Below are 72089 nucleotides of genomic sequence, written 5' to 3'. Positions count from 1 at the left end.
TCCATTATCCATATATGAGCCACTGATGTCGTTGACACCTGGAGTGCTTTAAAACTCATATAAAAAGAATATGTATATTGGGCCTGATCCAAAACACTTTGACATCAATGGAAAGACTCCCATTGACTCAAATGGGCTTTGAATCAGGCCCTTTGGTCCTACAGATAGGAAGCACATACAATCAAGGAGTAAATATATCTTGGCCTCAATGGTAAACTCCTTAGCCTCAAGAATACAATCCAACACAGCACACACTTGATGTATTGAGGTAATTGACTTCTCAGATCTCACCATAGTGTTGCAGAGATCTCTTGTTTAATTATTTGTTTTTAAAACAATAGTTTGAGTTTTTCTTCCTTATGGGAGAGAGAAATGGGACAACTTGAAGCCAAAGTTTCAGCCATTAACCAGATTGACACTAATGTATTGCACCGTAACAAATATTTATGCTCCAATAATCACAACTTAATTTTTAAACTAACTTCTTTACCTTAACTAATTTCCAGTTAGTTTTCGGGAGGGGTGGCTTTAGCATGAAACTTTCTGATTAAAGGATAGATCTGTCCCTTCCCCCTTCAAATCACATCTTGATTACATCCTGGCTTCCTGGTAGATACCCATCTAGAACTAGCCCATAGAATTGATGTAATCTATTTATTAGATCATGTCCTAATCTGGCAGAGGTCTTTGTGATATCTTACTTCCAAGCCAGAAAGTATGATTAGAGAATCCCTGTTAATTAAAGATGTGGTTATTTAATGATTCAATTAAAATCTATGAGAGTTGAGGGCGCTGATGGCCCTTATGTGTGGAGTCATGGAATTTGCCATGGAGTTTATCCCATACTGCAGAATAGTATCGCAGAATCTATCTGCCTGACAACAGGCTACATCACTTAGTGTGAATCGTGTGTTTCAGTGGGCTAGCCCCACTAAAAACAAGACCTTAGCTTTTGATAAAAATGTTTCTTGTTCTTATCGTTGCAAAGTTAACCTTTCAAATATGACCTAATGCAAACCAAGGCTGCATTGATTTAATAGACTCAAAGAAATGTAGGGCTGGAAAAGACCTCAAGAGGTCATTTAGTTTAGTCCCCTACACTGACGCAGGACCTAGTAGACCTAGATCAGGGGTCGGCAACCTATGGCACGCATGCCAAAGACAGTACGCAAGCCGATTTTTAGTGGCACGGTGCTGCCTGGCGGGTCCCAGCTGCTAGCCCCGCTCAGCCCACTGCCGAACACAGGCCAGGGCCCCGGCAGGCAGCAGTGTGCCATTAAAAATCCTGCCCGTCCCGAGCAGGGTGAAGAAGCTTGGTCCTGCCAGCTGCTGCTGCAGGGCAGGCAAGCTACCCCCTCCCCCAACTCTTCCCCCCAGCGTGCTGCATTCCTGTCCCTCCTCCTCTCCCTGCCACCGATCAGCTGATGGCCCTTGCGCGGGAGGGAGAGAAGCAGAGCCGCAGCGCGCTCGCTGTTCTGGGGAGGAGGCGGAGAAGAGGTGGGGAAGGGGGGTGGAATCAGGGCATATTCCCTCCAGCCCCCTGCTGTGAGCTGCTCTGGGCAGGGGGCTGGGAGCACCCCCAGCCCTCTGCCCTGACCCCTGCATCCCCCCCCACACACTCCCAGCCCCCTGTCCTGAGCCCTGAACCTCCTTCACACACACCCAGACCTCTCCCCTGATCCCTGAACCTCCCTCACACACACCCAGCCTTCTGCCCTGACCCCTGCACCCCCCCACACCCCAGGCCTGACTCCCCACACATACCCAGCCCCCCCCACCCCATGCCCTGACTCCTGCATCCCTCACATGCCCCCAGCCCCTGCCCTGATCCTGCACCTCCCACACATACCCAGCCCCCTCACACCCCATGTCCTGACTCTTGCACCCCACACATTCCCACCCCCACCCTGAGCACCAAACAGAAGCTCCTGCACCCCCTGCCCCACATTCCCACCTGTGCCCCTTGCGCCAAATGAGAGCTTCCCAGGTAAGCACTCCACACCCAAACCTCTTGCCCCAACCCTGAGCCCCCTCCCTCATTCTAGCTCCTGGCCAGACCCCTCACCCCAACCCCCAGACTGCTCCTTCACCCCCAGCGCTGTGCTCAGTGAATTCTCACCCTCAGCTCAGTGCAGAGAGAGAGAGAGGAAGAGAATGGGCTAGAACCAGGGAGAAGATAGGTACCCACTCTATATGGGCAGGGCCGGGATCCCAGACTGGCAGCGGGCTGAGTGGGGCCGGCAGCCAGGACCCTGGCTGGCAGGAGCTGGTGGACGGAACCCCAGACCGGCAGTGGGCTGAGTGGCAGCGGGCTGAGCTGCTCAGCCCATTGCCAGTCTGGGGTCCCAGCCGCTGGCCCCACTCAGCCCACTGCCAGTCTGGGGTTCTGGCTGCCAGCCCCTTGCCAGCCAGGGTCCCAGCCGCAGGCCCCACTCAGCCTGCTGCTGGCCTAGGTGAACGGAACCCCAGACTGGCAGTGGGCTGAGCGGGCCGGCGGCGTAAGATCAGCATTTTAATTTAATTTTAAATGAAGCTTCTTAAACATTTTGAAAACCTTGTTTACATACGACAATAGTTTAGTTATATAATATATAGACTTATAGAGAGAGACCTTCTAAAAAACGTTAAAATGGATTACTGGCAAGCGAAACCTTAAAATTCAAGTGAATAAATGAAGACTCAGCATACCATTTCTGAAAGGTTGCCAGCCCCTGACCTAGATCATCCAGACAGATGTGTGCGTAATCTGTTCTTAAATACCTCCAACATCAGGAATTCCACAAGCTCCCTTGGAAGCTATGCCAATACTTAACTATCCTTATAATTAGAAAGTTTTTCCTAATATCTCACCTAAACTTCCCTTGCTACAGATTAAGACCATTACTTCTTGTCAGACCTTTAGTGGACATGGAAAACAATTGATCACCATTCTTTTTAGAACAGCCCTTAACATACCTAAAGACTGTTATCAAGTCCTCACTTAGTCTTCTTTTCTCAAGACTAAACATGCCCAGGTTTTCTAACCTTTCCTCATAGGTTTTCAATACCTTTTATCATTTTTGCTGAGCTCCTGTTGACACACTCCAATTTGTCCACATCTTTCTTTATGTGTGTCACCCACAAGTGGACACTTCATACAACACTTGTGTTAATATACTCTAGAATGATTTTGCAACTGCATCACATTGTTGGCTCATATTCAATTTGTGATTCACTATAACCCCCATATAACCTAACCTTCAGCCCCCAACTAAAACCTCTCCAATGCATCATCAAGGATCTACAACCTATCCTGAAGGACGACCCATCACTCTCACAGATCTTGGGAGACAGGCCTTGCTTACAGACAGCCCCCCAATCTGAAGCAAATACTCACCAGCAACCACACACCACACAACAGAACCACCAACCCAGGAACCTATCCTTGCAACAAAGCCCGTTGCCAACTTTGTCCACATATTTATTCAGGGGACACCATCATAGGGCCTAATCACATCAGCCACACTATCAGAGGCTCGTTCACCTGCGCATCTACCAATGTGATATATGCCATCATGTGCCAGCAATGCCCCTCTGCCATGTACATTGGTCAAACTGGACAGTCTCTACGTAAAAGAATGAATGGACACAAATCAGACGTCAAGAATTATAACATTCAAAAACCAGTTGGAGAACACTTCAATCTCTCTGGTCACTCGATTACAGACCTAAGAGTGGCTATCCTTCAACAAAAAAGCTTCAAAACAGACTCCAACGAGAGACTGCTGAATTGGAATTAATTTGCAAACTGGATACAATTAATTTAGGCTTGCATAGAGACTGGGAATGGATGAGTCATTACACAAAATAAAACTATTTCCCCATGTTATTTCTCCCCCCCACCCCATCCCCCACTGTTCCTCAGATATTCTTGTTAACTGCTGGAAATAGCCTACCTTGCTTGTCATCATGAAAGGTTTTCCTCCTTTCCTCCCCCTGCTGCTGGTGATGGCTTATCTTAAGTGATCACTCTTCTTACAGTGTGTATGATAAACCCATTGTTTCATGTTCTCTGTGTGTGTATATCAATCTCCCCTCTGTTTTTTCCACCAAATGCATCCGATGAAGTGAGCTGTAGCTCACGAAAGCTTATGCTCTGATAAATTTGTTAGTCTCTAAGGTGCCACAAGTACTCCTTTTCTTTTTACTATAACCCCCAGATCCTTTTCTGCAGTACTCCTGCCTATCCCCCACTTTGTATTTGTGAATTTGATTTTTCCTTCTTAAGAGTAATACTTGGCACTTTTCTTTTTTGAATTTCATCTGTTGATTTTGGAGCATTTCTCCAAGGTGTCATGCTCATTTTGAACTCTTCCTGTCCTCCAAAGTGTTTGCAGTCACTCCCAGCTTGGTAGCCGCAAATTTTATAAGCGTATTCTCCATTCCGTCATCCAACTTATTAATTAAAATATTGACTAGTACCAGACCTAAGACATACCTCTGTGGGACCCCACTAGATATAGCCTCCCAGTCCGACGGCAAACCATTGATAATGGATCTTTGAGTATGTTTTTTTCCAACCAGTTGTGTACCCACCTTACAGTAATTTCATCTAGACCACATCTCCCACTTCCCTGACCTTATCTACACTAGGAAGTTCTTTAGCCATATTTCAGCACGAGTGTGTCTGCACGGTGCTACTCACTGTGTATGCTCTAACACTGACTGGAAAAAAATTATTTACATAGGCAGAATTAGGTGGTATGGAAGTAAAATGCCTGTACCAGTCTATTCTACAGCTTTCCTCTTCACAAGATAGTAAAACATTTTCACCCAGTCTCCACTACAGTTTATACTATGACCCGGTAGTAAAAATACCTGTGCCAACTCAAGGACTGAGTTAACACCATCATTAAGACCTGTGCAGCTGTAGCAGCACTGAAAAAAAAAAAGTTGGTTTCCTGGTGTAGATATACTCTCTGAATCTGTAGACAGCCTGATACAATAGTTCTTTGGGAAATGTGAGCCGCTTCCATTCATCTCAAGAGAGTGTTAACCCAAAGTTGTTACATGGCCAGACAGTTAACTATTTTGCTGCTGAATACTTTTGCAGAAACATCCAGCTAATGTGTTCATCGCATAATTCCAAACCATTTCCCATACCTTTATAGTGTCAAAAGCTCTAACTGTCCTTACCCAGCTTTCACAACCTTCATTCCATGGCAATTTCTGTGGTGTAGTTATGTGTTGTCAGTTATTGAATATGCTTGAAGCTGTTGAAGAATTTCCATTGAGCTTTTGTCAGTAAATATCTACTCACACTGTAAATTGGAAACATACTGTATAAGTCTAGACAGTTGTTGTACAGTCATTATGTGGCTTATCAGTATGCCTGTGGAGCAATTAGAAAATGGAAATGATGTGCTTATATGTATTATGTATCCTAGCATAACAGTGTTAACTGTGCAAGACCTCAACAGGAAGGCCAGTACAAAAATATCACTTGTGAAAAATAGTCTACTTTGTGGGTCTAAAAACATATGCTTCTTCAAAAGCAGGTTATAGATATAGCAGGGGTACCAGTTCCTCATCATCTCAGCATCTTGTTGGGTTATAGTGGGTATTAAGTGGGTTGAAGGAATAGTGACATGACAAGGTTCTCTCTTTAAAATGGACTTTTATATTAGAGCACAGTTGAATAAAGACAGCATCTATGTAAATAGCTATTTCCTTTCATTGTGATACTTTGCATTTCCTTTGCTATTATTGCTAATTATGTAAGACAGTTGTTCTAAAAGGTCTTTCTCCCTCAAAGCCTACTTTTCCCTTTATCCTGCAGTTAAGTCATAATCCCATGCTCACAACATGCAGATTCTGCTTCACACGTCCCATGGGTTGTAGAAACCACAATAAATAAATAATTTTGACTCTTATGAAAAAAGAACTTGACTGTGTCTTTTAAATAAGATTTTTTTAAATTAAAATCCTTTTAATAACCCTCATTTTACTGTACATTGTAGGAATTGGATTTTCTTTTGGAAGATTCTCTGAGGAGAGACATTTCATACTGGCTATAAACTGGGCAATGTGTTTGAAAAATACAGTTTTTAATTACAATTGGTGTTTTTGCTGAGCCTAGCATGGCCTACATGCTGGTGAAAAGGGATATAATTTGGGAAGACAACAGTGTGGGAGGCCAATGTCACAGATTGTAAAGCTGTTTCCATCCTGTTTAAACATTAGGATAAGAACTCTTAAGAAATAGGGTAATGTTTGCCCAGCATGAGATGAAAGCTGTGTAAGCATGATAGCTACTGAATTCAAACTGTTAACTTTTAACTTATGATAATCACCTAATAACGTATTGATTTTTGTTGCTAATAAATTGCTGGATGGCATGTGAACAGCTCTGGAGATAGGCAATTTTTTCTTCTTTTAATCTTTTCCTGTTGGAAGATCAAATTTATGACTAATGGGGTTGCCGCCAGCAGGATTCTCAGAAGGGCAGAAGTGCAATGTTCTTAATTAAGCCTTATTTTCAAAGAGGGAATTAAGATTTTAGACCTAGCAAAGAGTGTTCTCCACCATATTGGATTCAGAATTCTGCACTGAACAAAACAGCTGCAGCTTAATATTAAGGCTGACATTGTGGTTGTTCAGATACACCTATATATGAGGCTATATAAATTGAACAATTTATGTTTTTAAATTGTCTGTTATTTTTGGCTACGTATAATCTCAATACATGAACAATAGGTGCTCAATATACTCCAACCGTTTTAAGAACTAGCAGCCATATTTTGCTTCCATTTGTGCCGAGAACTCCAGTTAAGATATTCCAGTGTAACAGAGCAAAATTTGTTCTTTGATTTATCATATCAACTTTCATGGTTTGTACTTGAGCTAAACTTTACACTGCAAAAGAGAATGTTAGGGAGCAGACTTTTTCATAACTCTGTGAGCCTCAACTGCATAGGCAGTTGCTGTGCTTAGATACAATAACTGATTAATTGTGCTTGCTATGACATAGGAAAGCAATTGTAGTACTGTAACTGCATATACAACTAAGGCATCCTCAGTTATAAACTAATAACCCTAATCAGTAAATTAAAAAAAATTACACTTGTATAATTTTTATAATGGACAAAAAGTAAAACCCCCAACATTGTACGGCCTAAAAAAAAAAAAGTTGTCCTCTTCCCCTTTTATCTTGTAGATAACACATTTGTAAATGCTAACCAGTACACTCCCCAATTGTTTGTTCCAGGTTACAAACCTATTTTCTGCCATACTCCTAGTTTCCAAGCTCAACAAGCTAATAGAAGTTAAAACCACAAGTGCCTACCTTCACTAGGATGTTAACATGAGTATATTTAACAGTGGTTAAAATATACCTTTTTTCCTAGTGAAGCCACAGGCTCAGCCAAGGTAAAGAATAAAGGTTTGCAACCTGGGAGTGTCCACACTAGCCTTTACAAAGGCGTTAGCTATCTTAAGTTAATTAGCAATCAATTAACTCTAGGCAAAAAAACTATTGCAGACAGGACCATATCAAATTATATGACAAGAATGAAGAGACTGAAAACTAAAGCTATGTGTACAAGCACTTTGTCAGCAAAACTTTTGTTGGTCATGGGTGTCACCCTGCATGCTCCCCTACCCCCACCCTGACATTGCCCCTGCACTGGGGTGTGAAAAGAATTCTTCCACTGACCTAGCTCAGTGGTCTTCAAACTTTTTCTCCCGGGACCCAGTTGAAGAAAATTGCTGATGCCCATGACCCAACAGAGCTGGGGATGAGGGGTTTGGGGTGTGGAAGGGGCTCAGGGCTGGGGCAGAGGATTGGGGGGCAGGGGTGAGGGCTGCGGGGTGAGGCTGGGAATGAGGGGTTCAGGGTGTGGGAGGGGGCTCTGGGCTGGGGCAGAGGGTTGGGGTGCTGGATGGAGTCAGGGCTCTGGGCTGGGGGTGCAGGCTCTGGGGTGGGGCCAGGGATAAGGGGTTTGGAGTGCAGGAGGGGTCCCAGGTTTGGGGTGGGGCTCAGAGCTGGGGTTTGGGATGCAGGAGGGGGGTCAGGGCTCTGGGCTGAGGGTGCAGGCTCTGGGTTGGGGCTGGGGATGAGGTCTTTGGGGTGCAGGAAGGCATTCCAGGTTTAAGGGTGGGGCTCAGGGCTGGGGCAGGGGCTTGGGGCTGAGGCGCAGACTTACCTCTGGCAGCTCCTGGTCAGCAGCGCAGTGGGGGTGCTAAGGCAGGCTTCCCACCTGTCCTGGCACCACAGACCGCACTGCACCCTGGAAGCAGCCAGCAGCAAGTCTGGCTCCTAGGCGAAGGCACGCAAGCATCAACCCCCCTCAAAAAGAAAAAGGAGTACTTGTGGTACCTTAGAGACTAACAAATTTATTTGAGCATAAGCTTTCATGAGCTACAGCTCACTTCATCGCATGCAGTCAGTGGAAAATACAGTGGAGAGATTTATATACACAGAGAACATGAAACAATGGGTGTTACCATACACACTGTAACGAGAGTGATCAGTAAGGTGAGCTATTACAACCGGGGGAGAGGGGGGAGAATCTTTTGTAGTGATAATCAAGGTGGGCCATTTCCAGCAGCTGACAAGAACGTCTGAGGAACAGTGGGGGGTGCGGGAAAGGGGCGGAATAAACATGGGGAAATAGTTTTACTTTGTGTAATGACCCATCCACTCCCAGTCTTTATTCAAGCCTAAGTTAATTGTATCCAGTTTGCAAATTAATTCAAATTCAGCAGTCTCTCGTTGGAGTCTGTTTTTGAAGTTTTTTTGTTGAAGAATTGCCACTTTTTGGTCTGTAATTGAGTGACCAAAGAGATTGAAGTGTTCTCCAACTGGTTTTTGAATGTTCTAATTCTTGACATCTGATTTGTGTCTATTTATTCTTTTACGTAGAGACTGTCCAGTTTGGCCAATGTACATGGCAGGGGGGCATTGTTGGCACATGATGGCATATATCACATTGGAAGATGTGCAGGTGAACAAGCCTCTGATAGTGTGGCTGATGTGATTAGGCCCTATGATGGTGTCCCCTGAATAGATATGTGGACAGAGTTGGCAACGGGCTTTGTTGCAAGGATAGGTTCCTGGGTTAGTGTTTTTGTTGGGTGGTGTGTGGTTGCTGGTGAGTATTTGCTTCAGGTTGGGGGGCTGTCTGTAAGCAAGGACTGGCCTGTCTCCCAAGATCTGTGAGAGTGATGGGTCGTCCTTCAGGATAGGTTGTAGATCCTTGATGATGCGTTGGAGTGGTTTTAGTTGGGGGCTGAAGGTGATGGCTAGTGGCGTTCTGTTATTTTCTAAGGTGCCACAAGTACTCGTTTTCTTTTTGCAGATACAGACTAACATGGCTGCTACTCTGAAACCCCCTTCAGTTCCCATTGGCTGGGAACTGGAGCTGATGCTCGGAGCGGGGGCAGCTCGCGGAGCCCCGTGGCCCCCGCCGCCTAGAAGCCAGATCCGCTGCTTGCCGCTTCTGGGGCACAGCGCAGTGTTGGAAAAGGTAGGCACTAGCCTACTAGCGGTGCTGACCAGAGCAAGGCAACCCAGTAGTGGATCACAACCCACAGTTTGAAAAACACTGACCTACCTAATGCCTCTTGGGGAGGTGGATTACCTACGCAGATGGGAGAATCCCTCCCGTCGGCATAGGTTGTGTCTACACTGAAGTGCTACAGTGACACAGCTGTGCCACTGTAGCATTATGTGTAGACATACCCTAAGAGCTAAATTCACATACTTGGAGTCTGTCAAGCAATTCTCCAGCAAAACTAGGTAAGGACAGAGTTAATATTTCTGACATTTCTAGGATTAAAAGACAAATAAATGTGCACACAAAAAAGTTCTCTTGATAAAAACTTTTCAGGCCTTTATGTACATCATAAATAAGCAAGAAAGAGCATAAGCTCAGTTTTTAATAAAATCCTTTGCAGATCACCTATAGAACAGCTTTTCAAAAATTGTACTGTTATTGGAGTTTCAGCTGGACGATCATAGTTGGGAGTCTAATGGAATTTCATTTTTAGTGGATAGAAGGAGAACTCCCAGAGTCAAATTAAAAGTGTACTAAAATAGTATGTACTCAGAACCTCACAGTGGAGCCTTGAATGATTAAAATGCAGCTAACAAGCTGCTTCCTTTGACCAGCTAATAGAACTGGAAAAGTACAAGTCAGTTGCTTAACTTTAAAGGTGATCTGCAAAAGGGAAAAAATTACTGGATTTGTGCTCTTTACTTTTCTTTTGCTTCTTTATGATTTATAAAGAAGGCCTAAAAGGATGTCTCTCTCTCTCTCTCTCTTATTTTTTTTCCTGGATGTTGTTTTGTTTGTGTTTTAATATTAGAAATTCAGGTCTAAACTGTCTTGAAACATTGGTTATGACAGGAGAACTAGTGAAATGATGACGTAATAAGAGCCAAAAGAGTAAAAGATGAGCAATTGAGAGTAGAAGAATAGTCAATTTTGGGGATGGGGTGGGGTGTGGAGTGTTGTGTGTGAACAGTTTATACAACTTCAATGTCTAACTTGAATTTTGGAGAAAGAAAGCTGTGATGGGGTGTGCTCTCCAAATGGCCCTGAGAGAGTAGAATTAGGCCAGGAAGGCGCAATTGGCCAATTAAGCTGCAAATAGGGGAGATTTAGGCTGTGTGGAGGGCACTAACTAGAAGGTAGCTCACCTGTGAGGGAACAAGCAGTGATTCCATAAAACCAGGAGGCTAGCAACAGTGTAAGGCTACATGGAGGAAGCCTGCAGTGCAGTCTGTCTCTCTGTGGAACCTCTGAGAAAGTGTTTACCTAGCAGGCCTAAGAGAGAAGGATCTTAGTAGGAAGGCTAGAAAGCGAAAAGCTTTGGGAAGCTTGGCAGGAAGTATTCCAGGGAAGAGACCAGTAAGGTAGGTCTAGCCATACAATTTAACTGTTTGCTGTAGGGCCCTGGACCAGAACCCAGAGCAGAGGGTCATCTTGGATTCCCCTACCATCCACTGTAGAGTGGTATTGCTAGGGGCAGTGAATAGGAAGACTGAGGGCTTGTCTACACTACTTGCTGGATTGGTGGGCAGCGATTGATCCATTGGGGTCGATTTATCGCATCTACTATAGATGCGATACATTGAGCACTCTCCCATTGACTCTGGTCCTCCACCAGAATGAGAAGCGCAAGTGGAGTCAATGGGAGAGCGTCAGCTATCAACTTACCACAGCGAAGACACTGCGGTAAGTAGATCTAAATACGTCGACTTCAGCTACGCTATTCACGTAGCTGAAGTTGCGTAACTTGGATCGACCCTGTGTGGTAGCGTAGACAAGCCCTGAGGGAGGGACATAGGGCATCAGGCATGAGGACTGATGCTGCTGGTGCAGAAAGACTTGAAAAGACTCCCCTGGCAGGGGACATGGCTGATCTGGCTGGAGGGCCGAGTCATGTAGCTGCTGTACTGTGACTTTGTGAGTGGGAGGAGAGCTGTGTGTTGAAAGACCAGAAAGGGGGTGCTGAACTAGGTGAAGCTAATTCCTAGAATTGCTAGAAGGAGACACCCACCCAGTGGTGAGTAGAGCACACCCTGACAGAAGCCTTTGGTAGAGATTCCACACCCTCATCCCATCGATAAAGGTCACCTTTTAGATAACATGTGGGTTTGCTATTTGGCTCTGTAAACGTTTCAAAGTTTGCAGATATGACTCTGAGGGTCCCATGAGATCCCTCTAGAATAGAAAAGGAAAAAGAGATCTGACACTACTGTTATTTCTAAGCTAAAAAGCAGGCAAATATGCTATGAAGCTTTCAGGGTTCCTTTATATCTCCTAAAAAGAAAAAAAAAAAAAGCATATCCAATTAAAAAAAAATTCTCTACAATAAAATACTATTTCTACTAAACTCTGTTCATACCCCGATAGCTTCCCCCACCTACCCCTGACAGTTGCATATAAACTAGCTACAGTTTCTGTCTCTTCATTGGTAACCTATGAATCTGTGGTTCAGTAGAGAGCAGTGTTCTGTGCAGACCTGTACTTATATCACTGGGATTTAGTGTTTAATTCTAGAAACACTGGAATATGATTTTGCGAGAGGGGGGTGATGCCTGTTTAAAAAGAATCCAATTTCTTAATCAAAAAGTGATTTATGATTCACAAGTTACTAAGCAAAATCTGAAAACTTGCAAGATAGGGGGAAAAAACAGTTGATCCTGTTAGGACCAAAAAAAAAAAAAAAAGTCAGTATTTCAGTGTATTCTATAGGCGACAACCTGAAGCAAATACTGACCAGCAACCACACAACAAAAACACTAACCCAGGAACCTATCCTTGCAATAAAGCCCGTTGCCAACTCTGCCCACATATCTATTCAAGGGACACCATCATAGGATCTAATCACATCAGCCACGCTATCAGAGGCTCATTCACCTGCGCATCTGCCAAGGTGATATATGCCATCATGTGCCAGCAATGCCCCTCTGCCATGTACATTGGCGAAACCGGACAATCTCTATGCAAAAGAACAAATGGACACAAATCAGACATCAAGAATGATAACATTCAAAAACCAAAAAAGAAAAGGAGTACTTGTGGCACCTTAGAGACTAAGAAATTTATTTGAGCATAAGCTTTCGTGAGCTACAGCTCACTTCCCAGTCGGAGAACACTTCAACCTCTTTGGTCATTCAATTTCAGACCTAAAAGTCGCAATTCCCCAACAAAAAAACTTCAGAGACAGACTCCAATGAGAAACTGCAGAATTGGAATTAATTTGCAAACTAGACACCATTAAATTAGGCATGAATAAAGACTGGGAGTGGATGGGTCATTACGCAAAGTAAAAACTATTTCCCCATGCTAATTTTTCCCCCTACTGTTACTCACACCTTCTTGTCAACTGTTTGAAATGGGCCATCCTGATGATCACTACAAAAGGTTTTTTTTCTCTTGCTTATTATAGCCCACCTTAATTAATTGGTCTCATTACAGTTGGTATGGCAACACCATTTTTTCATGTTCTCTGCGTATATATATCTTCCTACTGTATTTTCCACTGCATGCCTCAGATGAAGTGGGTTTTAGCCCACGAAAGCTTATGCCCAAATCAATTTGTTAGTCTCTAAGGTGCCACAAGTACTCCTCAGTTTTTTTGCTGATACAGACTAACACGACTACCACTCTGAAAGGTATCTTAAGATAGTGCATCCGTAAAACATGTGGCATTAAAAACTACACAATGGTATGTATAATGTAGTATAAAGGCTTTACTGGTACTAATGAGTTATGCAAGTCATCCCAAACAAGAGCCATTAATACCATGCTATCAACACACACTTTACTGCATGTATTACAGAGAAACTACTGCAAATGTAAATGTAAGCAATAAGCTTATAATATCCTCAGGGCTTCTAATTGAGAATTAAATAGAATCTTTCAAAAATGAAGATGTAGGATGGCAGAGGGGCAGTTCATATATCATTGAAAGACAAGTTTTCTATTTACAAGATGTCACAACAATTATGAATAAGGCTTTTTGTACATCCAGATATTGAGATGACATTTATAAATAAGCCTAGCTTCACACACCTTTACTTTGTTACATTTGTAACATAATTATTGGCTATACTGTGGCATTTTGCCATGGTAGGGGGTTGTGTGAAGCATCTCCAGCAAGTGCTTGGTGAGGCAAAGTGCTTCAGGAAGCAAAATTTCATTGGGTGCTCCCCATTCTGCAGGGCAATAAACACATGCTACATTGTTCCTTGGGTTGGTACATCTTGCTCCTCAATGGGCTGGGCTTGTTGTGTGGGCTGGTGCAGATGGATAATAGGGCCATGGTCCCAGTTTCTCTCCATTCCCCTTTGGGGCAATTTGCATCTCTTGGGGTGCTAGGATTATTCCTTGCACAGGGCCTGAATGGCAGGTGAAAATTTACATCCTCCATGCACACGTGCTATTATCAGGGACCATTTGGTCCTATAGCTTAGCTGTAATGGAAATGTGTGTGCAACCTAAACTATGGCATTTGTTGTTGCAAATGCTACCTGTAAAATAATTAAGATAGAATGCAGCATGCTTTGGGGTCTGGATTTTTGCAGTGGAATTTTAGCAGATGCACTTTTCTGTATAGCTGATAGAATTCTTGGGTTTCAGATAAAAACTAATTGGACCTAGCCGAATCCAGATGTTGGATACATATTTTTGTTGTGCTGCTGCACCATTTTGCAACAAGGTCTAGGATTTTTGATGTAGAGGAGCTGCTGCATTTTTTCCTCTATGTAGATTATAAACTGGGATGATCCAGGTTCTTCCACTCCTGTTGGACCAGCTCGCCTCAGATTCTTTTAAGTGAAAGAGGAATTTAGGGATTCTGAGGCAAGAATTACCAGGATCTAACTGGATCTAGGTGTTGAATCTGGGGTTTTGCACCTGTCATGTTCCAGCCTGCATGGGAGCAGGATATTCTTGGTGGCACCTGGGGCAGCTACAGTTATTATCTATTTGGGCAGTGGTGCCAACAATTGGCAGGATCCCTCTGGAGCCAAGTGTAGATTTGCAGCAGTCCTGTGCCAGACTCTAGCATTTTTTGGTGCAGGAGAGGCTAGACTTTTCTAAGGTACTCAACTTTGGGGCTTTATGGCCAACTTTTTGCTGGGACCCAGCAAGCTCCTGTAACTGGATCCAGGTTTGTGCAGCCCTCCTACTTACAGCTGCATTGAGGTCCCGCCCGCCCGCCCGCCCGCGTTTTTGATGGTCTAATTTGGGAGTTTAGGGCCAAAAATGAACCGCACCCAGCTTGTCCCCTGGGCAATCACTGGTGTCTTTCAGCGGGGAGGAAAGGCACCTTGCAGGCGGGGGCTGCTGCGTTCTGCACGTTCGGCCTTCGTGCGCTTCGCTGGAACTGGCCTGTTCCCAGCCACGGTCCCCCAGGGATGGAGGCGGCGGTACTGCTGGGAGGAGGAGGGGGCGGGTGAGCCTGCGCGCTCCCGCCGGTACGTGTGCACGCTCCCGCCCGGCGGCTTGTCCTCTGTAGCATCCTGTTGGTGGAACATGGCACTTCCCATTCCCTCGCCCGGCTCAAGGGCTCGCAGCAGCATGTGAGCAATGCACGGGGACGGGGGACCGCACTGCAAATGGCAACGAGCTGGGGAGCCGGGCCGCCAGGAGGCAAGAGCAGTTGCGAATCGGTAGCCAGCATGAAAACGATTTTGATCGATGCAGATGACCCCGAGAGCAGCGAGACAGCCCAGGGCAGGAGTGAGGCGCAGCAAGTTGACCCGTCGAGATGCCCAGGAGGAGGAGGCACTTGCCCAGTGAAAGCAGGGGAGTCCAGTGCCAGAGCGCGCGCTCTGAATCTAACCCCTCGTAAGAGGGCTCCTCCTAAGGAACACCGAAGTGGCCAGAGACTAGTGGTACAGTACATCGTGCCCTGCATGAACTCCTACGGCTTGTGCATAGTAGACAATTTCCTGGGACACAAAACTGGAGACAAAGTCTTGCAAGAAGTCAAAGCTCTGCACCTGAGTGACAAATTCCAGGATGGAGAGCTGGCAAGTCAGAAATCAGGCAGCACTAAGGCTATTCGCGGGGACGAGATATTGTGGGTGGAGGGCAATGAACAAGGATGTGAAAATATAGGCTACCTTCTGTCCAGGATGGATAAACTCATCATGTACGCTGATGGGAAACTTGGGAATTACAAAATTAGAGGAAGACATAAGGTTAGTAACTGCAGTGACAATGACTTGTTTTAAGGTACCCCCCTACCCCCCCCGTTTCTAGTCTGCGTTAAATGCACACAGCATCTTACATTAAGATTTTTAGCAAATCCTAGGCACGCTGAGTGTTAGTGGACTTTGTTAAACAAGTCTTTATTTGTACCGTCTCATAAACTAATTACTTTTCATTAGAATACATTTTATAAACGAGTAGAGATTAAATACTTTACAAGTAGCATGGTATCATATTTGATAACTGGAGGGGAATGTGAAAATCTTACAATGCAGTGGTTACAGTAGCTGCAAGATTGCTGAGTTGTTTCTTAAAAGTGAAAATCGAAGCTCTACGTATCAGATTGAATTTATCACATGCAGTGTTACTTCCAGAAACTGACAGAATCCCATGCACTTCATGCCACAATACAAAATAAACCATAAAAGCCTTTTCAGTAAATAATTGGGGAAAGTATAGACGAGGTTCTTAAACAAACTTTTTTTAAACTTCCATTAAATTTTCCAACCCCCCCCCCCCCCCGAAAATTGTACCAGGCTGTTCTGATGTTGAAACTGGCATTGCTATTCTTTCAGGGGACAATTTAAATGACGGCCAGTTTAAAGCAAAAAATGAATGAGATCTTTAGTTTTAAACGTCTCATTGAACCGTATAAGAGCGTTTATCACAAGGAGATACTTTTAAAAACTGATTCGGGAATGGGGGAGTCTGTCTCCAGATGAATAAGATTTGGGGCAAGTTTGTTTTTAAAAAAGAAAGGGAGGACTTGTGGCACCTTAGAGACTACCAAATTTATTAGAGCATAAGCTTTCGTGAGCTACAGCTCACTTCATCGGATGCGAAAGCTTATGCTCTAATAAATTTGGTAGTCTCTAAGGTGCCACAAGTCCTCCTTTTCTTTTTGCGAATACAGACTAACACGGCTGCTACTCTGAAACCTTTGTTTTTAAACTAATTTTAAATCACCTCCTGGTAGTTTGTGTGTAAAGGTGTGTGGGTTGCGGGGCGTCTCTTCCCCCCCCCCCCCCGGAAAAAGATTATAGACCCTGGCAAACTCTTGCCCCAGCCCGTATTATTGGGTTAAGATAATTGCCACGAGCAGTTAGATTAGCACTTAATCTTTCAGCACCATTTGTTTACATTGCCTTGTAGTATGTGACTGTAGTAGCTGCGTACATGTTGAGGGAGAATTCCTCAATGGCGTAGACCACGCCCCCGGGATGGGTGGGTGGAGCCTGCTAAACCACAAGCTACACCTCCTTTAGACTCGTGGAAATCCCCCCGCCCCTAGCCTTCCATTCCAACTGTGGAGCCTTTGAAAGGCTGAACTCGGTGGGGGGTTCGGACGGAGGCCACGCCCACTCGACCCACTGATTGGCTAGGTAAGTGCTGAAGCGGGTTGGAGAGGGGACGGGGCTCCACCCACGTGCTGATCGCTGCTGAGTAAGAACACATTCTGCACGTAGCAGACATATTAATCAGAAAGGGGCCATCTGCTGCTTTGGTAAATAAATCGAAAGGAGTTTGCACTTTGCAGGACTCGTCAGCTCCAAAAAAGGGGGAGTGATTACAGCCGCTAAGGGGGAGTTCACACACGTGGATCACATACAACCAGATAAAAAAGAACTCCAGGATCAGCAGCCTTCTGGTTAAGCACTTATCTGTCGGCAAAGGTGCGGCTGGTAGGCGGGAGGAGGGGGAGTCAGTTCTAGTAAGTGCATTCACAGTGCATTTAATTATTTAGTCTGGTAACCTAAAGGCTGGGTGGAACTGGAAATCTCCACTGAGGAGAGACGTTGCTGCAGCTAAACTTTCCCACGCTGTCTTCGTTACTAACCTTGAACTCGTTTGCTTCCTACATTAAAAAGTTGTACATGCTGGTTGACTCAAGTTACTAGCGCGATTTGTTCATCTCCAGCTGTACTAAGCACTGGTTTGGTGCATATTTGACTTAACTCTGGGGGGCGGGAAGACCTAATCAAGATGCCTCTGGGACCTATAATGAGATTAGATCTAGAGAAAATAGCCCTCGACTATATTGTGCCCTGTTTGCATGATATCGGCTTCTGCTACTTGGACAATTTCCTGGGCGAGGTGGTAGGGGACTGTCTGTTGGAGCGAGTGAAACAGATGCACTATAACGGGGAGCTGCAGGATGGTCAACTAGCCGGCCACAGCAATGGCATCTCCAAAAGACATTTGAGAGGAGACCAGATAAAGTGGATCGGAGGCACTGAGGAAGGATGTGAGGCCATCAACTTTCTCTTGTCGTTGATAGACAGGCTGGTGATGTATTGTGGAAGTAGACTGGGCAAGTACTATGTCAAGGAAAGGTCCAAGGTAAGAGAGTGGTTCAATCGCTACTTGGATTTGTAATAGACACTGGCTTTGTGGTTGTTCCTAAATGTATTTGCGTGTTCTAGTTTTACCACTGAGTTATAAACCCCCGGCAATAGCACCTTACACTTCTAAACTCTGGAACTGTAGATATTACTGCTCCCAGATTTTTCTTCCTACTCCCCAATTTAAGCCACACTGTAGATTTTTCCTTTGGAGGACAGTGTGTGCATTAGCTGCCAGATCTGAAAGTACAGTAAGTTGTTTATAAACAGTTCCTGTCAATTGTAAAGGGGAGGAATGAATATGTATGTTAAACAAGAAAGTTTGTAAGTACACGACATACATTAACTATCTTGTCAGATCACTCTCCTCTTACTTCTAAGAGAGTCTGCTTGGTCACTGTAGTATTAATGTTCATTGCTAGGCAGGCGCTTGGCGGCTCGTTATTATAAAACGTAATACATTTAATCTCTAATTTATGCATATGTGTACTAGTAGAGGCTACAACTGAGTAAATAAACAAATTTACATAGCAATCATTTAATTTTTTAGTGAGGGAAGATCAGAGCCTGGGTCCTAGCATAAATGTTTTCTGGTATTTGACCCAAAGAAAAAGCTTTGTTTGCTTACAACCCTGTCCACCAGTGCTTTTTTTATAGTGCTAAACACATCTGGAAGGGATGGCAAAAGTGCACCTAAACACTGACTAATTGATCACAACAGACTAGAGTACTCTAATATGGGCTCTTTTTATCCCATCCCTTTTTGTCCCTAGCTTTCAGAGGGGTTTTGAGATAGATAGCTTTCCCTATCTGAAGGCGGGGACGAGGTGATCTACCTTTAACTTGTGCACGTCGGCTGTTCAAATGTATGTTTGATTTATTTGGCTGTTTAATACTATCTGATGGATGAAATGTTTCACTCCAACTAGTTTCAATTCAGTGGTCACGTACCAACTGTTTCATAACTGAAGAGGGGATAGTGTGATTGATTGAACCATTAGTATCGCCATTATAGGTGTGAAGCATGAAAAGAAAGATCTAGTGCTTTAGTGTTAAGAGCAAGGAGGTATAGTTCTGTGAAAAGGAAGGCATAAACATTTCAAGTCCCCATTCCCAGTACAGTTTGAACATTAGTTCCTTTAGAGAGGGCTAACTTGGTTTCTCTTCAGTCTGTTTCACTATGGCAGAGTGATCCTGTATAGAATTACAATGGACAAAGTTATTAATTGTTGAAAACTTCCTTGCCTATTGCCTGCAACTTAGGACGCTGCTCGCCTCACTAATGCTGAAAGTGAGGCACTGCATTATTTGGCCACTAGGGGGGAAGAAAGGGGAGTTTGTGCTAAAGCTAGAGCCAAACACGAAGGGGGATCACTATAATTTTTACCGAATTGCACACACACGCCCACACTAGATGCAACTCGTAGGGTCAGGGCAAGTTCTTCTGGGACTCACCTTGAGTAGTGGAATTTTTTTTTTTATAACCAATCTGTGGTGTTCCGACAGCCCTCAATGTTTGTGAATCATAGTAGTTATTCCTCTTTATGGATAAGGAGTAATAAATGACTTTCATATAGTATCCTCCAGAGAACTCAACCACTTTACAAACAGATGCCAACATATATGTATACATAAATCTCTTCAACCATGAACATTTTTGGATAGAAGGTGGCACACTTTAAACTGTGCATAGAAAAACTACATAACAGTTCAAGACTGAAAGGGAGGAATGTGGTATCTGATTTTAAATGCCGGGAGAATTTCAATAGGAAATTAACAAGAACACGCAAGCTAGCATCCCTAGTCTCAAAAAAAAAAGGTGCTGTGGAATTTTTGAGGAATTTTTGAGGATCATAGGTAGCCATTGTTCCACATCTCCACTGAAAGATGGCAGCTTCAGTAAGACAGTGCCTGCTTGCACTATACAGAGTTGTTGATTCAGAGGGAAAGATTTTTTTCCCCTTTTGAATTACCATAATAACTATCACAGCTTCCTGCACTACATATCTGTTTCTTGGAAGCCTCCCATCCAAAATCAGGCCCATCTGGCTTTGTCTTGTGAGATTTGGTGAACTCAGACAAGAATTTTAATTATTTTAAATCTAGATATGTTTTGACTATATTGCATCCTTTATTAAAAGATGCTTTGAGTTTTTGGATACTCGAAAACCTTCAGTAGCCTAGACATGTGTGTAGGGTTTTTTTGGTTGTTGATTTCGTTTTTTTTTTTGTTTTTTTTTTTAAATCAACAGTCTCAGTATTTTTCAGTTTGACATGTTGTTGTTATAATTACTCTTTTAGGAAAACTGGCATTTTGTGGGAGGGGGGTAGATCATGGGGCAGGGGATGGGAGGGGAGGAAGGGAGGGTCACAGAAGGTGTTTAACAATCCAGAACAATTTGTGTTGTGTTTTTGTGTGTGTTTTTTTTTTCCTCCCCCCCCCCCCCCAAAAATGTAAAACTTTAGCTATGTGATAAGTATTCTGATTGTGGAAATGAATACAAGTATCACAAGACTGATAATTATTTAGAAATCTACTCAGACTTTGGTAAAGTTATAGCATATTCAATTAAACATGAATTACGCTTGGAACAACTCGTTCTTTGAGGGCTTGTCTACACTGGCACTTTACAGCCATTTACAGAGGTGAAAAAACACCCCCCCGAGCGCAGCAAGTTTTAGCGCTGTAAAGCGCCAGTGTAGACAGTGCCCCAGTGCTGGTAGCTACGCCCCTCGTGGAGGTGGTTTTTTTAGAGTGCTGGGAGAGCCGCGGCAGCGCTTTAACATTGCCAGTGAATATAAGCTCTCAGTGTAGGCTGTGTCTACACTAGAGGGCTATGCTGATACAGCTATTCTGGTGTAGTCTGCATAGTGTAGACATACTTGTAGGGCCTGGTCTACACTTAAAACTTAGATCAACATAGCTGTGACTCTTGGGTGTCGACGCAGCAATGCCAATGGAAGATGCTTCCATTGATCTAACTACTGTTGTTCAGGGAGGTGGAGTTCCTACAGCAATGGAAAACCCCATTCAATTGCCGTAGTCTGCATCTACGCTTTGGGGTTATGCTAGTATAGTGATGGCCCCAAAGCTATCCCACTGTAGTCCAGACATGGCCGTAGTTTTAACTAACTAACTAAAGCTGAGAATCTGGAGCACAAGATTGCTGGTGAGAAGAGGTGTTGGTGCACTATCCGGTCATGCACCCCGCAGTTCAAGCCCTGGGGGAAATTATATTGCTATGTAGTACTGAGCAGGAACTGGAATTTTTGTCCCATGGAAAAATTTTTGTTTCTGAAAAAAAATCCATTGGAATGAGAAGTTGGAGATGCAAAATTTTCTGCAGGAGGGATGTTTTCAAAAAATCCCATTTGGAAGAACCAAAACCAACTTTTGAAAATTTACCAGTCTGAGCTTATCAGGCTCCTGAGAAGCCAGGGAGCAAAGAAGCCCTGAGAGCCCAAGCATCCTGCCAGCTGAGCTGCTGAGAAGCTGGGAGCTGTGGAGCCTGGGAACCCAATCACCCTCGCAACCAACCGAGTGTTGGGGAGCCTGGGAAGGCTGATCCCTGCCTGCTTTCCATCAAAAGCTTTCATGGATTCAATGCATTCCTGTGACACCTTCCTATTCCATTGAATTGGCAATTTCCAAGAGAAAAATTTTCCACTGGAAAATTCCACAGCCAGGTATATTGCTCCTCCCTTTGCTGTTTGTTCACTGGATAAATCTGTCAGTCTTGCACATTTTACAGGCTCTAAATTCACTTACCTTAAGCCTGGTCTATGCCTAAAAGTTAGGTCGACATACCTCTGTGAGGCAGGGGTGTGAAATATCCACAACCCTGACCGACGTAGCTATACTGACTTATAACTGCATCTACACTGGGGGTTGCTGATGGAAGAATGTATTGGTCAGTGTAGCAGCCATAGTTCAGGAAGGTGTGCTCCCCTACTCTGAGGGGAAAAACCTCTTCCATTGGTATAGACTAGACTGTATCTTTTTTCTGAGGTTACACCAGCATAGCTAGAATGACATTGCTATGCCAATGTAGTCTTCATAGCCTAAGATGTGTCACTTGTGCCTCCATTTCCATATCTTTAAAATGGGAATAGAGAGATTTGCTTTATTTTGTGAAGGCCACTGAGATCTATGGATGGAAAGATATATTACTACCGTTGCTTTTTTGTTTCTGTTTTGTACAGGGAGCATTTTAAAACTGTAAAGCAATAGATCTGTTTGGCGTATCCTTTCACAATGAGCAGGTGTGCTGTTTGAACATTCCTTTATGTGTACTCCCGAGCTCCATTTGCCAACCAGTGCTAGTGTAGAGAGATGCAACCTGCATTCCCTAAGCTGCAAAGGCAGCTATGCTCTTTGAGAGGGGTGGGTCATCTGTTGGTGAAGAGCATGTGGTGATTCCACCCTTGCCCTCTGATTTTGCCAGGAAATGGCAGCTTTAAAGTACAGCTGTGGCCCCATCAGAGTCCCACCAACAATGACTCTCCAAGGAAGGCACTGAATCAGGCCATCACCTGGCTGATCTGGCCAGGACCCCTTGTAGGTCAGTTTCTGACACTCTGCCAGAAGATTGCATACACCCCAACAGAGCTGGGGTTGTGGGCACCTTCCACCCATGCAATTATGGTGGAAGTTTTCATATCCCACTGGGAAGCATTTTATCAGAGACTCCACCACTACTTCGTGTGAATGTTGGAGGCTGTGACTGTCTCTGGAGGCCTGAACTCAGAGGCAAGTGAGTTCCACTGAGTAGAGGAAATTTTGCAACCAGTAATAATCACAAGAACTCAATTGTATTTAAGAAACGCAATGACATTGTTTTATACAGAGAGCTCAGAACCCAACACCTCCAGACAGGACCCTGGATAAATAAGTGCACGGAAACATCTTTTGAAAATCTGGGTGGTTCATTTAGGTGTCTTAATAAGGGCTGAGCTCTTCTAAGAATTGGTTCATATTCTTTATATAGCGTGACAGTCACTGGAAAGTATATAGCAGAGAGGAGAGAATCGCTAACATTTTTGTCTGTGTGTCTGAGTAGTCTCTCCTTCCAACCCTCTCCATCCATGTCATCATTCAAGGTACTGACTAAAAAAAACTTCAGTCAGTCCAAGTAGGCACCTTCCTCCTCTCTAGCACCACCCTACGTGAGCCCATGCTGACTTTGCCCTAGATGGAAAGATGAGAAAGTATTTATTTACTCTTCAAGATTGGGTGGTGTGGCCACAGCTAGTAGGTGCTGGTCGCAAATCTGGGAGGATCGCGTTCAGAGCTCCCCACCTGGCAGAGGCCCGAGAGTCCTAAGGTGGCTTCTGAAACATGGCCTCCAATGTAATGATTCCTTGCTGAGATGCCTGCTCAACTCTCCCCCTTCCCCCCCCCCCCCGCGCTCATCACAGGGATTTAAGGAATTCATGAATCTTCAGAAGCCCAGGTTGAGGATTTCCATCAATAGTCTTGTAATTCTGGGGGAGGAAATATAATTTTTGTGTGTGTTTTAATATATTAAAAAACAAACCTCCCAGCAATTTTCTTGTTTAACATTAAAATCCAAAGTGAAACCCCTTAGATTCTGGTTCTGGGTACAAACCTAAGGAGCAGTGTAACAGTGATGATCAAATTGCAGAGGAACACAGGATGTAGAAATATAATCATTTGTTATATATTACAAAGGATTTTTATGATAATTGCGCAGCAGCATGCCTTACAATTAGCTTACAGCTTACAATGGAAAGTCTGATGAATACTGCCATCCAGAAGAGCGATGCATAATTTTTCTTTTTTTCTAATCAAATGCACGTGTTTTGGCATAATGGTCAGGTTCAAATCTGTTCTTCTGGATGAGTGCCAGAATGCCCAGTGTTCAACAGAGTCCAGAGCCATTTGAACTGTAAATACAACAGACAAGTCATTTTATGATATCAGACTGAGGAATTCAGCTTTGGCAGAGATCCTAGAGCAGTTGCCTTGGATCACTGTCAGAACTGATTTTTATATCTATGTTTGTCAAGCAAGATTAGTTAGCCAGGTTAATTATACACAGGAATGGGGATATTTTTCTTGACAATCAAGCATTAAAACAATATACCAACGTTTATATCTACTCTTAATTTTGTTCTGACTCATTCTGCTCAGTGACTTTTTTTAAAACACTTCTTCATTGAAATGAGTACGCAAACAGTATCTCAGGGCATGGTTGCACTGGAAACTTCAAAGCGCCGTCATGGGAGCGCTCCCGCAGCAGCGCTTTGAAGTGCACGTGTGGTCGCACGCAAGCGCTGGGAGAGAGCTCCCCCAGCGCTCCTCGTAGTCCACCTCCACGAGGGGAATAACTCAGAGTTCTGGGATCCTGTTTATACTTCTGCTTTAAAGGGCTCTGACTTGCTGTGCTCGGGGGGGGGGGGGGTGATTTTTCACACCCCTGAGCCAGCAAGTTAGAGCACTATAAAATGTAAGTGTAGCCAAGCCCTCGGATTCCTGCTCCACCCAGCAGGACTTTGATGTTACAGAGAGAGGGTCTGATCCTACAGACAGTTATGCATTTGAGTAACTTTACAACTTCTAGTCTCTTTGAATGCCCTTTAAATCTGCATTTAGGCATCTAAACCATGGATCTTTGGGCTTGTCTACACCCCCCTGAGCAATGGAAGTTTCAGTGCTGTAAAATCATAGTGTAGACAGTGCTAGAGCACTAGGAGCTCCCAGCGCTGATAGCTATTCCCCTTGCGGAGGTGGGGTGTTTTTTACAGTGCTGGGAGAGCTCTCTCCCAGTGCTGGAGCTGCGACTATGCAGCTAGGGTGACCAGATGTCCCGATTTTGGGGTCTTTTTCTTGTATAGACTCCTTGCAGAATCAGGGCCAGAGGAAATACAATTTAAGAATTAGTTTATTTTATCCCATTGTAGCCTGGGATTCAACAGTTTTTGAAAAGCCGTATTATTAGTCACTTTTCATTGATAGCAGATGGTGAGACTTCTGAAATCCAGTCATGGGCCACTGGGCCACTTTCTAATTTTTCCATTGCCATGTTTCAAACTAGGATTAGTTGCATCAGTACAAGCCGCCCTATATAGTGGTGCAGTGGAGGCCTGCACTGATATTGCTATGCTGGGATGTAACTACACCAGGGAAAAATCCCCACCATAAACAAACCCAAAGTATTCATGCCTGAAACTCCATGAAAGAATTGCTTTTTATGAAGATGCATATAGCTTGCTAACTGGCAGCATAGCTCCTGTGGAACCAGAGCAGTAGAGCTGTGGGCCTGAACTGTTACAGAAGTGAGAGTAATCCTTCCTGTGGATTTACAGGCTCTGTGGGATTGCATGGCAGCATGTCCCACCTCTTCTGCATCCCCAGATACATCCACAATTTTCTGGAAACTGCAAGAATCACCTTGTGGACTTTCCTGACCCCACACCATTCCACACCTGTGCATTTCTCCATGATATAAGATAATTTCCCCTTACTGTTAATATTTGTATGCAGTATGTTTAATAACTCTCTCATATGAATCTCCTTAGCATTCAGCTGCAATGAAATGAAAATGCATGGATGTTCATTACACTGAAGTAGGACAGCACATATATTGCAAGGCATATGGAATTCCTTGTGCCTAATTAAGTTAACAATTTACTTTGGTGTCTTTATTACCTTGTGGAATCAACTCCTTTAGTAAATGTCCTTTTCCCCTTTTCACCCCCTTCCAAATTCATATACGTGGTGGTTTGCTGGTATAGAGGGTTTATGCATGACTTTATCACAACTGGTCATAAGGGTTCAAATTTTACATCATCCACAAGTGAAAATAATGATGGGGATTTGGTCCTAAATTCTGGCAGAGGTTAAGGCCCTGATCTTGCAATCCGTTCCCCCTGGGTGGACCCGTGTGCCTGTTCAGAACCCCATTGATGCTCAAGGTTACTCTCATGAATCCAGTTGCAGGATTGAGCCCTTATCCTGGTATAATCAGACATGATTACCAGTCTCTGGCTTGGTCTACACTTAAAAAAATATGTTGCTATAACTGTGTCAATCAGAGGTATGAAAAAAAATCCCCCTGACCAACATAGCTATTCTGACAAAACCCCCAGAGTAGGCGTAGCTGTACTGATGAAAGAGTGCTTCTGTCAACATAGCTAACTAATGTCCTTTTCAGGAAGCTGGTGTTCTTACGCTGACAGGAAAAACTCCTGTCAATGTAGGCTTAGTCTGCTCTCGGGGGGGGGCTATGCTGGCAAACATGACTATGCAAGTATAGGTTTCAGAGTAGCAGCCGTGTTAGTCTGTATTCGCAAAAAGAAAAGGAGGACTTGTGGCACCTTGGAGACTAACAAATGTATTTGAGCATAAGCTTTCGTGAGCTACAGCTCACTTCATCGGATGGCTGTAGCTCATGAAAGCTTATGCTCAAATACATTTGTTAGTCTCTAAGGTGCCACAAGTCCTCCTTTTCTTTGTGCAAGTATAGGTTCTGTAGCGTAGACATCCCTCTGCTGAGCAGCCAGAGCAGAGGTGTTGCAGGTCAGGGCTCTGGCAGAGCAATGGAGAAGTCCTGATGGGCAAAAATTATCACCTTTTTTTTTTTTTTCCTTTTTCCAGTTGTGTTAACTTTACTGAGCTAGCTAACATGACTGAAAAGCTCTGTTAGGATGCCAGTTATTACTTGAGGCTGTGTTAGCTGGCTGTGCTGTAGCCTACATTCCCCCTTAGAACACAAGATGGCCAGCTGAACATGGCTTCAAACATGCTAGCCTGCAACCTCACTTCTCAATCGTGTTAAGCTAACTTGATTGAGTTAACACAATTGAAGAAAAGACTTTTTACCCATCAAGAGAGGGCCTTTGTGGGGAGTCTTCGTAATGCCCGAGCATACCGACAAATTCTAGCCATAGTCATTCCGCGCTTTGCTGTGAAATAAATTCCCCTTCAAAATGGGTGCGGGGTAGGAGGGAGGAAGGAGAACACCACAAAACCCAAACATGAATACAGTGGTGATTATATTAAGTCAGTGTTTGCTAAGCAGATAAGGACGTAATTGGTATGCACTGATTTGTTACACATTTTAATAGGGGTCTTCTGAACAACAGACAGTAGACACCATTTTTTTTAAAGTATATGCGCATGCTTTTGACTTGATTGAGTTTCCCTACCCCACACCATAATAGGCAGTGGCAAATTGCCAGTTGAATGCTGCCTGGTCTGCTGTGACACTAACGTTACAGTAGGCAGCCTGTGAGAATAAGAAATTCAGTAAAGTTTCCAAGTAGCAAGGGAACCTCTGCAAGTAAGTTACCAGCTTTAGATTCCTGGAGAGGGGTGTGTGTATACCAACAAGAGTGAGTGTCACAGACCTGGCTTGTATTTAGCATCACCATAATCCTTCTGTGATCAAGTGCAAGACTAAAACAGCAATGTTAGCGAGTCATTAACAAGACAAGACTCTTTCTAAGCCTCAGTGAAAAGGTTTTAATGGATTAAAAGAGGAGCCTTGTGTTTAGAAAAGTATTGAAACCGCTTTCAGTAGGTGCGCTCTAGGTGGTGGATGGCTCATTGCAAACGCATGCCTTAGCTGGTCTGAGGGTGAATAATTGCTCTGCCTTAGCTGGTCTGAGGGTGAATAATTGCTCTGTTACTACAGGTTTCAGAGTAGCAGCCGTGTTAGTCTGTATTCGCAAAAAGAAAAGGAGTACTTGTGGCACCTTAGAGACTAACAAATTTATTAGAGCATAAGCTTTCATGAGCTACAGCTCACTTGAGCGGATGCATTCAGTGGAAAAACTTTTTCCAAGTACTCCTTTTCTTTCTGTTACTACAGGATATGTTGTTGTTTGATACCTTGGAAATGGTTTTGGTTTACACATAACATTGCTATGTGACTTTTAAATAAATGTGGAAGGGAGTAGGCCAGAAGTAGCTCATCCTTTCTGTTAGACAGAGAAACAATGCAGGAAGAGAAAAGATGAAGGCAGGTCATGCAAAGCAGACTACATCCTTCTGTCTAAATGATTCACGGCCACGACATTTTGTCGCCAAACCATCTCTGACTCTGTTCCCTCAAGCAATTTGGCAGAGCCCTAAGCCCCATTTCTTCTCCTCCCTCCCTGCCTCCGTCCCCGCTCTCTGTGTGTGTGAGAGAGGGGCTTTTCTTTGCATTCTTATAAGATTATTAAACAAAGAAATGTAATGATGCCAGGCAAAATAATTATTAGAAGCTAATTAATGCGAGCGGTTTTGTCACTATGATGATTCAAAACCAAAATCTGAAATAAATTCTACTGGACATCAAAATGTCCCCATAAAGCAGGTAAATGTTAAGCATTGTGAATGCTAGAGATGTCACCAAATCAGCGGCTAACTACGCTGTCCTCCTTAACTTTACTTGGCACAAATTACTGATGTTACATATGCAAAGACCTTGCCACAGTTATGAAAATAAAGATCTGCTCTGATACAAAACTGCATGCTTGAATTAGGAGTTTAATTAAATCTTACAGTGAACACAAAGAAATAGGTATTGCATGCTTCTTAGTAGCAAGATGATTAATACTCAAATTACATTTGTAACTTGTACTGATTTGAGGGTCACATATTAGCCCTATTCTGTATTTTGTTTTTAAAACAGTATGCGTTTCCATTCCTCTGTCCTGGAGTCAATAATGATTGTTTTATCAATTTAAAAATCTTGTTTATGGCACTGGATTGGTTTTGTTTGGATTTGAATGTTTCTGAAAAAAAATCAATAAAAGAAATATTTTTAAAAGGTTCAGCCCTAATTCAGCAAAGCACTTAAGCATATGCTCAAAGAGTCTCTCTCTCTTTTAAAATCAATGGGACTGAAGCATGTGGATTTAGGAAGGAAGAATCCCATGCACTGCTACAGGTTGGGGACCGACTGGCTAACCAGAAGTTCTGCAGAAAAGGACCAGGGGATTACAGTGGACAAGAAGATGGGTACGAGTCAGCAGTGTGCCCTTGTTGCCAAGAAGGCCAACAGCACATTGGGCTATATAGTAGGAGCACTGCCAGCAGATTGAGGGAAGTGCTTATTCCCCTCTATTCGGCACTGGTGAGGCCACGCCTGGAGTATTACATCCAGTTTTGGTCCCCCGACTACAGAAGGGATGTGGACAAATTGGAGAGAGCCCAGTGGAGGGTAATGAAAATGATTACAGGACTGGGGTACATGGCTTACGAGGAGAGGCTGAGGGAGATGGGGTTATTTAGTCTGCAGAAGAGAAGAGTGAGAGGGGATTTGATAGCCTTCAATTACCTGAAAGGGGGGTGTCCAAAGAGGATGGAGCTAGGCTGTTCAGTGGTGGCAGATGACAGAACAAGGAGCAATGGTCTCAAGTTGCAGTGGGGGTGGTCTAGGTTGGATATTAGGAAACACTGTTTCACTAGGAGGGTGGTGAAGCACTGGAATGGGTTACCTAGTGAGGTGGTGGAATCTCCATCTTTAGAGGTTTTTAAGGCCCGGCTTGACAAAGCCTTGGCTGGGATGATTTAGTTGGTGTTGGTCCTGCTTTGAGCAGGGGATTGGACTAGATGACCTCCTCGGGTCTCTTCCAACTCTAATATTCTATGTGCTTAAGTACCTTGCTGAATAGGGATGGTTTGCTGGATTGGAGGCCTTTAAATAAGTTCTGAGGAAAGTCTTGCACTGTTTCCCCTGCGCTCTCCCCAATGTGTTTGTATTCACCACTTGTCCTGCTTAGGTTTTAAGCAGGGACCATCTGAGAGGGTGGGTGGATAGATTTTGGTATGTGCAGTGGGCCCTAATTTATTTTGGGTGCTACTGCAATCCAAATAATATTCTCTCACTGTCTTTGCATCAGGATGTGTTGTAGCAAGCACATCTCACATTAAAATTAGTAATAGCATTTATTCCACAGTGTGCTAGGTGCTGTCCAAACACAGAGGAAGACAGTCCCTCATCTGAATAGTTTACAATCTAAGGCCCTGATCATCCAATGAGCTCCATGCAGGTGGACCCTTGCACCCACATACAGCCCTGTTGACTTCATATGGGTTCCGGGTGAGAGCGGGGGTCTGCCCAAGCAGAGCACATTGCAGGACTGGAGCCAAGAAAACAAGCAGCTCATAGAGGTGAGGGGCTGGCAGGTGAGGGAGGGAACAATCAGAAAATATATATACACATACATACACACATTTTGATTTACATTAATAAAACAAATATCAAGGGCTGCTCAACCTGGCTGGTGGTGTCTAATTTATTGTAGGTATCCTAGTAGAAGTGAGTTTTGAGAAGGAATTTGAAGGAAGAGGGGGCAGTGGTTGCAGTTGGAGTGCTATAGTGTGTCCTCGTGCTAAGGCATGTAATTCACTTTCTGCCAGCTGGTGAATATAAATAGAACAGGTTCCCCTAGGCTATATTGAACTCTGTTCTTTCCAGTATTCACCAATATTTCCCTTTCCTCAATGGATTAGCTTTTCATCTGTCTTCCCCTGTCTGTGCCATGCCTGTGAAGCATGTTACATGGCTGCTGAACCAGGCCAACAGGAAAGGTCACTGAATTGTTAAATATTTTACAGACTGCATTTTCACAGGAGGAGGAAGAAGAGAATTAGCGATGCCAGTCCTGCTGGCCAAGTATATGAATATGAATGTCAAAGTTGTACATTTTAACATTAAACATCTAAATTCATATTTAGGCTCCTGATTTAAACAGACATTGTCAACTTAGGTCACACTACTGATTTTTAAACATCTACTAATTTAACACAATAACTAGGATGACTGTAAATGATTAGAGCAGCGGTTTTCAAACTTTTTGTATTGGTGATCCCTGTCACACAGCAAGCCTCTGAGTGTGACCCCCCCCCCCTTTTAATTTAAGAACGGGGGGTGGTGGTGGTAATTTAATGGGGGCTCGGAGCTGTCAGCCTCATGGGGCTGTTGGCTCTCAACCCCCATGTAACCACCTTGTGATCCCTTGAGGGGTCACAACCCCCAGTTTGAGAACCCCTGGATTAGAGAAACATTTGTTCTGCTCTTTTTCTCAGTTTATTTTGTGCATTTGCTGACCTATGGTTATTCATCTGTTTCATTGCTTTCCCTGTATAAAAATGATTATTATTTATATTCCAATACTTGGGCTACTGGGGCTCATGCTAGCCCTCTATAAAGAGCAGTGTAGATTGTGCTTTGAAGTTGTATCTTGAGACAGAGCTTGGGCTCTGAAGCCTGGGGAGGGAGATGGACTGTCTACAGCTATTTTTAGAATGCTAGCATGAGCTCCACTAGCTTGAATTCTTTGCCCTGGGCTGGGAGGCTTGCTCCCGCAGCCTCCAAAATGCTAGACATACCCTTAGGCTTTGAATCTGTAAACATGCTTGTGTACTTAATTTTAAGTCCCATTGAAGCCCTGATCCTGCAGATTACTCTGCCTGGTAGATTCCTGAACCTGTACAGAGCCCCACTGAAATTTGCTCTCTGGAAATCTCAAACAACCATAGTTACGGCAAGGTATATTTGGAACCACTGTGTAAGCATCCAGAAGGTAGTACAATGGAGCAGAAACAGTTTGGCTAGCAAGAGTGTCGTGCCACATTGGTACTTGCCCTGCTGCTGTCCCACCTAGTAAATTATCAAGGCTTTTGTTTTCTAGTGTAGATATGCAGCCAGAATTCATGGAGTAGCAGTCCTTGCTGTCATATGGGAATTGGGCAACTTATGTTCAATTCTGGACTCTGAAACTGGCTTGCAGTGTGAATTTGGGCAGCTGCTTATCTTCTCTGGGCCCTGGTTTCTGCACCTGTAAAATAATAATGGGTTAACTGCCTTTATAACTCATGTTGATCTCCAGATACAAAATGCAAAAGTATAATGAATATAGTGCTGCATGCTGAGGGTTTATTTGTTTTGCACTGGATTATTTTTTAAGTCCTGATACTGGTATAAAAAATGTGTAGAAAAGTGTTCATTGCAGGGTGGTGGTGGTTGTTCTGTGGGTTTTTGTTGTTGTTTAGTCTAATCCTAGTGTGGATGCAGTTATGCCAGTACAGTAGAACCTCAGAGTTATGAACTGACCAGTCAACCACACACTTTATTTGGAACCAGAAGTATACAATCAGGCAGCAGCAGAGACCAAAAAAAGATGCAAATACAATACAGTACTTAACACAGTTAAATGTAAAGCACTCTAACAAAATTAAGGGAAAGCAGCATTTTTCTTCTACATAGTAAAGTTTCAAAGCTATATTAAAAGTTAATGTTCAGTTGTAAGAACAACCATAATGTTTTGTTCAGAGTTAGGAACAACCTCCGTTCCTGAGGTGTTTGTAACTCAGAATTCTACTGTATAACAGTGCCTTAAGGTATGTCTACACCTACATTTTATAGCGCTCTAACTTTCTGGCTCAGGGGTGTGAAAAATCACCCCCCTGAGCGCAGCAAGTCTGAGCGCTCTAAAGCACTAGTGTAGACAGGCTCCGAGCGATGGGAGCTGAGCTCCCCAGCGCTCGGAGCTAATCCCCTCGTAGAGGTGGATTACCAGGAGTGCTGGGAGAGCTCTCTCCCAGCGCTTGAACGCGACCACACTCACACTTCAAAGCGCTGCCGCGGGAGCGTTCCCATGGCAGCACTTCGAAGTTTCCAGTGTAGACATACCCTTATACTGAAATAGCTTATTCCCCATACCATATGGAGACAAGCTGTACTGGTACAAGAACGTTTATACTGGTATAACTGTGTTTATACTAGGAGGGATTGTACTGCTTTAACTCTAGTGGTATCTACAGAAAAGGTCTTAAAGCTGAAAGATTAAAATTCGTCCATTTCTTAGAGAACAACATAAATTATTTCTGAGGGTAATTTATCACTGGTAACTTTAATGGGTTTTACCCATAAATATCCATTTATGCACAAATCAGTGCAGGCATGAATGTACTGTTAGCTAGTTGACTTTCAAAAATGTAGAATTAGCTTTATTCCAAATTTACAGCAGGGATAACTGGTCTCATCAATTAGCCTTAATTTAGTGGTACTGCTGTGATAAACATTTGTGTGCCATTCATCTTGGTGTTCATGCTATTCAGTAGTGTTTGCATAGCTTCAGAAGCCAAGCAGGCCTTGAGAATTTTGGGATGAGACACAGACGAGATTTGGGGTTCCTTCCAAATTCAATTGTATGATTTTAAATTCCTCCAACTGCTCTGGCCTCGTATATAGGGGTTGTAACTGTGCTGCCAGAAAGGGGGAAAATTCCTCGGGTGCAGAAGCAGCATAGGATCAGTGCAAGTAGCCCTACGCTGCCTTCCCTCAGAAGTCCTGTCATAGGAGGCATGCTGTGGGCAAGATGGCAGGCTGTCTGGGCAGAAAGGTTAGTAGCTATAGACTCAGTATTGTGGGGGATTCTGATCTGCAATGTGATGCTGCGGCAGCTGTTGTAAGTTGGAGTAGCCCAGGGTCCCCTCAGCAGCACTGAATCAGGGTAGTGCAAAGATGGCTTATTTATGCATACAGTACACCACATTGAAAGTCCTGCAGGCAGAATTACCATCTCCCACAGCGTCCATATATCAAAAAGGGATATAGGCCTAATCTTGCAGCCCTAACATAGGCAAAATTCCCATTTAAGATTTGCTTCCATTAAATCTAGGATGACGCCCTATATTAATGTTTTCGGACAGAGACTAAAATATATGCAATTACTTTAATTGTTTGTGGGGAAGGCATTACTTAGTATATCAAAGTCTCTGTCAATATTTCTCTGTGTGATTAAAAACAGAATGGTAAAGATCTAAGTGGTGACAGGGAATACAAGGATCAAATATTAAAGGAACATTATCCCCCACGATATGAAAAACCACTTGATTAAAAACTTGAGAGATTTATTTTCTGCTTACCATGCCTTTTATTCCCCATTGACAACTGAACTTAAGGCGAGACTCTTTACAGATTTCCTTAATGAGCTTGTATTTATGAACTTGTTTTTCTACAAGGTTGAGCTCTTGGTCATGGTCTCTCTTGTGGCTCATTACAGAGTACTCTGTATTGAATGTCTGATGCTTTCTAGTTAGAATAGTTCATCCCTGCTTTGTTTCTGGACAATAAAAAATGTAATAGTGTGGAATTTTTTTGGATGATGAGGCGGGGAGGGAGGAAGACAGTGGTTTAAAGCACAAGTAAAAATGTTCTAAAAATCTATTTAGACCATAGTGTCTCTTTGGTATCTAGCATTAAAAGAATATATATAGGAAATGAAAGTGCGGGAAGGAAGGAGGGCGTTCAGTAAGAATCAGAAATGAGAAGTACATTGACTGTATGTACTGTAAGTGTGTGTTTCCTTTCTTCGGCAGTCTCTCTGTGAAGTGTACTCTGGAGTAAAGTTTGTGTTTGATTGCTGATACCCTCACGCTCTGCACGTAGCACTGTCATTAAGCCATCATCTAGCTGGCCAGGAGCCAGAACTCAGTAGTTAAGGGGCGGGCTTCCTAAACCGAAACAGCTTTTATTGATACAATGATGCACCAAGCCTGTTTACATCTGCTAATTGGAGACTAAATCTGAATATCCTGACAGAAAGTAATTAATTGGCTTATAGCCTCATAAATTTCAGGTTTTATGGTGATAGCATGGCTGCTCTCAACATGCAGTAAGTGAATCCATTCTCAAACTGTACTGCCTGTGGGCACATAAAAAGAACACCAGCTGAATAAAATTTCAGCATAAAGAGAAGTTTAAATTGGAACATAATTAAAACAAAACAAAACAAAACACTTTTCAGTATTGTAGAACACAATGAGCAGGGGAGTCCATGAGCAGTGGGAACTCAGAGAAATGTTAATCCTAGCAAATACAAACATATGTGGGTTAAGGAGCATGACAACACCCTTCTTACACAAGTGAAGATTTAATTCTTTTGAAGATTAGAAGAGACAAGGATGTTACTGTAAGCAGAATTACAATCCTATTGTCATAATATTCCATATAACTTTGGTTCTATTTCTTTAGCTTTCAGCATTCTCCTGAAAATGCAGAGTTGACAAATGATACCTATCCTTTGCAGTTGGAATAGTTTTTGGATCATCGGCTGATCTTTCTTTGTAGACTTTCTCTTCTTCTTCTTTTCAAGGAAAGACCCTTAACCAACCCTGTGGCAATCAGAATAATGACAGATGGTAGCATATTGAGATGGGGAGCTCCTGAAAATTTCTCATAAATGCATCTCTGTACATGTGGAAGCAGCTACAAAGATACAGCTGAATCATCAAGCCAGAATAAAAAGCAGAGAATTTTTTTGGATGATGAGGCGGGGAGGGAGGAAGACAGTGGTTTAAAGCACAAGTAAAAATGTTCTAAAAATCTATTTAGACCATAGTGTCTCTTTGGTATCTAGCATTAAAAGAATATATATAGGAAATGAAAGTGCGGGAAGGAAGGAGGGCGTTCAGTAAGAATCAGAAATGAGAAGTACATTGACTGTATGTACTGTAAGTGTGTGTTTCCTTTCTTCGGCAGTCTCTCTGTGAAGTGTACTCTGGAGTAAAGCAAACCAAGAATTTTTTTCTGTTCCTGGAACATCCAGATCTGTCCCAAAAGTATCCAACTATCAGGCCAACTGGTCTAGCACAGTGGTTCTCAAAGTTTTTTACTGGTGATCCCTTTCATACTGCAAGCCTCTGAATGCGATATGTTTTTATATATTTAACACCATTATAAATGCTGGAGGCAAAGCACGGTTTAGGGTGGAAGCTGACAGCTCCTGACTCCTCATGTAATAGCCTCGTGACCCCTGTGGGGTCCTGACTCTGTTTGAGAACCCTGGTCTAGAATATGCCTTCCCTTCTTCCTCAAGCCTATGCTTAATTTTGCAAGTAGTCGCAAGTCTCCCTTTGAACCCAGTAGGTACCCTTGTAGTTTTGTCTTCCCTCTATAGGTGAGAGAGCTTGCTTTCTCATTCAGCACTGACACTGAAGAGGAATGGAAATTTTTGGGAAAGTAAGGTGAGCAGAATGTACACTATTGGAACTGGCGGTTACCTTTCAAATGGACATTAGACAGTTTGTTTAGGTTTCTTAACATCATTCTCCTCTCCCTCTGTTCCCTCACATTTATTCTCCTGTAGAGACTATTACATTAGGCCAGTATGACTAGTCTATTCCTTGGTATGGTGGTTGGGTGTTTAGATTTTCATAAATTCAAACAAACTAATATTTAATACTAGCCATGTAAACCCTATACCTGAGCATTATAAATTACACAGTGGGAAACATTTGGGCACAATTGGGTGCAAAAAAAAAAAGTACTTAAGAAATGTCCCATTGTGCCTGTATATCATACGAGACCTGATTTGAGAATCTCTTTGCTTTGAGCATTAGATATTGGACTGTTCATGCTGTTTTAATGTAGTGCATGCTGTGTACCTTCTTTTTTTCCTCCAAGATGCACAGAATATTTGCAGTCTACAAACTACTCAACCTGTTTTTTAATGTGCTCACAGACCTGGGTCTCTGATGTGAATCCTGGTGCTCCTTATTCTCCAAATGTGTGTGTGGTTTTTAGTTCAGGATTGCAAACTACATATTAGACTCCATATTAGACTTTTAGGCAACTTGGAGTCATTTAAAAATATGTCCTAAAGCTTGTGTGTCAGAAGTAATGCAATTAATTATTAGTATTTTGGCTTTCCATCTCCTGACTTATAAATGAGAGGATGCAATTACATAAACCATTATTGCTTTGTGTTTATGTAGCACCTTTCATTTCACAGAACCTCAAAGTTCTTTCTAAACTTAACTAGCTCAACTATCTCAAATTTCATTGCACCACGACCATCTTCTGACAACAAAAATTACTACATGACACCAAGAGGGGTACTGAAGCCTAAGCTCTCCTGAGCCCCACTACCCCAGGCAGGGGGGCCAGAGCCCAAAGGCTTCAGCCCTGGATGGGGGCCTGTAACCTGAGCCCCACCACCCAGGGCTGAAGCCCTCGGGCTGTGGCTTCGGCCCCGGGTGGTGGGGCTTGGGCTGTGGCTTCAGCCCCAGGACCCAGCAAGTCTAATACCAACCCTGGCATTAAAATGGGGTTGCAACCCATTTTGGGGTCCCAAGCCACAGTTTGAGAACCGCTGAGAGGGATCACTGTGCTCTTTCCTGGGATCAAATATAGCTGCTGTTTAATGACAAACAGCAACACTACACAACAATCTGGTGCAGGAAATGGAAACGATATCAGAACCAGCTGATTTCTATAGAAGTAATTTATGCAGGCAGATGGTAATTATCCAAGGCAGAATTTAATTGGGTCACTGGAAATAACAGCTTCGGGATTGGAGAAAGGTTTGGGACCTATAGTGGTCACAAATGTCAGTACCTTATATTTACATCTTATCTTAAAATATCACCTTTATAGTCCCTACTAGCATGACACTGGCTCAATGCTAACATAGGGAAAATGCCACCTTCTGACCCATCATCACCATCCAGGAATTCCTTGAACTCCTCTTGAAATAGTGACTAACCCAACTCTACTTAGCTTGTGAAATCATCTGACAATTCCACAGTATATTGTGAGGTGGCTACAGGCCAGTAGTAAGAGAAATTAACCAGGGCTTTTCCCTGGTGGAAACATTGAGGGGAGAGAGAATGAAGTGAAGGGCAGGGGGTAGGGGGACTATTTATACATCTCTAGCTTTTTGTATACTTCCAGTCTTCATTTGTATTTCCTTGCCATCTTCTATGACTTGCAGAATTCTTCTCCTGGTAATTCAATTTGTAATACATGGTATTTGACTTTATCATTATTTCCTTTTTTGTAAATCTTTTTATGCAACATGTAATTCACTGACGATCCCTGACTCCTTGCTACAGATAATAATTACTTCTCAATTAACTGGTGGTTAGGTTTCCCAAGTGGGTAAACAAACATCTCCCATAATGACAGTGCAGAAACAGTAGGATTCTTGATTCCTTCATGGTATTCAAGTTCCCTAGGTTTGCTACATACAAGAAGACTTGAGACAGACAGAAACCCAGTCATAAGCCCCTCTATGATCTAATTACGGACAGGTAGTAAATAACACTCCAGGATTTTAGGGTTTTAATTTGTGATTGTCAGCTAGACAGCCTTTAACCAGCTAAGTAGTTTGTATGTACACTGATGTGTGAGGTTTTCAATCTGGAGTATTAGACCATAGTGTATTTTTTGGCATCAACAAATTGCAGACTAATGAAAGTAAATTCACCTGCTAAATCTGAGATTTACTCTTGAGTATTTGCAGTGGGAGGTTAAGCCTATTCACACTCCTTGCAGCTGATTTCACTGCTATAAAATAACAGCACAGGGCACATTCAGACTTCCTACTGCCTGATTGATTTATATTAAATCAGAATTGGCTCTTGGGGATAGACTTTCCCCCAAAGGAAAGTATTCTCCTTAACACATCAACACAAATCCATAGGGAATAATTATTGCTGTTGCACTAGCTGCTCCCCTATATAGGGGATAGTGATTTTGTTGATCTGATCCAGTCTCCATTTTTTGCATCAAGCCCAAGTGCTAAACTGGCAAATACCAATGTTCACCAATTACCTAAATTAGGTCTAGGTCACTCGGCTCATCTCCTGTTTCTTGTTGGCTTTCCAATGAATCCAAAAGCAGTACTAACAGCTGGAAGCCCTGCTGAGGCCAGCTTGATCTATACTGGAGCTGCTCCAGCCAGTGCTCTGATAAAACTTGATATCATTTCAACAGGCTCTAGGAGGACCGCAATGATTTCCCTTCATTGTTTGAGGCTTCATTCAAATATTACTAGTGCCAGGAAAAAGGATATTTCTCTTCTGCCCCTGAGTCTGCTGCTGCTGGAAAGCTCCTATTTAACCTTTTATATAAACACGTTCAGTGCTTTGGATGCTATGGTAATTGTTCTACTCATTCATCCCCAGGGACTCCTGTAAGTTGCAGATGCAGACAATACAAAATAATAATAATTAATACCTCGAGGCATCTGCCGAATAAAAGCACATGTTTCTTATTAGAATGTAGTGTGTGGGGAGACCTGGGAAGATTCTGGCCTCAGTGTTAAGGTATTAGATCCAGATCCTCAAAGATACCACACAACAGAACCACTAACCCAGGAACTTATCCTTGCAACAAAGTCCGTTGCCAACTCTGTCCACATATCTATTCAGGGGACACCATCATAGGGCCTAATCACATCAGCCACACAGAGGCTCCTTCACCTGCACATCTACCAATGTGATATATGCGAGCAATGCCCCTCTGCCATGTACATTGGTCAAACTGGACAGTCTCTACGTAAAAGAATGAATGGACACAAATCAGACATCAAGAATTATAACATTCAAAAACCAGTCGGAGAACACTTCAATCTCTCCGGTCACTCGATTACAGACCTGAGAGTGGCTATCCTTCAACAAAAAAACTTCAGAAACAGACTCCAACGAGAGACTGCTGAATTGGAATTAATTTGCAAACTGGATACAATTAATTTAAGCTTGAATAGAGACTGGGAGTGGATGGGTCATTATACAAAGTAAAACTATTTCCCCCTGTTTATCCCCCACCCCCCACTTTTCCTTAGACGTTCTTGTCAACTGCTGGAAATGGCCCACCTTGATTATCACTACAAAAGGTTTTCTCTCCCCCGCCGCTCTCCTGCTGGTAATAGCTCACCTTAAGTGATCACTCTCCTTACAGTGTGTATGATAAAACCATTGTTTCATGTTCTCTCTGTGTGTGTGTGTATATAAATCTCCCCACTGTATTTCCCACTGAATGCATCTGATGAAGTGAGCTGTTGCTCACGAAAGCTTATGCTCAAATAAATTTGTTAGTCTCTAAGGTACCACAAGTACTCCTTTTTTCTTTTTGCGAATACAGACTAACACAGCTGCTACTCTGAAATTAGGCACCACTGACACTTTCATAACCACCACTCAGCTGCTGCCTAACCCCTACTCCTTCCGCTAACTTGCCACCAGATGGCACTTGCAAAGCCACCTATGTTCTGACATTGCCACACAGCTAACGAGCTTCTAGTCTGTAAGGTGGCCAGTCATTGTGCAAATCCTTTATTTCACATCAGGGGCTTCAATCAGGGTCTCCCAGATGACTGCCCTAGCCACTGAACTGAAACTTATGAAAGAAGGCCTCCTCTTCCCTCCTGTTTTTGTGTAAGCTCTCCGGTTGGAGAGCTCTGAAGATGCCTACCTCATAACTTGCCTGTGGGGCCCAAAGTGGAGAAATGCCTGTCTGCCCTCCCTCCCACCCCCAAATCCTGCATCGCACTGTGGCTTGGGCATCTGGACATGTAGAGTGAGGCAGCAAAGCATACACGCTGAGGCTGAAAATAGGTGCTGGGGAAACTTTGCCTGTAGAAACATAGGCACCAAGAGCATTGAGGCACCTACACGGTTCAGTGGCAGCTGAGCGAGGGTTTTGTGAATCACCGTGGGGCCTGATTCTGGAATTTAGGTGTCTAAAGTGGCAGTGAGGCAGTTTTTGTGACTGGCCCCAAGGGCATGGTGTCCTAGTGTGCTGTAGATTTAAACCCTCGCTTGCTGCATTTGACAAGACCAGGGAGACGGTTCCAGCTGCTAGAGCATGGGCTACCTAAGCAGCTGGCCTGGCTTCAGTGTGTAACTTTACGGGAGGGTTTGCGGCTGAGGATCCTGAACAGAACAAGGCACTTATCTCTAACCCTTCAGCCAGGTACACCATGTCAGCCAGTTAAGGGCCTAAGCCCCTCTTCTTTCCCAGCCCCTCTCCTAGGCATTTCACTCCTGGTTAGCTTAGGCAGCTCCTCACTAAGCCTGCCGGCTTCTGAGGATCCCTGTCTTAAGCACCTAACTCTCCCCATGCACTGTATAGGGCAGGGGTCTCAAAGTCCTGGCCCACGGGCCATCTGCGGCCCGAGAACCTCCCCACTGCGGCCTCTGTCTGCTGCAGGCGCCGCCCCCCGCAGCTTTCCATTGGCTGGGGGAGAGGGACAGAGATACCATCTCTAGTCGCCGGGCAGAGTCAGCCATGGAGGCAGCATCACTTTTTTCCACGACGAATATAAACAAGTCAAAATACCGAACACAACTATTTGATGCACACCTTGCTGCAATCCTGAAGGTTTCAACTGCTCAATCATTGAGGCCAAACATCAACAAACTGACAGCACTGACGCATTGCCAGGTGTCTGGCAAACACTAAAAACTATCTGGCAGGCAAAGAATTGTATAAAGTTGTAAGACAGTTTTACTACTTCTAAGAAAATCAAAATAAAATATACAATATAAGCGTTTTCTTTTCTGAACACCATCTTCAGTGACATTATTGGCCCGCTGGGAGGATTGGAGGACTGGCACTGGCCCTAAGGTAAATTGAGTTTTGAGACGCTGTGTATAGGGAGTCTGGGCACCTAGCTGTGGGCTGAGGATTCCACTAGGTGGCAGGGCACCACGGGGCTGGCATTGAAATACTGAGCTGATCAGCCCCTAAGTACCTTTAAGACTCTGGGCCTTAGGCTGTGTCTACACAGCAGCTGGAAGGTGTAGTTCACAGCTCAGGAAGATGTACATGCTAGCTCTGATTGAGTTAGCGAACTAAACGTAGCAGTGTGGGTGCTGTCAGCCTTGGCAGCAGCTCTGGCTATCCACCCAAACACAACTCTGTCTGAGATCCTGGTATGTTCATGCCATGATGGGGACACTGCTCTTTTGGGGCACTAGTTTGAGCAGAGCTAGCACGTATGTCTACCAGTGCTGGGGATTACATCTCTCAGCTGCTGTGTAGATGTACCCTTAGTGACAGCCTCTGACTTATTACACCATAAGAGCTCACTTTTTTCAAACCGCAATCCCTCTGAATTTTTATTTGAACAATTCCTTGCTGTTCAAATGATGTTTGCCCATTGAAGAAAGCCTTCCTCAGCCGTCAAGCACCACCATAATATTGTGTAAACACCTTGTTTTCAAGCCAGGGCATCTCAATCAGCCAAAGAGTATTGTTCCTGTGGTACAAAGAATTAGTATTGTCCTTCCTCTACTGCCAGAGCTCACAGTCATGGGCTCCCTCTAAATTGCAAATACAACTGTCAGTGAACCTGGTTCCAACCAAGTTTGTCCCTTAGCCTTTTTACTGAGCTATATTTAGCTATATTTCCAGTACTGCCATGGAGAATGGACCTTAGCAGTGTTTCTCAGTCTGGTAATGAAATATCATTTGAGGTTCAACCTACATTACAAATTGACACCCAACTTGCAGCCAGTGTTCCCTGAAATGACTATAGTGAATAGGGCCTTAGAGACGTATCCTGCAAGGTGCCAGCACATCCTAAGAGTGCCTATTGATATTGATTGGAATTAAGAGCATCCATCACCTCCTTGAGATTCTCACCTTACCATGTAGGATTGGGCCTCAAAATAGCTATGTCCATAGGGTCTTAAACAGCAGAGCCGATTATAAATTGCATCCCATAATGACTTGTTAGTGCCATTCTGGCAACCTTTACAGGAAAGGACAGGCAACGTGAAGGAAAGTAAATTATTATAGCATTAAAAATAGAGAACTGTATGTGTGCAGCTGTGTACAATCATTTCCGCAATTGGCACACCCTTGAGGGAACAGAGTCTAAGCTTAATTAACAGAGGTTCAGAGGGATTCATTGTGCTGCTGACTGTCTGCCACCATTGCTACTACCTATTCCATGCCTCCAGTGTTAACAATAAAGGAACAGTTTTGGGGGGGAAAGCTAGTATGGCCATATCTTACTAGAGTTTAGTGCACTTAGGTTGTCACTACCAATTCAGATCAATAATTTAGAGAAGTGAGGCATGGTAACCTATTGATAATCCCTTGAGCATCCAGTGCCCTGTCTGCTAATATCATTCTACTGGGGGAACTCATGTTAAATGTGTACGTGCTGCAAAAGACCACTTTTTTTTTTTTTAAGCGCTCAATACATACTCCTCCTAGTCATCTGTAGTTCTATCTTGTGGTTCATAATGATTCATGTTTGTGTTTCTGTTGATTCTTCTCACCATTAAATGTGAAATTAACCAAACCTTGACTTAAATGGCCACATCAGCAGGTTTGAGGATGATCAAAGAAAGAATTGTGATTATGAAAACTTTTGGTTACTTCTGTGGCTCAGCCCGTGACAGCAAACATGTATAGCCTGGTTCAAGCACAGCCTAAAGATTTGCATATCTCTGCACACTTCCCTCCTGGGGAACCTGAATTTGCAATTGCATGTGGTGTTTTTGGATATGAGCTATGTGTGCAGGAAACGTGGAGTGGAGGATGGGGACACAGCAAAACTTCAGCATAGTAAGATTGCTGTCTGCTTTCACTATAACCAAGAACTTCAGATTAACAGTGACCATGCAGTTTTAGAAACCCTAGTAAACCTTTATTGAGATACTCTCTTGAACAACAAGCTGCTGATGAAAGTTATGTTGCTTTTAAATAATAGTAACTTGGTCCCTTACGTTTTAGCATATTACTCAAAATAAATTATTTTCCCCCTCCAGTGTACTTGCTCTTATACACCAAAGGCGTTACCTGTATGGAATTGCCCATAGGCAGGATCGTATGGGGAAAGAAATTTGTGACTGGTCCTCTTGTTAGTATCCACTGGAATCTTTGGATTGATGCTCTGAATAATATAGTATTTAGAGTCAAATCAACTATTCAGGAAGGTTTTAAAAACAAAGAGAGAGTCTTGGGGAATTTAGTTGATGGATATTTTTCTTTCATTTAGGCAATGGTAGCTTGCTACCCTGGGAACGGAACTGGGTATGTTCGTCACGTAGACAATCCAAATGGCGATGGGCGCTGTATCACCTGTATTTATTACCTGAATAAGGATTGGGACTCAAAGGTATGTGAGCCATGGGTTCCAAAAGCAACCCCATATTTCTAGGCAAGGGAAGGCTGGTCCAGAAACAGTTTGTTTTTGCTATCAGTTGTTTACTTGTATTTCATATTTTCATGAACTCTTGAACAGCTGGTTTAAAAACTGCACTTTTCAGTTACATTTTGGGTTTTCTTGCTGTTTTTAGCAACCCCTTTGGAAGCTTGAAACTGAAATTGTTTCCTTATCAGTTTTTTTTTTCCTTCCATTTCCCCTTCTCCCTCCCTCTCTCTCCCCTTTCTGAGTTTGTTGTTGTAGAACAGCTCATGTGCTGGGCTGCTGGCATTTTAGTTCTCTTTAGAGAAAAGAGTAATGAAGCATCTAGAAAGAAACCACATCCACTCAGGACTAAGTGGAATCTGGGAGCAGTTTTAACAAAAAATGGCAGGTCAGTTTTGGGGTCTGTCCCTTTAAGTTGACCTGCAAAGGATCTATAAAAATTGGGTTTGTGCCCTTTTTTGCTTCTTATGATTCACGAAGAGGGCATGAAAGACATTTTATTAATTTATGCTTGTTTTTTCACATTAGGGATATTAGGAATGTGAAGTCTGATCTTTCCTGACTTTGCTAGAAAATTTCTTGCCAGAAATGTTTATGATCTCTCACCTTAATTTAAAGACTTGGGTATTGTGACTGCTTCCTGGTTAAATAAAGGCTGCTTTATGTCTCTATGGAAACATAAAAGTGCTACAAAGTGGGTGTAAAAGCCCCATGGGAATATCCTTGTTCAGGTATTCCCCCCTTCCCCCCCCCACAGCTAAAGTAGAACTGATATAAATTCTCTGCATGAGCCCTTGTCTAGCATAGGGGGCACAATGAATGCATGTTGAGCACCGAGCCGCGATGCTGCTATGCCTTATGCTGGGAGTCAGTCAGGGCCTTGCATGGTCCTAGAATACTGAGAACACAAAGGTGGTTTAAAGCTATCTTTTGTCCCCAGCCCCAAGCACAAGAACGGATTAACTACAGATTTGGTCCCTTGAGTCAAGAAAGACTACCTTCCTTCCTTCCCATCAGTCAGGCATACAGAATGTTTGGCGACTAGAATTCTCATGGTAGCCCATCTTCCTTCTACTCTAGATCCCTGAACTGTTTTATTTTCCTGACTGCCTTTGGCACTATTAGAATCTGTCAAAGATGAACTTTCCATGATGATTTGGTATTTTAGGGGTGATCTGTTCAGGCTTATGGGGCCTGCAGCTTCAGACTCCATTCTGTGTGGCCTCTAGGAGTTTCCTCAGTGGATTGGGGCCATTTGTCATGTTTTCTGGCTCCAACTGTCTCATTAGACCCCTTAATGCATTAAAGATGCAAGTTTTTGCTCAAGTGGTCTGACCCCTGCTCCCATTGAATCTTATGGAAAAACTTTCATTGACTTCAGCTTTAAAGTAAGATCAGACCCAGCAAAGGAAGCACTTCCTGAGTGTGAGAAGTAGCTTCATTTCTTTATGACTGTACCTCCAGGGTCAGAGCCAAAATTGAGGCTCCTCTGCAGCACTGTCCCACCCTCTCTGTACTCCTGTCCTGTGTAAAACCCCTCTGGAGAAGGAGCTCCTGTGGTCTGCAGTGGGGCTAGCAGCTGGAAGGCAGGGAGCTTGGCTGTATTTTGTGACACTGTCCCCTGCTTAATCTCATGAACATCTGAGTATGCATTTCCCTCAACAGCCACTGTTAAGCCAATGGCAGCAGGGCTGGGTGAGGGCTAATGGGGCAACACTGAGGCAGGGGCTGTCAAGGCGGATCATTTCCCCACAGATTTCCTAGATTCATGGGATTGGGAGGCCTTGCCCCCTGTATACTCCCCACGTCTTTAAATCCCTTCCTTTCAAGGGGTCACAGCACACTTCATAAGGGGAATCGGATAGAGTTTCCCTAGCTCTCTGGCCACATCCCATGAGTTTCTTTGCCAAATGGGGTGAGCTGGCTCTCGTTTCTGTGCATGTTGTATCTTACAGGGCAATTAATTCAGCCCTGAGCAGGGGATTTATCAGACCTTAGATAATAAACAAGATAAGGGCTTGTAAAATCAAAGACTGTTTCTTCAGATTTCTGTTGTTAGAATGCTTTCAAACCTGTTCCCAGGTTATTTCCTGGTCAGATAATACTAAGGTCACCTTCTTCTTAACATGCATTGGTCATGTAAAGCCGCCATCCCTTTAAGTGCCAACACACTTCCTCCACTAAATCCCGACAAGTGATTTAATATTAGAGAGATGCTGCCACTGAAAAATCCTGTATTATAGAAAAACACAATCCTGGACCTACAGCATGTTCTGAATAATACCCCCCACATATTGAAATGGAAAAAAATGTAATCATCTACTTGACCTGTTGCACTTCCCTTAGTCCTCTAGGAGGATGGTAGCAAAGACTTGTACCCTGTGTGCTTCCGCTGATGCACGTAAATTGGTGCAAACTTTGTCCCATAAGATTGTCAGAAACCAGAGTGAGAGATGTGATAGAAGCCACGCTACAAGGACCAGAAGGAGTGAGAAGAGTGGATGATGTATATACGATTTTATATATAAAATGCAACTTTAGATGGCTGGATACACCCTCATATTCGTGTCCAGTGCAGCATTCCACTGTCAGACCCAAAAGAGAACTCCTATGTGGCTGCAATACCAGGGTTTTGAAATGCCATTTGACAGTCATGCAGTGAAGTTTGATCTCAAACCAGTAAGAATGAACAAACAATCTTCTTATGAGTCTTAACTAATTTTAGAAATGAGACCGTGAGTTCAAGTGGTTTTCATGTGTTTGTGACAGAACCTCTGTGAAGGGGGAAGTCTTGTCTAAAAAAGCAGTTGGTGTTTCATCTTGGCTAACTTTCTTTAAACAGATATTTATTATGCTCAATCAATCTGAATTGTTTGCTAAAATCAAAGTGACTAACGTGAGACAACACACAGCTTTCCAGCACTGCAATGTGCTGCTGTTGCATTGCCCTCAACTTTTACTCCACGTTTGTTGTGTGTTAAAGAGGAAAAAATTGTCATTTTAAATGTGGGTGTATGTATGTGGGGAAACATAACCCTTCACTCTACTTTCAGCTGCATGGTGGAATTCTTCGAATATTCCCGGAAGGAAAGTCCTATGTAGCAGATGTTGAGCCCATTTTTGACAGGTTACTTTTTTTCTGGTCAGACCGAAGGAACCCACATGAAGTGCAACCTTCCTATGCAACCAGGTAAATAAGATGTTCAGTATTGACATTGGCCAAAGATTAAAGAGCTTGGCTCTTTTCCAACACACACACAGCATATAAAAATATATAACCTTTTATGTGAGGGGGGGTGTATCTGTATATATGCACACATGCATATGTACAGTATAAATACTAATGTGAATGGAGTTTATCTGGGACCATTGAAGCCAATGGAAATTTCCCTACAAAAATGAGCAGCAGGATCAAGCCATATACGTGCATAACATATATAGGATGAAGTTCCCCACTCCCTCTACCCCATTTGCTGTGGCCCGTTTATGCTGCTGTGGCAGCATACTGGAGCTGTAAGCCCTTCAGCTGGTGAGGAGAGAATTCCTCAGTGGCAGGCTCTGCATAAAACAGCCATAGTGAATGAGTGTGGGGGTCCTTGGAGTAGGCCTGTATCATGTAACCTTACAGGGATTGGTGGTGCTGCTCCAACCATAGGCAAGCCAGGCTACCATAAGTTAGAGCAACCCCCAAGCTGGCTAAGTCCCCCCAGGGATTGTTTCAACACCTGGAGCATCTAGAATGGGAAGATCTTAAATTGATTTCTGCCCTCCCTCTACCAGATCTGTGCTACAATAGACAAACGAGAGTATTGAGCTCTCTGTATGAGAATAAAAACCCAGTGTTCTTAGGTGTTTTAGTGTCTTCTTGGGAGTCTAAGAAATAAATCCTTTCCTTTTTGTTCACAGATATGCCATGACTGTGTGGTATTTTGATGCTGAAGAAAGAGCAGAAGCCAAGAAAAAGTTTAGGAATTTAACTGGTATGATTTTTTTCATAAATCTACTGAAAATAATTCAAGGCATTTTTGTTTCACTATGGCTAACCAGCATGCACCATGCTGTGATGTCACAGCTACTACAGAACTACATGGGACCACACAGCTGGCCTAACTCTTCCATCAACCTAACTCTGTAGTGTAGACAGGTCTAAATCTCTGACTGCCAAGATGAGAAGTCAAGTATAGATCATACTAACTGTCCTGTTCCATACACTCTCCCTGAACCTCAGATCCTGGAGACAGGATACTACTCTAGATACTACTCCAATGGGTCTGACCCAGTATGGCAATTCTTATACAAATATATTTCTTTCGCCAACTGAGTCTTCTGATTACTGCTATTACATTAGATGTTCAAAACATTTACTTACTATAACTTAATTGCATTTTCAATTGTTCATTGTAGATGCAGGGAAGACAGAAGCAGCTCTTCATGAAGACTGAAAGTGATCTGCTGGCATAGTGCTTTTATCACAACCGTTTCTGAACTCTTTGCAAATGATGAGATCCAAAGATGACTTGTCCATTTCCAGTGAAACATGGGACATTCTTCTTACCCACAGGAATGTACTGACTTGTCAGTCTAACACCTGCATATTACATTGATGGTACTCACAGTAGCCTCTTATCATGCCTGCATCTGGCAGAAGGGAACCCTTGTTTTCTATTTGCCTTTAACTGAAGAAAGTAACCAGGATTTTAGTAAAAGAAGAATGTCACCAAAGCCTAATGCAAGTGGCTAAGCCAGCTGGCTCTTAGTAATAGTGGTAATAAAGATAACAAGTATTGGAACCAGTGGGGAAAAAACCTGGGTCTTATTTGCACTTTATGTAAATTTCTTAGCTGAATGGAAAGGCGATTTACAAATTAAAATCTGTTGCAGATGCCAATGGGCAATGCAAGATATTGGAAATGTGAAATTAAACTAGGTATTTGTAGAGGGTCATCTTCTGTTATGCTTAACATGGGGCCATTGATGGGCTGCTAATCACTTTTGCTGCACAGAGCATTGGCTTTATTCTCCTGTATTATTGCTTTCTAAAAGGATAATCTTCCATGTTGCCATCAAACTGCCTGGATTTTGTTCACATTTCAACAGTCACGCAGTAGCAATTCAGTTGCTTTGCCCTTTTACAGCCCCTGGACAGAGGGTGGGGAGGCAGTTATGCATCTGTTCACAATTTTGTGAATTATTTTTTTTCTTTTTTGATTTGAGCTGGATCAATGTTCACTTCCCATTTTCAGTTTGTTTTTTAAAGCAGCTGGTTTCACCGAAAGATTGGTAAGCTGGGGAGGTTGATGGCACACAAAATGCTTTAGCCCTTAGAGCCAAGAATTTTTAATTGAGTCTCCGTATACCAACTTGTGTATGATTAGAAGTGTGAATTTGGAAGGTCAAGATATGTTTGGCAGCCTGACAAATGTACGATGAATAACTATGTCTAATTTAGAGTTTTGATTTCTCTCTCTGCTGCCCATCCTGAGTTTGGACATTTTGGTTAATTTGTATGTATGTGCACTTTGAATGAAAAAGTGATGCTGTCCCAATTATTTCAAATTATTTTCCCTCCTGCATTTGAGCCACAAGATATACAAAAAGAGGATTAGGCTCAGATGAGCAGGAACACATTTTCTTCAAGTGTGTGGGGTTTTTTGTTTTTTGTTTTTGTTTTTTAATTTAAAAGTTAGATGAATAACTTCCAAGGTGTCCCCAAGCAGCTTAAACGTCCAAAACCAAGACTTAGCTGCTCAGTATAGATCTCACTGATGTTGAGAAAATTGTCATGGTCACATTGAGCACATAAATAAATCATTCTTGTTTTAACAATTGTACACCTAGTGTGTAAACTTTCCCTCTTCATTCATATAGTTATACCAGGCTTGTCAATGTATGTCAGTACCTACTTACATCTTCCAAGTATATGCTTTCCCCTCTGGCCCATACTTCCATGTGTCAGGGGATGGTTTTGAGGGGCCCTGCCAATTATGATTTTTCTTCCCCATTTTAACCAACCCACCCTTGACTCAGTTTGTCACATGCCTGACCAGAAGGGAAGCAATTGGCAGGACAGCCTTCATGGGCAAGCACATGGCTTCCGCAGAACTTGACCCAGAGAATGAGTGATGATGTGAGTGCTAGGCACTGCCAAATTAGGATCTTTTGACATTATTCAAGCTTCCTAGCTAGGGAAAAAAGTACAACAGCAACACAAGATGTAAAAGCAGCAGCTTTTCTGACATGAGAAATGGCAAAAGGAATTGAGATTTTGAGCCAATTGTGATCTTTAAGAAAAGAGGGTCATCCTTGTGCCATTTTTTGAAGTCTGAATTTAAGTCAACTAATATTCGCCAACCCCTCTTCCTCAGACTTCTACTGGGGATCCAGGTGTGATCATGTGGTTTTAACTCCACTTGGTCTGACAGTGTGTGTGTGTGTGTGTGTCTCTCTCTCTCTCTATCTCTTTTCAGGGCACACATCCTGCTGAATGAGAGAGATGCATTTGAGGAGGGGAGATGACACAACCATCCCTGATCCCTGTAAATCATACTAGGTTCCCTCTAATAAGGCATGTAATTTGATACATTTCTTCTGTAAAGTAAAATTCTTCCACTACAGATGCATCTAAATAGCACAAAATGGGCTTGAAGGAAACATAATCAACTTAAAATTCTAATTCCAAAGGAGTCAAAAGTCTTAACTAAAAGCAATAGGTGACTCCTTGAAAGAAGAATTTATGTAAATAGTTAAATGTTGAACTCTCTAAAAGACTGGCTGCAGGGGAATATGTTTTTAATAGTTTGAGTGTCTCTATGCAAAGTTGACATTTTCTACATTTTAAAAAGTTCTTTAAAGGAGTTTTTTAATTATTTGAGGGGGCAAACCTAATAAAAACTCATTGCTTCTGCTAGATTTCAGAAACATTAAACTTAATCAATATTGCCTATTAGATAATGATGTTAGTGCAAATCACATCAACTGCCTACAACAAAGTAATGTGTACAATTTTTTTTTAAAAGGGTCTGGATGTTAAAGGTACTTTTATTATCTCTGTTGCCAGCATAAGGCACCAGCAGTGTGCTTGGGTGGTGTGGAGAAATCAGTGCATTTATTGTAAAGAAAATGTTTGCTAAATGTTTTCAGTTTCAGCCTATATTCTCTTGGTCTAGGTAAGAGTGTTGATTGATTGATTTTTTTTTTACCTGGAAGAGACAGACCTTTCATCTCTCAATATGTAAAATTTAAACATCAAGAAACTGATTATACAGGATTATAAAATATTCCCCCTTTCCCTCACCACAGATCTGAGATCAGTGGAAGGATCTCTGTGCATGTTTCACACATTAATTTTAACAAGTCATTAATGAAGCCTTATTCTTGAAGTCTCTCCCACATTCTTCCCACTTTTTCTTGAGGGGGATGCTTGCAAACTGGTACACAAGAGCAAAGTTTTCTTTTAGCAGCTGTACTAATAATAAAATGCATGAATTGCTTCTCTACATATGGACTTAAGAAGTTTCTTTCCAGCTTTGGGTTTCATGGCAAAGTGTTTAAAATATACTGTATATAGCTAAACAGCGTGTGCCATCTGGCTGTGAAAATGGACTTATTTCTCCAGTGTATTTAATTTTAAGTCTTCCCAAAGCCACCAACAGCTTGTTTACACATTTAGGTAAATGTGTGCCTTCATCATTTATGTCTGCAGAACTGCTGTACAACGTGAAAGATGGAGGTTTTGTTGTTTTTTTTGTTTTTGTTTTGTTTTTCTTCCATAGATTCCAAGGACAGAAGGGACCATTTTGATCATCTAGTCTGACCTCCTGTAGAACACAGGCCACAGAACTTACCCAAAATATTTCCTAGAGCAGAGTTTTTAGAAAAAATAAAATCCAATCTGGATTTAAAAATTGTCAGTGATGGAGAATCCATGGCTTTTAAAAAAAAATAATTAGTTGCCCTTCCCAATGTGACTTCATTTCACATTAGGTGATGTTGGAAGATCTGCAAGCTCCACTAAGCTATCATTCCCAACAGGGCCTACTGGTTGTGAAAGAAAGCTGGGAGAGGACAAACAACTTCTTTAAAAACAAAAACAGAAGGCATTGATAAATAGAGAGAGGCTATTTGTATTCTTAAGCCTGTATCTGACTTGTTAGATTAATGAGAGGCTCAAGAGGCCTTTTCCCCCCTTTAGTTTACCCTTGCTCCTGTGAGTAAATGACTTCTGCAAAAGTCGAGTTTGAAAAGATCGTGATCATAGAATCATAGAATATCAGGGTTGGAAGGGACTTCAGAAGGTCATCTAGTCCAACCCCCTGCTCAAAGCAGGACCAATCCCCAACTAAATCATAACTTGAAGCAATTGCTTTTGATGTTTTAAACTAGTCCTTTTTGTACAAAACACTAGGACCACACTGCTAAGATTGCCTTAAAACAAGTACATCCTAACTCTTTGCAGAATTACTTGAAATATGACAAATGTACTACAGATACTAAAGAACTGATAACTGACAATTATAAGCATAATAAGAAATATTGGTTATTTGTACTATTCTATGGTATAAACAGCATGTTGTATTCAGCACACACTAGAACTTCTGACATCTAAACTTGACTATAGACTATTGATTTTATACTTATGTGGTTCTGGCTGAATAAATAAACATAGAATCATAGAATATCAGGGTTGGAAGGGACCCCAGAAGGTCATCTAGTCCAACCCCCTGCTCAAAGCAGGACCAAGTCCCAGTTAAATCATCCCAGCCAGGGCTTTGTCAAGCCTGACCTTAAAAACCTCTAAGGAAGGAGATTCTACCACCTCCCTAGGTAACGCATTCCAGTGTTTCACCACCCTCTTAGTGAAAAAGTTTTTCCTAATATCCAATCTAAACCTCCCCCATTGCAACTTGAGACCATTACTCCTCGTTCTGTCATCTGCTACCATTGAGAACAGTCTAGAGCCATCCTCTTTGAAACCCCCTTTCAGGTAGTTGAAAGCAGCTATCAAATCCCCCCTCATTCTTCTCTTCTGCAGACTAAACAATCCCAGCTCCCTCAGCCTCTCCTCATAAGTCATGTGCTCTAGACCCCTAATCATTTTTGTTGCCCTTCGTTGTACTCTTTCCAATTTATCCACATCCTTCCTGTAGTGTGGGGCCCAAAACTGGACACAGTACTCCAGATGAGGCCTCACCAGTGTCGAATAGAGGGGAACGATCACGTCCCTCGATCTGCTCGCTATGCCCCTACTTATACAACCCAAAATGCCATTGGCCTTCTTGGCAACAAGGGCACACTGCTGACTCATATCCAGCTTCTCGTCCACTGTCACCCCTAGGTCCTTTTCCGCAGAACTGCTGCCGAGCCATTCGGTCCCTAGTCTGTAGCGGTGCATTGGATTCTTCCATCCTAAGTGCAGGACCCTGCATTTATCCTTATTGAACCTCATTAGATTTCTTTTGGCCCAATCCTCCAATTTGTCTAGGTCCTTCTGTATCCTATCCCTCCCCTCCAGCGTATCTACCACTCCTCCCAGTTTAGTATTTCTGTGATCTTTACAGAAACAAGGGATTTTAAAAAAATGAAAAGTATTTTATTCCATTTTTGTTGAATTTAAAATGTTTGAATGTTTTTTGCAAATAGCTGGTTTGAACACCACTCACATCGAAAAGGAAAATTTATCTATTTGCAGGCAAATTTAATTATTTTTACTTCAACTGTGATGTACTACCAGCTCTTTCAGAGTGAGTTATGGGTAAACCTTCTCTTGTCAGGTTGTATGCTGGTCAACAATCCCGGCACTTTGGAGTCAATAGATACTAATTCATGTGGTGGTATTTTACAATCCAGCACATTTTGTGTTCATATTAATTAAAAAAGTGTGGAATGAAACAAATTAAGTGTTGCAGGAGTCAATAAACACTGGGTCATGTTAAATTCTGTGCTGAGCAAGTCTCTTCAGTCTTGTTTCTTATTCAGGAGGTATGAGATGTTACATAGTTGAATCTATAGAGTTGAGAAACGTGATGGCATTGAACATATAATCAATAATCAGCACTTTTTCATAGATGGTGGCAGTAGTCCTTTGGGGTACTGCACATTTCTGGAAAGCTGTCAGTGAAGAAATCCAATTTGTTTCCAGCAGCTTGGCCTGTATCCTTGCTCACTTCCTGCTATTTTGAGGTTAGTCACCTAGCTAACGACACTCTTCTTGAAGTGCCTATTTGTTTTCACACTCTTGTTGGGCCAGATAACATTGTCAGCTGATATGTTTTATTTTTAACAAAGTTCACATCCTTTATCTGCTTCTTTTTCCAACTGAGTCGCAGTTTTCTCTTCCACAAGTATGGGACATTGCTCTGCGCTTGCACTAACATTTTATAAATTGAACAACCAGGACAGGTTCACTATGCAGTGCTGTGCACTCCACTTGACTTTTTTCTTTTTTTTGGCAGTATTTTTATTGTGGGAATTTTTTTCCTATGCAAAACCTGCCTGTGCTGGAGGGCTTGGCGTACTTTGTAGGGTTCCCCCCTCCCACTTGAAGTGTTCTGTAAGCCCAGGTTAATGGTCTGATTCTGTGACTTTGAGGATTCCTCACTGTACAGATGGGAGAGGATCCATTGAAGTCAGTGAGGCCATTCCTGTGAATATATGCTCTTTACTGTGAACAAGCAGTGTAGAATCACGGCTCAAGTGAAATTGGCCATTGTCCATCTAAATACCTAACATTTAGTTGTTTGCAGTGTTGTAGTTATGCTCTTCCCACCATATTAGAGAGACAAGATAGGTGAGGTAATATCTTCTATTGGATCAATTTCTGTTGGTGAAAGAGACAAGCTTTTGAGCTTACACAGAGTTCTCCTTCAGTTTTTTTCCTCTGGCCAAAGTTTCCCAAACAAACATATTCATAGTAAATTTATCTTGCGGTTATTTAGTGGTCTCTTCCCCACCCCTTTCCCGCCCCGAAGGAATAGGGCTAAATATATTGTACTGAGAATTCCCATGACTACTAAAACTGTTACTAATGTGAGAGGTTGAAGTCCAAATTAAAAAGCACAGGGGTTAGTAAAAATGAGCCCCTTTTTCCCACAGTTTCATATGGGAACATTTCCATTTAGATAACCCCCTTCACCAATCCTGGTTAAAAGCACACATTCTTACCTATCCACTGGAAAGGTGGAATGAGATCTAAAAAAACAGCAATAGCGACTAAAACTAGTAGCTGAACTAAAGCTTTGTTAGTAAGTCTCACATGCTGATAACCTTAGTTAATGCCAAAATGTTGTTCTGTTCCTTAGCTGGACACCCACAGAGATGGGTTTGTTTTTTTTTGGTCCCTGATCCAGCCTAGGCATCTTTACATCCTGGAGTCTGACTTCTCTGGAAGGGAGTCAGAAGAGAGAACCATTTAGGTAATGTGTAGCATCTGGATGGATCTGAGTGTATAATATATGTGTAGATTATGATTAAGCATGAAGAGAAGTAACCTGTGGAGTAGATTACTCCAAGCTAAGGAGCAGTTGACTATCACTGTGGATGCATATTGCTGTTCTTGGTTTCCTTAGCTCTGAAACTTCTTTAGTTCCTCACTACTGAGAGTCTCATAGTAAGACATCTAGAAAGAGCAGAATCAGAATTAATCTTTACATTTGAGTGTATTTTGGAAACCCTCAAACATTGGGTTGCCAGGTATGTCATATTCAACCAGATAGTCTGGTCAAAAAAGGAACCTGGCAACGTGCAGTCACCACTGGTTGTGGGAGGTGCCCGATTATCAACCCATGCCAGCCATGGGCATAGTTGAGGGGAGAATTGCCTCCCCACCCCCAATTTCTGAGAGTGCCAAGTAGGGCTTGCTTTGCTCAGCCTTTTGGGGATGAGGGTGGCAGCTCTGAGATGCTGCCTCCTGGGTCCTAGTGCCTGTCATCATCCTCTTCCATGTGTGCTGGGTCCTGTTTCTGTACAATGATGAGCCCTCATGTGGGGACATGGTAAGGCAGTGGAGTGGGGGAAGAGGCAGTGGGAAAAGGAATGGGGATGGGATAAGGCAGGGGAAGAGAAAGGGATAGGAGCAGGGGACTTGGGAAGAGGAAAGGGGATGGGGCAGGGAAAGGAAGTTGCCAGGGAGATGGGGCATGGGGAAGAGAAGGGGATAGGGTAAGGGTGGCATCTGTGTCTTGGTACTGTTTAGGGCTGCCAGGTGTCCAGTTTTTGGGACCTGGCAATCCTAAATAGCCTGAACCAAAAGTCGGGTTACCGCAGGCTTGCGGGAGGCATTGGGTCATTAACCTGCGCCAGCCTCTACTTAGCCAAGGCTGACTCATACCTGCAAGCAGGATTCTTGAAAGGATCTGGGGGGGAGAGGCATGAGCAATGGGGATAGGGCCTTTTGGGGGGGGAAGAGGTGGGGCAGAGGGTGGAGCCTCAGTTACCAGCATTTAGAATAGGGTTGCCACCTTTCTAAGAGAGTCAATGCTCTGAAAATGTATTTAAGCAAAAACTCTGGGACGGTTATTTTTACTGTGTAGTAGCTACCTAAACGGTGGAGTTAAGGCACAGAAAGGTGATGTGATTTGCTCAGGGTTACCTGACAGATGGAGGCAAAGCTTGAAAATAGAATACCTTCCCAGCTGTGAAATGAGGAAAATGGCAATTTTTTTCTCCCCCTCCTCCTCCCTAAGCTCTATGGTAGAAAGTTTCTATATAAGAGCTAGTATTATCTTTTCGCTGCAAAGCCTAATATCTCTTCCTCAAACCTCTGTGCCCTTATAGGATCTTTTGCCTTCCTGGGTAAATTAAGGCCTAGTTCTGAGCTAACACTCTAGCTGTCTTGTGAGAACAAATACGTGCTGGCCTTGAGCCTGCCTTTCTAAGAAGAGGAAGAGACTTCATAGTGTTAAATATTTATACTTTTGCCAAGGTGGAGGCTGTTGAGAGTCCTCCAGTTCTCCCAATTTGTGTGTCTCAATCTCTAAGCTGAGGAAGTTGAGCTATTAAAATTTGTGAAAGATGACATTTCTCTCACTTCCTCTAATACCTCTACAAGAGATCTGCTACATCTCTACAATGCTGTAATAGAGACACTGTTGCTTTGAACAGGTGCCAGGCACCAAGAAGATTAAAGGTGTCTGAGGATATGACAGCCTCACAGGGTTTCTGTGTGTTTCACTGTGTACGAGAGAGGGTGATTTCTAATGGGAATTAATTTTAGGAAGCTGCACTCTTCTGTTTCCAGCAAGCAATGCTGATAATATCAAAGAGCTCCTTTTTCTAAAGTGAGTGCAAAAATCCTTTAGGGCTAGATTCTCAAGAGGTTCTTAGCTGCCACATTGGATGCCTAAGTCCAAAATTTAGATCTTCACAACCTCCCTTGCTGCCTAAACCTGATAGGTGCCTAAATTCCTTACTTGCCTAAGTCCACACCTCAGTCCTGACACCCGTGAGCGGCTCCTTGCTTGTGTCCCATATGCAATGACCAACTAGGCATTACCACCCCTCTCCTGGGTGTGGGGCCTGAGCTGGTACACGTGCTCAGAGGGGGCTAAGAGCAGGGCTACCACACTGGGCCTAACACAGCTGGAAGAAGAGGCAGACACCCCCCCCCACCCTTCCCTTTACACTGGTGATTAGAGCACTCACAGGGGGTGGGGGAGAGCAGGGTTCACCTCTCCTCTCTGCCTGATGTGGAACAAGGACTTGAATCTAAGTCTCTCCTCCCAGCAGCACTCTTTAACCATGAGGCTACTGTGTATTTGGGGATGTGGTGCACTCTATCTCCTATAAAAGCTGCTGTAGTTTGTATAAAATCATTGCCATGCTACCAAATTTAATATTTTTTCCACCAGCCACTGGAGCTGTTAAAAAGTTGCAAAGCTTGCTAATGGTTCCTTTCCCCTTGCTCTCTTGATTCTGGAATGAAGAGGAGGGGGCACAATAAAAGACAGGAAGGGCTGGGAACTTCTAGTCTTGCTAGCTCATAACAAGGGACAGTCAATAAAATGAAGAAGTAGCTAATTAAACTGCAGATCTCAGGGCGGGTATCCACAAAGGTACTGATGCACCTAGGGACCTATGTTTCAGGCATCACTGCAATCCATGAAACTTCCCCCAAGGCTATTGCTTAATCTTGTCGGTGCCTAAACTCACTCAGCACCTAAGTTTGTCCTCTGGGTATGTGCCCTACAGCCTCATTATACGCCCTCCCTGTCCTGCCTGCACATGATCACTGCTGCCCCAGGCTAGGTGGCCAGCCACCTCTCGCTCACCTAAATCACTCCCTTCCCTGAGCAAGTCACAAACCAGAAAAGGTAGGTATGCGACTGCCCGATCCAGTAGGTGGCCTCTGAGCACATACAAGATAAGACTCCTCCAGGTGAGCCCACCTAAAAGAGCCAGGGGAAGAAGGGGGCCCTCACTGAGGCTGTGGAGGACCATCCCTTTCCCCAATTCAAGTCCCTCCCACTTCCTCTGAGAGGGTGGGGGAGAGGGGCTTTGAACATGGAGTTGGCACCACTCAGGTGAGTGCCTGCACCCCCCCACAACTGTGGAATAGTGTGATTTAGGTTTCCCTCTATCTCTCAAAGTTCATTAAACAATTGACTCATTCAGTATCAAGTGGGCTAAAGGCAGCATTGGAATGACTCTCTAGCTCAGTGGTTAGAGCAGTTATCTGAGAACTAGTAGATCCCTGGTCTAATCTCTTCTCTTCTGTAGGCTTACATGAGTAAGTTAGGCAAATGATCAGAGAGGCGAACCCTCCCACAAATGTTTTATTTCTGGCCCTGCCCATCATTTAAGCAGCTGAACACCTGGATCTTGGTTCAGCCTGAACTTAGAAGCTCATCAAGAGAGGAGTGGGGCTTAGCGAACACTCCTCTTGCCAATGTTCCCATGGGCTAGCTTCGGCTGGGGGCCGTTAGTGTGCTGGCTTTGTGGCTCCCAGGCTAAGGTGCCTATGTTTCCTGATGCACCTAACTTGGCTTTGAGGATCATAGTGTTTTTTTTCTCTGTGCCACAACACTCAGGATTGCAAGTTCTGTCCTGGCTCCCACCTCACTGCCACAGGACATCGCTGATGGAAAAAATCTTAGTGAGATTTCAAAAAGGGATTGGGTTACTTCCTCTGAAGCACATGGAGCTGACCTTTGTATCAGTGAAAGGATACGGAACACAATGGCCCTCATGGCCAATTCATTATGGAACGTCTTAAGACCCTTTTAGAATGGAGATGCTCGTGGAACTTTAAAGACGAGTGTTACTATAACTATAAGGTGCACTCTGTTATAATTGTTCACTGCATGTACGATATACAACGTGAGAAGTAAAATATTCACTTTTAAGAGATACCGATAGTTTCTATTATATGTTTTAAAAAAAAACATAGGTGAAGAAAAAGGCTTAAAAGACTTGAATTTATCTGTATGTAGAGAATTGTCAAAGCTTACTGCAAACACTTCTGTTTCAAAGCATGTATTTCTTTCTATGAGCAGCTAAACAATGGATAATTCTTTAATTGGTTCTCTCCAAGCTGTAGCCCAGGCTTGCAATAGGATAATTTATAGCTTCAGTTTAAAAAGAAATGTCAATACAAAATGGTTGTTTTGATTTCTCTTTTTCCCCTTTGATTTAACTGCAGATGATGGTCAGTAACGTGGGAGAATCTTTCCTCAACTCTGAGAAATGGTTGTTTAATACAAACTAAATTTAAAAGACATCCAGCCCAAGTTGTAGATGTGCCATAGTGAGCAGCTGGTTTAGCACCAGAAGCTCAGGCCACATTCTAGTTCTGCTAGACAGAACGGTGTCAGTGCAGAACACCTTGGAGAAAAAGCTGGCTCTGATTATATTCATACCTCAGCCTCAGGCAGGGAAAGTTTCTTATTCTTAGAGCTGATAGTATAACCTGCTTTCACTACCACTCAGGCCAGCAGGACATCTGGCTAATCAGTTTTCTAGGAAATGTTGGGTTTTAGGGATGTTGAGCATTCATCATAAATGGAAATAATACCGGGAAAAAGCAGGACTGCTGATTACTCTAGTCCCTTTGAAAGCACTCCAGGGAAGAAATGTACAGGGTTTTATCAGAATTTATTCTTTGATAGCCTCTAGAGGTTGGCTGTGGAAAGCCACAGTCTTCATCAATCTTGATTAAAGAAGTGCATGTAACATACACACTATTAAAAAGTCAGCATTTACCAACTGTTATCACAGTTTGCATAGGAAGCTTCTTCAATGCCAAGCAGTGGAAAAAGCTGTGGCAATTTCAGAGCACATCTTCACTTGAACTATTAGTTGTTTTAGATTGCTACAGTTTACAAAGTCAGGACACCAGGGTTTGGTACAAGTCATGTTTAAATGAAACCTAAGTAGCAACAAACGTGTATCCTGGAAAAAGGCATAAGTAAATCTACATTAGAATGTACAATCATATTAATTAACAAATGTTAACTCATGATTAAAAATTCCTATGTGTATACATCCTGTGTGGCAGCTATTGGCAAATGCTGACTTTTAATGATGACCACTCTATGGCCCCAGTCCTGCAAACACAGTCACCATGATTAATCCCATGGCCATCTCTGAAACCATTCCTATGAGTAAAGTTACTCACATACATAAACATTAGCTGAACCAGAGCCCTAAGTGCTTCTGTGTGTACTGTGAATATGTACATGAGTTATGGTATGTCTACACTAGGATAAAAGCTAACTCATTTGAAAATGAGTTACACCTAACATATTCTAACAAACATTTTCAAGTGCTAGTATATGCAAGGCATCTTGTATGTTACATGTGCTAACTGACTCAGATCACTGAGCCATAAGCTGTCCCATAGGGTTCCCCTCAACTAGCTAATATGCTAAAATACAACTCACCTTATCTACACTAGGTCTTTGAAATGTATCAGTTAATTAGCAACCCACAGATCACCACACTTACCTTCACCCCAAACACACCAAGAAATCTGCTAGCTGCAGCCAGTCACTCACACACCACAGAATATACTCCAAGAAGAAAGTCCATGCTATGCAGCTTAATTGCCTTCACCAAACAAGGACACTCCACTCAATGGGATAGTTGGGTGCCCCATTCCATGCCAAAGAGAATCTGCTTCAATATTGCGGGGGAGGGGGGTGCAGCAGAGGCAAACAAACAAAACAGAAAACAACCAACCAAAACCCTCTGGCCCCAAAGCCCATGTTGTCACCTACTGCACAGGTTCCAGTGGGGGATCATTGACCAATTACAACCCAGAATGTTGTCTCCATTGAGTATAATAGAAATCTTTCCCAGCCACCTTCTTCTGGCCTTCAAACAACTCACCCAAGTTCATCATCAGAGGCAAGCTCCCCATAGACCAGAACACAACAACTCAAAGCTGTGCCCAACCCTGCCAGAACAACAAATGCAAAACCTGTAGGCATATCTCCGCTGCGATGAGGATCAAAACCCACTCCTGTAAACACACCTTTCACGATCCAAGGGGCCTACACATGCCTATCACATGATCCCGTGCACTAAATGCCCCAATAACTATTATGTGGATGAAATGAGACACTCATTATGCTTTGAGTGAACTCACACAGAAAAGACAAAAACACCAAAACATTCGTGCATGAGCACTTCACAAAGTGATCAGTCCATATCTGACCTCTTAGTCCTCATCCGGCACAACACCTACAAGAGACAAGCCAGGAAGCATTAAATTCATAACTTTGCTAGACACTAAAAATCATGCACTCAATAAAGACACCGGGGCTTATTACAATAATCTGGAACCCATTAACACCCCCACACTGGCCCTTTTTTGGGTCCTATGACTGCAGAGGCGTTAACTGGCCACTTCAGCTTGAATGGGCGCTTACTATATCTGTTAACGACACCCAACTTCTGATGTGTAATATCACACTGTATGATGTCAATGTTATGGTGGCTAGGAGCAGTAATTTCTAGCTAGTGCGATAGATGTGGTCAAAGGTTTTAAAAAACAGAACCAAAGTTAACGAGGGAGTTATTGCCAGTGCCTTCTTCTAACAGATGAGTGCAAAGTAGAACCACTCAATCGATAAGATCCATCCATTGTCCTCTTTCATCCTGTTGCATAATATAAGAATATTCACAACTATGGGCTTTTAATCCATGTTAGAATAAAAGCAAGTATTTCTTTATGCAATTTATAAACCACCTGTGGAATTATCTGTCCCAGAAGGGCCTTGAGACTAAGACATTTGGCAGCATTTTAAAAAGTAACTACATCCATTTACAATCCTAACTCTATTTCTAGCTATGCTAAAAAAAGGCCTACAAACAATCAAAATCCATGTTACAGGATGTAAAACAATCACCCCTAGGGAGTCATGCACACTGTCTGCCCCTCACTAACTACACTGTGGATAGGGTTGCCAGGTGTCCGGTTTTCAACCAGAATGCCCGATCGAAAAAGGACCCTGGCAGTTCCAGTCAGCAACGCTGACCAGGCCATTAAAAGTCTGGTCAGTGGTGAAGCACGGCTATGGCATGCTCCCTGCCTGCCCTGGCTCTGCTCAGCTCCCTGGAAATAGCCAGCATGTCTGGCTCCTAGGCACAGGGAAGCGCTGTGTGCTGCCCCCACCCCGACCGTTGGCTCCGCAGCTCCCATTGGCTGGGAACTGTGGCCAATGGGAGCTGCGGGAGTGGTGCCTTGAGGGCGTGGGGTTGCATGCAGAGCGCTCATGGGCCTAGGAGCCAGAGGGAAATGCTGACTGCTTCTAGGAGCTGCCCGGTGCCTGGGCAGGCAGGGAGCCTGCCTTAGCCCCGCTGCACCACCAACCCCCTGCCCCAGTTCAGAACCCCCTCCAGGAACCCTAACCCTGCACCCCTGCCCACCCTGCTACCCCAGCCCTGAGCCCCGCCCACACCCTGCACCCCCTTCTGCACTCCAACTCTCTGCCCCAGCCCTGAGCCCCCATCCTGCACCCCAAACCTCTCATCCCCAGCAGGCAGAGCCAAGGATCAGAGTAGAAATCGGCATCCCAGGGCCAAATTAGGGTTGCCAACTGTCTAATCACACAAACCCAAACACCCCTGCCCCACCCCTGCCTCTTCTCCAAGGCCTCACCCCACTTATTCCATCTGCCCTCCTTCTCCCACCCTCACTCACTTTCACCCAGCTGCAGCAGAGGATTGGGGTGCGGGATCCCGGCTGGGGGCCAAAGGGGTAGGGAGCACCGGGCTGAGCCTGGGGCAGGGGGTTGGGGTGCAGGAGGGGGTGCTTGGTATGAGATCTGGGATGGAGTTGGGGTGCAGGCTCTGGGCTGGGGGAGGAGGTTGGGGGCGGGGTGTGAAATGCAAGCTCTGGGAGGGATTTTGGGTTATGGAGGCTCCAGGAAGAGGCTCGGGGCAGGGGCTGGGGTGTGGGCTCTGGCTGGACAACGGTTACCTCCGACACCTCCTGGGCAGTGGCTCAGCAGGGGTAAGGCAGGCTCCTTGCCTGCCCAGGCTCCGCTCTGCTCCCAGAAGCAGTTGGCATGTCCTTGCGGTCCCTGGTGGAGGCAGGAGTCTCCACGTGCTGCCCACACCCTGAGCACCAACTCCGCAGCTCCCATTGGCCGGGAACTGCAGCCAATGGGAGCTGCAGGGACGGAGCCTGCCTTAGCCCTGCTGTGCTGCCAACCAGGAGCCACCAGAAGTAAGCGGGACCAGAGGTCTTCGCATGCTACCCCCCTCCACGTGCTGCTCCCGGAAGCAGTCACCACATCTCTGCTTCCCGGCGGGAGGGAATGGGGCTCTGCACACTGCTCGCGCCTGCAGACACTGCCCCTGCAGCTCCCATTGGCCTCAGTTCCAGGCCAATGGGAGCTCCAGAGTCGGCGCTCAGGGCATGGGCAGCACACAGAGACCCTTGCCCCCCCTGGGGGCCCACAGGAACATGGCTGGCAGCGGTGCAGGGCCAGGGCAGGCAGGGAGCCTGCCTTTGCCCCGCTGCACCACTGACCGGACTTTTAGCTGTGTAAAATCTCCCAGTTTGGCTTCAGTAGCCTCCGGGAGATAGAGCTCCAATCCGGTAGCCTCCTGGCAAAACCGGGAGGGTTGGCAACCCTAGTCCAAATAGGGATATCTGGAGACTGGAGTGAGGCAAGGCTGGAACCAAGACCAGAAGCAGGCAGGCCCTATCACAGCCATAAGTAAATGCTTTGCACAGCCACTTACCTGTTGGTGGGCTTAAGAACCTGTCTGCTGACCTGTCCGATCAATCAGGAGGTGTAGCCAATCAGGCAGCTTAGCACAGGCCAGCTGCTCCATTCCTTAGGTTGCCTGGCGACTGACTCCAATGCAGGCCTTTCTTCCAGGCTGCCTCTGCTACTGGGCCTGATTCCAAACACCTGGTGTCACTCTCAAGCTGCAGCCCCCATCCCCTGACCAACCACAGCAGGAGCAGCAGCAGTGTCCTAAAAGTGGGGCAGGCCAGAGATACCTGAACCATGGGCCATGCCCCCCGGCCCAAGTCCCCGTGCCCATACTACCCCTCCCCTCAAGATCCCACTCACACACCTTCCCTTCCCCCCAAGAACCTGCCCGCACACCGCCCCTTCCCCCAGAAACCTCCGCCCCGCTCACTCCTCTCCACCCTTTTCCCCCCGCATTGCTCATCCTTACAGCCATAGGTGCTGTAACTAGGGGTGCTGCTGCACCCTCTGGCTGAAGTGGGTTCATTCAGTTAAAGGGTTTAGTTTGATTCAGTGGCTCTCAGCACCCCACTGTACAAATTGTTCCAGCAACCAGCCTTACAGCTGGTAAAAAGTAGGAGGGGGGAATGGCCCCCCTGCCCGCCCCCTGCCTCCCCAATCCAGTGCCCTTGAACCACAGCGCAGTACACAAAAGGTCCAACCATGCAAGATCCCAGAACATTAAAAATAAAGTAATTTGACAAGAAAAGAATTTAAAAAAATGTTTTAAGTTTTCTATGAGCTTAGCCTTGGTGAAAGTTGCCAAACTGACAGCGCTAGGGACTGAATCTGTTTTCTGTCTGCTAATCACAGGACAGAAACAGTATCCACAAAACACTATGAGCGCACTGATGTGGCTCAGCAGTACAACAGCCAAGAGTCACTCTGAATTATATGCTGAGGCTGCCAATAAAGGTGCATGGTGCCATACAGAGGCAGATTACCATTCTGTGGGGCCCTGGGCCAGAGCAAGTGGAGGCCCTGCCCCAGCCCTTCCACCTGCAGGCCCCCACATCCTTCCCAGTCTGCCTGCTGGGGAAATGAGGTTAGGGTATGGGGGCTGGCTTTGCCCAGCCCCCAACCCAGCACTCTTGCTGGGGAGTGGGGTTGGGGCTTGCCCCACTCCCTACCAAGTGCACAGGGCAGGCGGAGTGGGGCAAACCTCCATGCCCTGACCTTGCTCCCTGGCAGGAGTGCTGGGTGGGCAAAGCGGGGCAAGCCCCCACACCTCTACCCTGCTCCCTGCCAGGAGCGCCAGGTGGGTGGATTGGTCAGGGTGCCTATTTTTGTGGGGAGGGGGCCCAATTGGGGGCTCCGTGGGCACAGGCCCCGTTGGCTAATCTGCCACTGGTTCCAATTGTAGTGGTGGGTTTTTTTTGGTTTGTTTTTTTAATGATATAGACATGAACTGGCCTTTGATAGCAATGAGTCACTGCACTGAAGTGAGAAGGTAAGCATTTTTAGAGAGGCTTGCGCTGATGCTAGTCCCCTGAATGTTTGTCTATACTGCAGCAGGGCAGTAATGCATTGTTAAACATTGCAGTGATCCAATGCCCCCACCACCATTTTTAGCATCCTAGCTTGAGCTGAGCTAGCGTGAGCCTGTTTACCCAGGCTGGGAGTGGGACTCACACCTTGCAGTGTAGCCATACCCCAAGTTACCTAGCTCACTAGGGCTGCCTTTAGAAATAGTCAGCAGAATTCACCACTCTTAAACCAAATGTGCCTGTGTCCCATCAAAACTTCCTTTACATAACACTGGCACCTATATTTTACTTTTCTTGTTCTGCTAAAATGATGTCAGTATCATAATCAAAATATTTCCCCTTTACTGTTAAACATTTCCTTTGCTTAGGGGCTGAGAATTTACACTGAGACCTCACACAAGGATTATTGAGGTCTCAACATCCTTATATCCTCTTCTAAGGAGGAGCCTTGCAAACCCTGGTAAGAAAGTCTTTACCCGCAGTTTGGGCTATTTTGCAAGAGAGGCGTTTTCCTGTATTTCCCTAGCAGATGGCACTTCCTCTCATAGGTGAGTTAGCATTTTGAAAGCTATGTACTCCTCTGTTGCCCTCTTGTCAATACACTCTTACTTCCATCATTCACTGCGGTGGATACAATTGGATAAAAAAATCTAGGAGACTTTTGTTAAAAGTGCTGAAGAAGAGCTAAACAATTCTTTCACACATCATGAGAATTGGTGCTCTCAAGAAATTGCTGGGATAGTTTCTGTGCTGTGTGTCCTGTGAGATACAGCACTGAAGGCACAGCACAATGGAAATAAAGTAAAGGTGGCCTTATACCACTTTTGTGCTGCCCATACTACCTGTGCCAGCAGTGGCAGATTAGCCACTGGGCCAATGCGGCCTGTGCCCAGGGGCCCCGGGCAACTGGAGGCCCCCAGAAAAGTGGGTGCCCCTGTGCCCTGATCCTGCTCCCCTTTTTATTAAAAGTTTCTTTTCTACACTCAGATTCTGTGCTTGTGAGAGGGGAAGTATTGCCTCTTAGATTAACCCAATGGTTTGTGTGTAATTGTCTCAGGTTACTGGGTGGGGGCTTGAGCTCATTCTGCATTGTCTAGTTGAAAAGGAAGCCCTAGATATTGAACCCTGCTCTTGTTGCTGCCAACTCCAACTGGCAGAAGGTTCCAAGGTTGCGGAACATAGACTTTTGTTCTCCCTAATACTGTCTGTTTTCCTCCACTGAAAATAAAAGATGCCCCTAAAGAAGCCTTCAGGAACTCAGTATTGGAAGAAAAAAGTTCAGTTACAATGTAGTTTGCACCAGGGGAAAATATCTGAAATTTGATAGGAAAATATCTGAAACAGAACAGCATAGACTGGGCTTTAGGCAATAGCAAGCGTCCCAGTGCAGAAGAATTTGACGAGTGAAGCGGAAGTGATGGAAGTCCTATTACTGAGGAATTAGCAGTTTTACCTGAAGATAATGTGAGGAAAGTGATGGAGAATCATCCAGTTTTCCTGGTGGCATAAAGGAGAGTGATGATAAAGAAGAACGTGGCTAACATGGAAAGGAGAGTAATGACAAATTAAAATCTTGTTTACATAAAAAGGAAAGAAATGATAAAGAAAAATCAGCCTTGCATGATGACAGAAACAGCAATGAGAAAAATTGCACACTACAAATCGATACATCAGATCCTGCTTTATGGCCAGCAATCCTAAATTCTGCCAATATTGAGCACATAAGATGCCGATTCACTGGTACCTCCACAGCGCCTCCAACCCACCGTGATCAGCTGTTCTGTAGCGTGCAGAAGGCGCTGGGGGGCAGAGGAGAGGAGCAGGAAGAGGCAGGGGGAAGGGTTGGAAAGAGGTGGGTAGAGCAGGGCTTGGAGGAAGGGGCAGAACCTGGGGCAGAGCAGAGGTCAAACACCCGTGGGAACAGATGAAGTTGGTGCCTATAATTGATCATACAATTTTGAACAGGCCAGGAAAAATTGAGGATATGATATTTTCAGTAGTGCCACTTCTCAAAGTCACACTGCAAAAGAGTGCTTGAGAATGGTGAAAACAAAAGGAATACTTGTGGCACCTTAGAGACTAACAAATTTATTAGAGCATAAGCTTTCGTGAGCTACAGCTCACTTCTTTGGATACCGATGAAGTGAGCTGTAGCTCACGAAAGCTTATGCTCTAATAAATTTGTTAGTCTCTAAGGTACCACAAGTATTCCTGTTCTTTTTACGGATACAGACTAACACGGCTGCTACTCTGAAACCTGAGAATGGTGAGAAACTGAATTGAAAAGGTGCCACAAGTACTCCTTTTCTTTTTGCGAATATAGACTAACACGGCTGCTACTCTGAAACCTGAATTGGCGTTGGCTAATTTATTTGAAATCAACTGACAAAGTGTTCTGTTATTGTTGCAAAATATTTGACAAGAATGCCAAATCGTTGCTTGTGTTTTCCAGGTACAATTATTGGCATAACTTAGCTGATTCTCTGAAGTAACAAGAAAAGTCACCAGACCATTTTACGGCCTACTCCAAATGAATGGAGTTTGAATCCAGGCTCAAACTGAATAAATGCATAGATGCAGAAGACCAGCACATTATTAATGTAGAAACCCAGCATTGGAAGAACATACTCGAATGTCTGATCTTGTAAGGGACTGTGGAAGACTTTGTTACGGCCTAGCTAGGGAACTTTTGCTTTCTCGAGCCGAGAGGCTACTGTGGGACATAGATAGCTGCTTTGTTATTGTAGGAGATATTCTTGAAGGACACAACTGCTGTGTTATTGCAGAATATAGATAGTTCTTGAAGGACATAGCTGCTTTGCATGGCCCTTCACCAGATAGTAGAAAGCCCCCCTTTAAGAAGCACCTAATTTTATATTCATGAGCTGTTTTTATGTAATACTTATTAATGCTGACTGTCTGCTCCTCCATTGGACTCCGTCCCAGGCAGAGCTCCGGTGTTCTGGGTTCCCCGCCTTCGTGACTGCAACGCTTGGAGTCCCCGTTGTGGGTGGGTCACTAACCTTCAGTAAAGCCAATAACTCACAGCTGTGCGTAAGCCTCGTTTTTCTTAGAGTACTCCTGCTGGACCTGTGGTGCTTTGAGCACCGTGGCCCAGAACAGATCTCAATTACCCTCTTCCTTGCAAAGAATAATTTGGGGTTCTGGCGCTCGTTGGATAAGTTGTTCACTGAGCATAATGGTAATTTCCTTGGTTTGGTAGAGTTCCTTGGGAAATACGATGACGTCATACACCTATATTGAGTAGTTCATAAAGAAGCTATGGACCATTACGGCAGCAAAATAATTCAAAACAAATTGATTGACCTTATGGCAAGGAAGGTGCTTGATAACATATTGATGCGGCTCAGCAAAGCAAAGTACTACACCATAATAATGGGCTCCACTCCTGACGTTAGTCACAGTGAAAAGATGTCATTTACGGTAGGGTTTGCTGGCAATGAAGGTGGCTATATCCAAGTTAAAAACACTTTATCTGTTTCCAGTCTATCTGTAATTCTACTGAAAAAGGCCTAATGGAACTCTTTTGTTTTGAATGAAAATAAAATAAAGTGTCAGGACTACTGCAGCCAAGGCTCCAACAACAGCACAAATATGAAGGGAAGAAACCATGGTGACCAGGCAAGGATCTCTGTGCTGAATCCAAGAGCTTTCCTTGTGCCTCATGGCTGCCATTCCCTTACCCTGGTTGTGTCAGATGCAGCGTAATAGTCTTTAGATTCAGTATCTCTCTTTGGAGTACTGCAAAGGGTATTCATCCTGTTTTCAGCATCAACTGTAGGTGGAAGAGCCTCACGGACAACGTTACAAAACTGACCATGAAGCCACTTAGTGACAGTCAATGGGAGAGCCGACTGACAGCATAAGAGCGGTGAGGTAAGATAAGTGACTGAGGTTTACTATGCCCTGATGGAACTGGCGCGGTCAAGTAAAGCAGAAGCCAGAATCCAACATGAGGTGCAAATCCTGGCAAACCAGATGACTGACTTAAAATTTCTGGTTTCAATTGTGGTTTGGCATGATATCCTGTTCCAAGTAAATGCAGTAAGCAAGGCATTACAAACTCAATCGATGGACATTGTGACCATTACTACTTTGATGAGACGCTGTCTTGATTTCGTTGTGGCCTACAAAGACAACAGATTTGCAGATGCCATCACTGCTGCCAAAGAAATGGCAAAAAACTTAGGAGTTGAGCCTGTCTTCAAGGAAACTCATATTCATCAGAAGAAGAGATAGTATGGTTACAAGGGCAGAGAGGAGGTGAGGGAAAGCTTGAAAGAAAAATTCAAGAGGGAGTTTATTTGCTCGCTCGTTGACACTGCTTGCGTGTCCACTGAAGAAAAGTTTGGACAAATGAAGCATCATGAAAAGACCTGGGGGGAGAGGGAGTTGACCTTAGTAAGCTGCAGCGGACAGGAAAACACTCTTGAACAATTGTATGGATCTTCACCAGATGCTGACACATGAGGAATGTTCAGATGTCAATGCTCAAGACCTTTCAGTCGAATTGGACAACACCCATCACATTTTTGCAACACGGGAAGCACTCTCCACGCCAAGTTCTCCAAGTCATTCATGATGCAGAGCTGATTTCTTAATGTATGGATAGCTTTGAGGATTCTGGACATGCTGCTGGTCACTGTTGCGAGTGGTAAGCATAGCTTTTCAAAGCACAGGCTCATTAAAACATATCTTTGATCGACAATGGCTGATGAGAGATTGACATTGCTTGCTATTTTATTGCTTGAAAATACCATTGGCCAGTCTTTGGAGCTCTCTGACGTTGTGCGTCATGTCACAAGGGCAAAGGTGAGAAAAGCAACAAACTAAAGGACTAGAATTAACATTCTAATGCTGTCACCTACTATAACACTGTTTAATATTGGTCCACCCAATGTTAGTGCACAGTTCAATTTCTTGATGGTAGTACATTTCAGTTATTCATAAAATTAAAAAGTTTCTATAAGCTTAGAGGAAACTAATTTTTATTTGCTTATATATGGCTTGAATAAATACAGATTTACAGATCCTAGCATGTACATTTATATCTTATATGACAAGGCTAAATCATGCTGCAACTCGTGCATCAAAGTCATGAAATGGTTACAAATGCAATAAAAAATAAGGTGTTCAAAAGTTTAACAAATGGAGTGTGTGGGGGGGGGGGAAGGGCGAGGGCTCAGAAGACACGCCTCGTCTGAGATGCCATTTGGCCTACGTTTGGCCCTGCATACAGGGGTTGTGGCAGGAGCCAGAATCAACCCACAAAGTTATATGTCATCGTGTATGCCTAGCACAAGCAAAAAAAGCTTGGTGATCTCAGTCCAATTCCTAGTAAAGAAGGGTTCATCCTGAAATAGTGACCATCCCCATACCACAACTTGCATTACTTGGCAGTTTTGACAGACAGCCCAAGAGATGAAGGGGCTAGGAGACTGAATGATCCTTCTTAACCCTAGAAATGGTCCCTGCAGATCAGGATTAAGCTATATGGGGAGGGCAATGTGAGAAAGTTTGTACAGCTGTTCTATAGCTACATAAAAAGACTTCAGTCTTTGGGGCTGACAATTTGGCCATTTCGGCACCACTAAAATTGGAGGGAGAGATAGTTCAGTGGTTTGAGCATTGGCCTGCTAACCCCAGCATTGTGAGTTCAATCCTTGAGGGGGGCCATTTAGGGATCAGGGCAAAAATTGGGGATTGATCCTGCTTTGAGCAGGGGGTTGGACTAGATTGTAGAACTGATCAATGAATTTGTTTTTAATTGTTCACTTTATTAATATAACTTCATAAGCAAAGTTTTATGAATGAAACAACATTCATTCACAAAACCGATTACCACAATAACTGGCTAATTGCGTTTCAGTTGCAATCCAATCGCTGCTTAAATCGCTGAAACTTACACTGTTTCAACATTGTAACTTCTGCTCCCTGTTTGTCATTCGTTATACTTGTCTATATTGTAACTTCTGTTCACTGTTTGCCATTCCTTACACTTGTCCATATTGTAACTCAAACTCCATTTAACTCCATTTGCCCATTTCAAAATGCTCACTCCGTTTTGTAAAAGCTTGCTGCAACCTTCATTTTTGCAAAACCCTGCTGTAATCTTATTAGTTTAGATGTGTGAATGAGGTATGTATGGATGATGGAATCAACCTCCAGGCCCAGCCTGTCCTGATGAAATAAAGTATAAACACCCACTGGCTGAAGATGCAGACAACAGCCCTGACAAAGTAAGAGGAGTCCACCCTCAAAAGAAAAGAACAAAAGTACAATTGAAGAAAAATCAAAGCAAGGTCCTAGGCTGAAAGTCATGTCTGCAATTTATCAATCACACCAAACCCAGAGGCAGCGTGACACAGCAAGACCTATAGACTCTGGATTCAAACTAAAGCCTACAAAAAG

The 72089-nt window shown here is 43.7% G+C and overlaps 1 protein-coding gene across 4 annotated transcripts; it reads left to right on the top strand.

Moving 5' to 3' along the window:
• Positions 1–14864: 14864 nt before the first annotated feature.
• EGLN3 (egl-9 family hypoxia inducible factor 3) lies at positions 14865–53904 on the top strand. 4 transcript variants are annotated; one of them, XM_038407006.2, is made up of 5 exons: positions 14928–15700; positions 43814–43933; positions 47020–47156; positions 47873–47946; positions 48371–51972. In XM_038407006.2, the coding sequence occupies exons 1-5, from the start codon at positions 15113–15115 to the stop codon at positions 48406–48408; spliced, it is 957 nt and encodes a 318-aa protein (XP_038262934.1). In that variant the 5' UTR covers positions 14928–15112; the 3' UTR covers positions 48409–51972. The 4 variants fall into 4 exon arrangements, with proteins under 4 accessions (XP_038262935.1, XP_038262934.1, XP_038262936.1 ...); XM_038407008.1 differs by lacking the exon at positions 14928–15700 and adding an exon at positions 17131–18050 and having other exon boundaries at positions 48371–53904; XM_038407007.2 differs by lacking the exon at positions 43814–43933 and having other exon boundaries at positions 14865–15700.
• The last annotated feature ends 18185 nt before the right edge of the window (positions 53905–72089 follow it).

Source organism: Dermochelys coriacea, chromosome 6 (assembly GCF_009764565.3).
Source record: "Dermochelys coriacea isolate rDerCor1 chromosome 6, rDerCor1.pri.v4, whole genome shotgun sequence".
NCBI lineage: Eukaryota > Metazoa > Chordata > Testudines > Dermochelyidae > Dermochelys > Dermochelys coriacea.
Note: the sequence above shows the minus strand (reverse complement) of the source record. Positions and strands in the feature narration are given on the sequence as shown.

Bases quoted from the DNA above. Each gene is read 5' to 3' on its own strand.
- EGLN3 (XM_038407006.2), top strand. From the start codon at position 15,113: ATGGCAACGAGCTGGGGAGCCGGGCCGCCAGGAGGCAAGAGCAGTTGC. The intron at 15,701-43,813 runs GTTAGTAACTGC...TCTTTCATTTAG, and splicing joins AAATTAGAGGAAGACATAAG to GCAATGGTAGCTTGCTACCC. The intron at 43,934-47,019 runs GTATGTGAGCCA...CTCTACTTTCAG, and splicing joins ATAAGGATTGGGACTCAAAG to CTGCATGGTGGAATTCTTCG.